Here is a 70,433-nt window from a genome sequence, read left to right as displayed (position 1 = left end):
GACATGGGGGACAGCCAGAGAAAATGCCCAGAGCTGAGAGATGGAAGGTCTTGTGCTCCATGAAAAAGGTTTTGCTTCCATCATCGTTGAGAGTCTTTGACCCTAAGTCTTCCTTCCCTGCCCCCTGCTCCATTCCTCCTCCTAAGGATGACCTATGCCAGGAGTGCCAGGGCATTCTGACCATTCTCACCAAGATGGCTAAAGAGACACTTTTCAAGGTACTGAAATCCCTCCTACCCTGAGGTGGGGGGCGGGGAAGGGGGTAATGGTGCCTGGAAGGCAACAGGAAAGGCACAGAGAGGGAATAGGACAGGATTCGGGCAGCACAGAGAGGGGTACCAGGACCCTGGACAGAAGCCCCAGACAAAGAAACCACAGCGTCACCAGATCCATCACATGACCACAAAGAGCCTCGAGTTAGTTCATTGGGTTACGTCCCTGAGTGGAATTGATCTTTGACTTGTCCCACCTGGTACCACGGTCTGATGTTTCTCCCTCCAGCCCTCCACCCTCGGCTACCCAACTGGATTCTCCCATGTCACCTCCTTCCTCTAGTCTCCCTATGGGAGTCTCCTTTGGACCTTTCTCCCCTGAGTCACTCTTGGCCCCTGCTTCCCAGACCCTCTCATAATCCTGCATTTTCTTTCTAGAAAACCATTCAGCACTTCCTGGAGGAAGAATGCTCCAAGTTACCAGTGAAACTCATGGTCCCAAATTGCCAGCACATAGTGGATGAGTACTTGTCTCTCCTCATCACGCACTTCCAGGGACAGATTGTAAGTTACCCTTCACTCCCAAACACACACACACACACACACACACACACACACACACACACACACAGAGGAATTCACCTTAGATTAAGTTCTGTGTAATGTTCTCTAGTTGGGTGGGATTTCCCACCCAGGATCAAAAAGCAATCTTATCTATCAACAATGTCATTCAGTTCAGTTCAGTTCAGTTCAGTCCTGAACAACCCACAGGTCCTAATTAAATAATTGGTTATTAATATAAGAGAGAAATAATTATTTATCTCAATATTCAGTGCTCTCCCTAAATCATACACATACCACACTCATTGTACATACACACACTGGGACGCACATACATAAACAGAAAGCATTCACCCTACATGTATACACAGGTACCTATCCCCCATATGCACAGAACACTTACCCAACAAATACAGAGTACCCACTCCACACACAGAATATTATACATTTTACATATATTACATATTTATGTGCTATGCACACATAAATATTATTTATATACATGTATTATATTTATTACCTATATGTACATGTGTAGCTATTACATATTTACATGCGTTACATATAGAATATTCATACTATTGTCACACACAGAGCACTTACCTTTGCACACATATAGAGTACCCACACACATACAGTTACCCATACATACACCTCTTAGCTCCCACACACAGCATACCCTTTCCAAATACACAAGCTCAGAGATATATGCATGGGCTCATCCCCACAGCCTCAATTCCCCCTCAAACCCATACATCTTCTCTGCCTCCAATGAGTGCCCATTACTCTCCATGGTCCTGTAGATACTTCCATTCATAAAGCTTCTGATTCCTCTCCATCCAGCACTGAGTTGAGACCAGGGATTTCCCCGCTTCCTGACTGCCATGCCTTCTGATGCCTTGCGTTGTTTCTCAACAGCCAAAGAGGATATGTGGGAGTCTGGGTCTGTGTGAAGACAAGGTCCCACTCTCAGCATGGGAGCCAGAATCTCAGGATCTCTCAGAGAAGTTGGTCCCAGCATTTCTGGAGGACTTCCCAGGGAGACTTGGGGCTCACACCCAGGTGAGCTGCCTCCCTTTAATGACCCTGTGGGCTACTGGCCTCATCAGAGTGTTCTCTCAGAGAACAAAGCAGGAACCTGGTCAGGGGGGGAAAGAGGAGCACCTTTCTGGGGATGGTAGAGAGAGCCAGGTCACCCAGGCCAGAAACTGGATGATTTTCTAATCAAGTGTTCTTTGAATGAATCATAGCATCCTAAAAGCTTAGAGTTAGATGGAACCTTCGATCTCAACATGGCAATAGAAACCAGATACCCCAAAATACAGTCTTCATTTTGATGCCTATTTTCTGTGTAACAACCTCTCAGAGCCTCAGCTTATCTGGAAAACTACTTGCCTGGGGCAGGAGGGTATTGTGAGGACAGTACTTTGGAGACTTTAAGGCACTTTATAAATATCAGCTAATATTATTTTAAAGTACAGTCTCCTCATTTGGCAGAGAAGGAAACTGAGGCAAAAAGAGGTACAGTGAATTGTCCAAGATCACACAGCTAGGCAGTGGCACAATCATTGGTTGCTGAGTTCTCAGTCCAGTGTTCACTATATGGCATCCACTCCCTTAGAATCAGGTTCATTGATAGGATGTGGCCCAGAAGAAAAGTGAGCCTAGCACATTCCCAGTGACATGTCTAAACCTCAGCCATGCATGGGACTCCCATATGGCCATGCTTATTCCGCACTTATATATGTGCTTACCCTTAAAAAGCCTCTCCACATGATATGCTGGAAAGATCTTATTGCCCAGTGATCCATCAATGCAAGGCCATTTTTCTGCTTAATAACAGCCTAAATAAATGATTCATTTAAAGATGGAAAGGACAGATTCTGTGATGTTATAAGGTCATTTGGTCAAGGAGATCAGCTAAAGAGATTTAGGTTAGACCAAAGGAGGAGCTTCCTGATGGAAAAGAGTGAGACACTGGTTTAGGTGAGGAAGGGCCAAAAGAAATAATCTATTCTATCCATCCTTACATACATTGGAGATGGAGATGGAACCCAAGTTGGTTCATCTGACTGATGCCTTGTGGACCAATTCTGTTAAACAGAATGGGGGTGAGAGGAGGGAGAGACAGAGACAGTGTGTGTGTGTGAGAGTGAGAGAGAGAGAGAGAGAGAGAGAGAGAGAGAGACAGAGAGAGACAGAGAGAGACAGAGAGAGAGACAGAGAGAGACAGAGAGAGAGAGAGACAGAGAGAGAGAGAGAGAGAGAGAGACAGAGAGAGAGAGAGAGAGAGAGAGAGAGAGAGAGAGAGAGAGAGAGAGAGAGAAACTCTTGACTATATAAAGGCTTTGGGTATCAATTATCCAGGCTCTCCCTGTCCCCCAACAGTGCTAACAGTAGAGTTTAAACCCCTTGAGGGCAGGGATGAATTTTCATTTTGTCTATCACTAGCATTTAATGATCAAAAATCAATCGAGCATTTATCAAACAGTTACTAAGTGCCAGGCATTGTAGTAGGTGCAGGTGATGAAAATACAAGAAAGAAAGCAGTTTTTGCCCTCAGGGAGCTGATACTCCACCCAAGGAGACAATACATTCAGAAATCTGAATGTCCAAAGTAAATACAAGGCAATTTGAAGGAGGAAGAGGCCCTAGAAGCTGGGGGCTACAGGGAAAGCTTCATGCCAAGATGGTGCTTGAGCTGAGCTTTGAAAGGAATAAAGTGGGGGGCAGCTAGGTGGCAGAGCACCGGCCCTGGAGTCAGGAGGACCTGAGTTCAAATCCAGCCTCAGACACATAACACTCACTAGCTGTGTGATCCTGGGCAAGCCACTTAACCCCAATTGCCCTCACAAAAAGAAAAAAAAATGAAAGGAATAAGGGACGCTTTTCTGAGGAAAAGGTCAGGAGGGAGGGCATTCCAGGCATGGAACACAGCCCGTGCAAACTGTGTATAAAGGATAGCAAGAAAGAGAGATTGGCTAGACCACAGGATTCAGGAAGAAGAATAACATATAAGAAGAAGATTGAAAAGCAGTTGGGGCCAGGTTGTGGAGGGCTTTAGATGTCAGACAGAGCATTGTGCTTTGTACACAGTAGGCATTTAATAAATGCTTGTTGATTGAACTGCTTTTGAACAACACGGAGCCCCTCAGCCATAGGAGTTAGCTGGAGCTCTGTCCAAGGTCCTAGCCCCACTCCAGTCCTCTGCTGGGGCGCATCAGGGAGGAAGGCGGCATGAATGGGACTCCAGAGTTGGCTGGGAGACTCAGAGAAGTCAGAGAGCTGGTGGAGAGGAAGGACAGGATTCCACAGTCTCAGAATTGGGAGAGACCTTAAAAGCCATTCAGTCTAACTTATAACTAAAAAACAGGATCTCTAAGGGGCAGCTGGGCGGCACAGTGGATAGAGCACCGGCCCCTGAAGTCAGGAGGATCTGAGTTCAAATCCGGCCTCAGACCAAACATTTGACACATACTTATCTGTGTGACCCTGGGCAAGTCACTTAACCCCAATTGCCTAAAAAGAAAGAAAAAAGAATCTCTAGATCATTATCCAGAGAAGTGGTACTCAACCTCTGCTTGAAGACCTCTGGTGACAGGGTGCTCACTCCCTCCTGAGGCAGCCCACTCCCCTTCTGATAGGCTCTCACGGGCAGGGTGGCAGTCCCCGCCATTAAACCTCACCCTTCGTCTTTGCAGTATTGCTGGTTCTCTTTTCCAGGGCCCGAGCAGGGCAAGCCTGGTCCCAAACACTTAGCACAGTGGCTGGCACACAGTAGGTGCTTAATAAATACTGCTTGATCTATTTCACAGCCCTTCAAATACTTGACTACAGCTAAATCCTAAAGCTAGGATTAATACTGTTATCCTTTTGGAGTTAGAAAAAGACAGAAGACACAGGCTTAGGCCCAACTGGTATAATTAAGGGGAATGGAGAATATAAATGCTGGAGAAATGGGGAGAAGAGAGGGTAGGAAGAGGGAAGAGCAAGGGCCGGAGAGGTCCTGGTTGCTGGAAGAGAAGGTGTGACGTTGGGGAGGCAGGGGCCAAAAGCCAGGCCTCTCCACTGATCACCCTCTCTTCTGTGTGGTTTTCTTCCTCCAGGACCTCATGGAACAGAGGTTCCCCATCCCACTTCCTTTCTGTTGGATCTGCCGAACCTTACTTAAGAAAGTTCAATCCATGATCCCCAAGGTGAGGCCGTGGGGCTGCCCCTTTTCAGACTACCCTTCCCAATCGAGATGACTTTGCATCTTGCCTCTTCCAGGCCTTCCCTGGCTCCCCAGCTGGCTTAGCCCAGGCCTGCAGGTGTCAGATCATGGGTATCTTGGTTTCTGGCCCCATCTCCATCCCTACAAGGAGGTTCAGTTCAATTGCAAGTAGAGACTGGGTAGGGACGGACCTTCATCTGACTCCTTCCAGTGCTGATGGACATACTTGGCCGCATACGTCCTTAGCAAAGGACCAGAATACACGTGGCCCACCAGGAAGGACCAGGCTCAGGCCCATTCCCGACTGTGCTCCATAGGATAGTTCTAATACAACTCAGTTCTAGAGCCTCACCTCCACCCCTCGTTCTTCTCCATCAGTCTGTGCTGGCAGTGGCTGTTGCTCAGGTGTGCCACATCGTGCCCCTGGTGGCGGGTGGCATCTGCCAGTGCCTGGCTGAGCGCTACACCGTCATCCTGGTGGATGCACTGATGAGCCGTGTTTTACCCCAGCTGGTCTGTGGCCTCATCCTTCGATGCTCCACTGAAGAGGGCTCCAACCTAGGTGAGCCACAGCTCGCGAGTCGCTCTTTGTGCACTGTGGATGTCTCCTTTCTCCATTTCCTGTGTCCATTTGTCCCTAGCCTGCACGTCTCCCTCTGGTTTGGCCTCTCTCCTCCCATCTACCTCATCCCTGCAGATCGTGTCATTTCAGGACTTCTCCCAAACCAGTGGACACCCTCAGACCCAGACTGCCACCTCTGCATCTCTGTGACCAGCTGGGCATCCTCACAGCTGCCGGCAAACAGCACTGAGAGAGACGTAGAAAAGACACTGGTCGGCACGTGCAACAACCCCAAGCTGGACTGGCAGGAGGTGAGGGGGCTGGGCGCCCTCCAGCCAAGACCTTCAGGATCTGCTCGCCTCTCCTCCTGTCCCAGGAATAATAGTAGCAAGTCCTGACATATCTATTGCTTTCATATTTGCAAAACACTTGACATAGATGTTACCTCATTTGGTCCTCACCCCACAGGTAGGTGCTGTTATTATTCCCATTTGGCAGATGAGAAAACTGAGGCCCCAGGAGGTTAAGTGATCTGGTTCTAAAGTCATTCAAATAGAAAACATTGGAGGTAGGATTTCTACCTACCCCAGAGTCACTAGCACAGGATATGCCTACACTATCCTGTGTCACATGGTTCTCTGCTATGGGTGTGGTGATTTTGTCTCTACACCTGGAGCTCCCTGAAGGCAGGATCTGAAGCACCTGCATTAGCACATTCTAACCCACTTGATGTAAGGATGGAAACAGTCCTGGGTCCAGCAGGAGAGGACCTACATTTGAGTCCCCACTCAGCGTGGCCTTGGGAAATGACAATCGTGACTCACATGTCAGTGGCACTGTAGAGCTAGCCCCAAGGGCTTTACCCAGAATGACCCTGAAGAAATAGGAAATGGAAATGTATCATTCCCATTTTATGGATGAGGAAACGGAAGCCCATAGTACAGAAGTGCTAAAGCTGCAGTTAGTGTGAGAGGAAGGATTCGTATCCATGTCCCCTAGAGGAAGCGACATCCCAGTGGGACCTTGAAGGAAGAGAAAGATTTCAGCAGGCAGAGATTGGGGATGGGAACTCCATTCCTCAGCCCCACTGCTCTCTCCCCTCCGTCTACCAGGCTCACAGAACCTTGCAGCTGGAAGTGGTATCGGTGACCATCTAGTCCTGAAAAAAAATCCCCCTGACCACACAGGGACAAGGACAGGGCAGCTCCTCTACCATCCGGCAAAAGCTTTCTAAAACTGAAAATCAGTTGACAGTAGGAGCTTCTCAGCTAAGCCAAAATTGACTGAGTATGTACAAAGACCGTGGATGAAGAGCTGGGAGGGACTTTAGGGGGCACGGAGTCCATCCCATTCATTTTACAGATAAGGAAACCAGGCAGACAGAGGTTAAGTGATTTGCTCAGGGTTGCGCATGTCGTAAATGTCTGAGGCAGGATTCAAACTCAGGTCTTCCTGACTCCAAGCCCACCACTCCGTCCACTGTACCACCTAGCTTCCTATTACACATGGACCACTTCTAGGTGCTCTGAAGTATAAAAATTCTTAAGAAAGTCCCTTCTCAGGACCGCTAGGTGGCGCAGTGGATAGAACACCGGCCCTGGTATCAAGACGATCCAAGTTCAAATACGACCTCAGACACTTACTGGCTGTGTGATCCTAAGCAAGTCACTTAACCCTGAGAAGGGAGGGGGGGAAGGAGGGGGGGAGAGAAAGAGAGAGGTGGGGGGGAAGGAAGGAAGGGAGGAAAAGAGAAAGAAATTCACTCTTTGAATTCTTTGTTATAAGGAATGGCTCTCTTGAAGAGGGCTGGAGGGAAAGGAAGATCCAGAGGGAAATACAGGTGATATAAAAACATAACAATAAAAATCGATTTTTATAAAAAGATATAACCTCTCACCACTTAGCCTTACAATCCAGGAGAGATAAGACATATAGAAGACCAGAATAAAATGTTAGGTTTTATTTGACACTTACTAGCTATATGACCCTGGACAAGTCACTAATTGCCTATCTGCCTCAGTTTCCTTATCTATAAAATGGTGATAATAATAACACCCACCTCCCAGGCTTGTGGTGAGGATAAAATGAGACTATTCACATAGCACTTTGAACACCTTAAAGCATTGTAGAAACATTAGCTGTTATCCTAGAAACAGTAGAGGATATGGGGATTTCTCAAGCCTGAAAGTGACATGCCATTTGTCAGCTGTGCAAAATGTAAACTATAAAAGGGGATGGGGGAGACCAGATGATCTCTAAGGTCCCTTCCCACTCTGAATCCTATGGTCACCACAGCCAGGTCCAACATGTAACCTTATAACACGCTGCAGGGCCCACCACACACAGTAAATATTTTGTTGACTTGATGACAAGGAGGATAGTGGGGCTGGAGAGACAGAGCAGCCATTCCGTGGGAATTGGGGCCCTGGCTGGGTGAAGGAGGGAAGGCTCATTTCCCCAGCCTCTGGTCGGTCTTTACATTGTGTGTGTGTGTGTGTGTGTGTGTGTGTGTGTGTGTGTGTGTGTGTGTACCTGCGCATGCCTGTGTGCTGCCCTCACAGTGCCAAGGTTTGGTGGAACAATTCTACCCCGCACTGCTGTCCTTGTTGCCCCATGGCCGAGACCCCCACAACATCTGCCAGGTACGTGTGACCCCCTCTGCCCACTCTGCTTGTTCTTGCCTAACCACTCCACTGGGTCCTTCCCAGCTCCCCTCAGTGTGGCCCTGCTCCTCTGTGGCCCAACTCCCCCGGGGCCATGATCCTCCCGGGGGGGGGGGAGGAAAAGAGGCCCAAGGTCACGCCTTCTCATGCATGACACTAAGATCCGTGTACACCAACCCTGTGCTCACCCACCCCAGATATTCTGATCCCAGGAAAATCAGGTTGTATGGAAGGTCCAGGGAAGCCCCAAAGGGGATTGTAGGGGAGGAGGGGTCTATTGGAGGTAACAAAGGCTCTGTCCTGCTCTGTCCTGGGCTGGGCTGGATTCTCTCGGACAGGCCCTCGGAGTGTGTGAGATGGAGCTCAGTCAGCCCCGGACTCCAGCCTGTGCCCAGGGCCCGAGCTTCTGGTGCTCCAGCATCCAGGCTGCCAAGGAGTGCCACGTGAGTACCCCTGCCACCAGAGGGAGAAGCAGGGACAGAGGGGAGTGGGAGGAAGTGAAGGCCCGACAAGATCCAAGGCAAAGACAGTTAGGAGGATGGGACCACGAGGACCCAAGAGGGCCAAAGTCCGATGAACCTGCCCCTGCCCAGCCAGCCTGACCAGGGCTTCTCAGCAAAAGCGACAACATACCGCAGGAAGACAGTCTCTACTGAGGGCCTCTTGGGGTATGAGGAGTACAACAGCTGTGGAGTGAAGAGAGGAAGGGATGTGCTCCCAGTCATGATAACCTGAGTTCAAATCCTCCCCCTGATATTTGCTATTTTCGTGACCCTGGGTATGTTACTAAATACCTCAGTTTCCTCATCTGTGAAATGATGAGGTCAGACTAGAGGGGCTCTTCACGCACTAACAAGTTCGTGTTTCCTGCCTATTCTCCCTCTTCAACTGAGACTTGAGATAAAAAAAAAACCCATGGGGGGGAAGCAAGACCTTATATATTTTCACCATAAATGGTATGTGCCATGTGACCGTGCACCTGCCCTCTGCCTGCTGCCCTCAACTCTTCTCTGGGTTGGTGGCTGCTAAACAGAAGATGCCCCAAGCAGAAGCTGATGGTATCTTTCCATACTTTTAGGCTGTGCTATATTGCAAAATACATGGGCAGGACTGATGTGTCCTGCAGAGGGACCCAGAGCAGCAATTTCCAGGAAAGAGCCACCCCAGAGCCCAGCACTCAGGTTAGCCAGAGTCTCGGAAGGCTCCAGGGAACGTCTCCTCCCATGCTCTTCTGACCCACAGCCTCCGCCTCATCCCACTGGTACTTAAAGGATGTTTCCTAGAATCCTGCATTGGACTCTTTCTCCTTTGCCTGGGCATTTTTTTTTATAATAATGTAGTTTTTACAATCACCTCTAGTCCTGGGGTATGGGGAATGGTGCCTCTAACCCTCTTCAGTTCATCCTTCTGACCTTGAACTCAAACCAAGACCTCCAGCCTCCTGTAAGTGCCCACAGCACAGGCATCCCCACCTCACTGCTTCTGCACTCCACCAGCCTTTCCAAGCATCTTTGACCCAGCAGCTGCCTCCAGCACCATCCTTTGTTGGAGGAGAGAGATCACCTGCTTCCCATCCCCAACCCTAAAATCTTTTCACCCCAAATAAGCCACTCCATTGTAATATACTGAAAAACAAAGGACAAATAAAGTTTTAGATTCAAATTCAATTGCCTGAAAGTTTCCATTTTAATTGTTAATCAGTAGGGTGATAATTAAAAATTACTGCATCTGGGAGGAGGGAGAGCTGCCCAGAGACTGCCCATCTAATGGGTAGTCCCATTAGGAGAGAGGACAGCCTGGACCAGGGGTGAGGAACCTTCAGCCTCCAGGCTACACGTGGCCCTCTAGGTCCTCAAGTGTAGTCCTTTGACTGACTCCAAACTTCACAGAACAAATCCCCTTCATAAAGGATTTGTTCTGTAAAACTTGGACTTGGACTTCCATGTCAGAATGGGCACATGAGAACAACTTATTCCAATGGCCATGAAAGCAGCTGAAGCAGGTGCAGTGGCCCTCGGTCAGACTTGGAAGATGCCAAGGTCATCTACTGTGGCCCAGACCATTGCCAGTCATCCAGACTTTTGCCTTGCCGCTGGACTTCAATGACTCAGGAAGGGAAAGTAAGGCTGATGACTGCACAATTCTGCTTCACGTAAATCCAATTCATGCACAATACATCACTCATGACGTCACTGGTCCTCTTCGAAAACCAAGGACCAATAATTATTAATATGGTAGTACATGTATGGGCTATTTGGTGAAGTGGATAGAGTTCCAGGCCTAGGAGTCAAAGACATCATCCTGAGCTCTAGTCTGCCCTCAGACACTTAGTAGCCATGGGATGCAGGGCAGGTCACTTAACCCTGTTTGCCTCAGTTTCCTCATCTGTAAAATGAGCTGGAGAAGGAATGGCAAAGCACTCCAATACCTTTGCAAGAAAACCCCAGATGGGATCACACAGAATTGGACACAACTGAAAAAAATGAACAAAAGTCCACATATGATTTATAAATGAGTGAATATGAAAAAGGAAATGAGGTTGGAGTCAATGCCCACTAAAGTCTCTGCTACCTCTGAGGCCATGATAATGTATTTGTGGAAGACAGACAGGCCTGGGCTCCCCCCTCTCCTCTCCCCCCCCAACAATAGTGGCTGATTAACAAGATTAAGGCGTTTACACCAATTTGCCGACAGCCACACTACACTGCTAATGAGAGGGCTGGGTGTCTTCTTCAATGAGATAAGGCTTTATCAATCCTACCCCATCCCAGAGGAGCTAGAAGGAAGCAGTCAAATCCTGCCCGAGGCTCACCGTGATCCCTCCACCATTTAAAGGATATAAACTCACAACCCAACACTGAGGGAAGCTGAAGTCACACCTTCGGGAGTTTAGAAGGACCGGAATAAGCTTGGAGAGCAACCAGAGAACAGGTATCCAGGAGGAGGAAGGGTCTTCAGTTCGTGCCCCAAGACCAGATGAGTGGGGGGGAGGGGAGGGAGTAGATGTGGCACTTGGTCCCTTGGAAGAGGGGCCCCAGAGATCAGGAGGAGTCGGGGAGGGGGAGAATTGAGAAGATGAAGATTTGAGCTTAACCGGACGAGAACACTTCCTAACCACAGCAGGAGCTGTCCTACTGCCTGGGAAAGACAAATCATGGTTTTCCTCTCACAATCTTAGGTGTGTGTCTGGCCCGGGGATTCCTCTTCTAGATGGACCTGAGATCAATCAATCAATGAGTGTTTAGCAGGCACTTACTATGTACCAGGCACCCGCTCTACAAAGACAAAAGGAAAACAGTCCGAGCCTCCAAGGAGGCACAAAGTAGAGGCGGCTGGTGACTAGTGGACAGGAAACACTGGCCCTGGAGTTCAAATACAGCTTCACTTACTAGCTGTGTGACCCTGGACAAGTCACTTCACTTCTGTTTGCCTCAGTTTCCCCAACTGTAAAACAGAGGATAATAATAGAACCTACTTCCCAGGGTTGGTGAGAGAATTAAATGAGGTAATATTTGTCAAATGAATAGCACATAGTATGTGCTTAATAAATGCTTCTCTGCCCTCCCTTCAGTTAGGGGTACAGGGCAAGGAGGAGAAAGGACACAGTAGTGGGGGTGGGGTGGGGAGCAGAAGAGTCTCCTTGAAGGAAAACAGGGATTTCAAGAGGGATGCATGAGGTAGGGTAAGGATCAAGAACATTCCAGGTAAGAGACAGAGGGGCAGAGAAATAACTAGTATCCCTAGGGCATAAAGCTCATGGGAGAGGAGCAAGCCTGAGAAAGCTGAAAAGGCAGGATGGAGCCAGGCTAGGATGCGCTTTAAAGAGTAGGGGAGTTTATTGTTACACCCTGGAAGTAATCAGGAGCCCCTGGAGCTCACTGAACTGGGAGGAGACAGGATCACAACCAGATTTCAGTGAATAGAAAGAAGATGGTCAGGGGAGGCCACTAGGTGGTGCAGTGGATGGAACACCAGTCCCGGAGTCAGGAAAATCAAGAGTTCAAATGCAGCCCCAAACCGTCTTAGCTTTGTGACCCTAGGCAGATCATTTAACCTCTGCTGCTCAGCAGCAAGGTTGAATACTGAGAAACTGCCCCACTCCCAAAAGGCTGCGTTCTTGGGGCAGGTGCTCCAAGGTGCAGAGAGATGCTCAACTGAAGGGTTTAGACCAGGATCATTGAGCGTGCCTGGTCTGAGGCTCCCAAGAGTTCTTCAAAGAGCCCCAAGCTAAATCAGTCCTTCTAAGAGCTCTCCAGATGATGCAAAGGAACACACTGTTCCCAAGCCACAAGAAGAAACTATTCAGATGTTATGATGTCCCCAAAGGAAGGGAGGAAATCCACACTTGGGGCATGGGAGTAAATGTGATATTAACTTATAAATGAAGGTGAAATTAAACCTTTACAAAACCATACTTGAGAGCTGTCCCTTGGGGTGAAGTGCTGGGGGGCTGGCATAGACAGTGGCTTGGTCATGGGTTAGAGTGGAGGAGGAGGCAGGGGCAAACAAGAGGCGGCTACAGACCTCAGGGCACATCCTCCTCACTGTGACCTAAATCTCCAAGCCTTGGAGATAAGTGCAGTGGACAGGAAGAGGCATCCTATCTTTTTTTTTCCCTTTTTTTTTTTTTTGGTTAGGCAATGGGGTTAAGTGACTTGCCCAGGGTCACACAGCTAGTAAGTGTTATGTGTCTGAGGCCAGATTTGAACTCAGGTCCTCCTGAATCCAGGGCCGGTGCTCTATCCATAGAGGCATCCTATCATTCCCCAAGACACTGAGTCCCGAGAGGGGAAGCACTTCCAGGCTATCTATGAAATCTGGAAGCAGGCTGAGCACACTGAGTTACCCAGTAGACTGGTGTCATCTCCCCTAGCCTGTCTCCTCTCCCCTTCTCCCAAACTTTTCCTTGGCGCTTAATCTGGGCTGAGGGGGCAGGGGACGATGTAGACCCAGTAGCTGCTTTTGACACCTCCTATAGGCAGAGTCCAAATAAACAATGTCCCCACTAACACCCTTCACTATCATTATAAACAAACACCACACCAATGTTTGACCCAAAGCCCAGCCCAGTACTCTCAAGCCTGATAATTCCAAATGGCTCAGCACTGACTTGTCCTGGTGGATTCCCTGGTATAGTCTCAGCTCTTTATAAGAGCCAGTTTAAGCATTGGTCATCTTGGCTTCCCAGGAACACACATCCCATGGGTAATACTGTTGATATGCAAGTAACTGCCCCTTGTAACATTACTTCATTTTGCATCAGATTTTCATGGAACTGATTAATGTAAGGTGTTTTACACGCAGGGGTGTGGGTGGTAAATATTTAACAACCAGCTCTCCAGAAAAAGAAATGTGCACACAGCACTCTTCTAAGTTTAACCTGCAATGACATTTTCTTCATCACTTTCTTAAGTCTAAACAATCAACACAATAAACCAAGCCCTGATGCGTAGCACTTGTCTATCTCCCAAGGTGTAAACACTCACACTGAAAATTTAACAGGTTCAGCTGCCCTAAGGCTGCCCGCCCCAACGAGTCACTTACTAAACCAGAACACCCCTCCCTATCTCCCACGCCCCTACATAGGTCATCTGCCCCCTTTAGAATCTTTGAGGACAGGGGCTGTTTTTGCTTTCGTTTGTGAATCCTGGGTGCTTAGCAAAGCTCCTGGCACGTGGTGAGTGCTTTATAAATTGTTTTTTCCATTCATTCATTCATTCATTCATTCATTCACTCACACTTTTCTTGACCCTCACACATGTCATGGATAATTGAGGTTCCCTGCCTTCCCAATCCCTTAGGCCTTTTTTCCCCCTCAACATCCCTCCCAGAGCCACCTCTAGCAGACTGGCCACCCCACCCTTACACTCCTTGCCCCCCACTCTGGACACTGGGTGGAAACTGCAACAGAAGGCTTTTCTACAGAGAAGCACCCGACTGTAAGGGTGGGTGGGAATATCTAGGTCAAGTTGATGCACAGAGGATTTGAAAAGGAAAACTGAGGCTAAGCCCTGAATGCCTGGTACCTGGCAATCCTGCAGCAGGAGGAGTGAAGAGAGAGGTTAGGGCCAGAATGGAGCAGATACCCGATGTGCCTAGGCAGAGAAGGGAGAAGGGGACCCAGGAGGGGCCAGAAAGGAAACCTCCGTCCTCCAGCAGAGAGGGCTACAAATCCCAAGGCTTCCAGGAAAAGGAGAAAACAGCAACCTAAGCCAGCCAGCCCACTTTGTCCTAGATAAGAACAATGTAAGTTGCCTCCTTCTCCACCTAATCAGTTGCTGAGATTCTAGCTCCTTAATATTTCTCCCATCTGTCCCTTCTGCCAACAACCCAGCCCGGGGTTCTTGTTATCACCTGTCAAGGTTACAGAAATAGGCTCCTAACTGGTTTCTTCTTCTAGAGTCGACACCCACACATCCTTCCCCCTATCCCCGACACTAGAATTCATTCTTTTTAAATTAATTTTTTTTCTTTTTGGTAAATCTGACAACCACAGCCACAAACATTTTAATATCTAAAAAAGAATAAGAAAGAGGATTGTATAACGGTGAACTTCTCTTACACAGACTCTGAGCCTTGTTAAAAAGGATACATTAAGTGCTATATAGTTAAGAGAGGCAACCACATAGTGGATAGAGCTAGCTTTAGAGCTCTGAAAGGGCTGAGTTCAAGTCCCACTCCGGACACACGGGGCCTGTGTCACCCTGGGTTAGTTACTCAAACTCTCAATAACTAAGACGATAAGAGGCAAAGATGGTACTGACCTGTAGTGGCAGGAGTTCCCTATAGCCATGAAATCACAAATCCAGGCCCTGTTCTTACACATGTAGCTATATTACATTTGTGGGACTGCTAGGTTGCCCAGTGGTTAGAGCACCTCCCCTGGCATCAGGACCCGAGGTCCAATGTGGCCTCAGACACCAGCTGTGTGACCCCGGGCAAGTCACTTCATCCTGTTTGTCTGTTTTCTCCGCTATAAAGTGAGCTGGAGAAGAAAATGGCAGACTACTCCAGCATCTTTGCCAAGAAAACCCCAAAGGGGGCCACGAATTGTTGGGCATGACTTGAAACAATAGCATAGTATTAAGTTTAATAAGGCAGTAACAGAATGGTTCTATTCTATGTCCCACTAAGAACTTTTTTTTGTTTTCTTCTGTGTATTTCAAATATATATATATATATTATTGACATACAAATCTACAATCTCCTCTATAATTTCAAATTGTGACCTTATTAACTTTCCTCATGAAGAATCATCTTGTTGCTGCCAAATTAATCCTAGCTCTTTAGCTTGACATTCAAGGCCCTCCTCAATCTGGACTCTCATTATTGAAAACTACTTCAAAGAATCATCCCCTCCCCCTCCTCCCATACCCTTATCTCCGGCTAAGCTTGAACATTCCCCACTCCTCACTTCCCTCCCTGTGGTTCCTGGCCTTTGCTAGGATACCTGGAATATTCCCATACCAATCTGTCTCTCCTATTGAAATCTTACTCACCCACTCAAGAACCATTTCAATCGCCAGCTCCTCTATGAAATCTTCCTTGACCTTACCAATAGGTGATTTTTTTTCTCTGTCAGACCTTGATTCTAACTTTGTGCTTTTCTGACATGCTTATGAGCACAGAATCACAAATTTACAGCTAGAAGGGACCTTAGAAGCCATCAAGTCTAATCTCCCCATTTTGCAGATGAGGAAACTGAGGCATGGAGCCACTGACTGACTCCTCCAGGGCTAGACACCCTAGGCAAGTGTCTGAGGCAGGATTTAAACCCTGTTTTAATTCCTTTCTGTTTAGGATTCCTATCTCCCCTTCCAAATTCTAAGTAGGGCCAAAGGGAATACAGCGTATGAATCTTGTACTTGCCATGTTCTCCCCAGCATATAGCAGCAGCTTTGCATACAGTAGGCATATGATAAAAGTTTATTGAGCTGATGGTCCCTCAGGAAGCAGAACCAGGAAAACATAATGCCCAAAACAATGGAAATGGTTAAGTATAACCACCACAAAACCACTGAAACTGTCTCAGAGGCTGTCTTCTCTGGCAAAAACCAGGCACAGCTTGACTGATACCCCTTACATCACTACAATGGAAACTGAATTTTGACCCCAGGCATTATATCTCCTAAGTGGCCTAGGTGTCATCAAGAACAGCTAGGCAAAGAACCTGAGGGCTGCATCTCCTGGTTATACAAAGCTAGAAAAGACAACTTACCTAGAACGACAGAATCTCATTGCTGGAAGGGACTCCAGAGGCCACTGACACCCAGTCACCCCCAACAAGTATCCCCTGTACATCATCCCCAACAAGAGGCCATTTGGCCCCCTCCTTGAAAAGCTCAGGTGAGGAGGAACTCACCACCCTCCAGGCAGCGGACCCACCTTACTCACCAGCTCCTCCGGTCAGACCTGATCTGGTCTTTGTAACTTTCAGCCCTCATTAATACCCGTCTTCCACAGTCCAATCTGTCTGCTACTATAATTGAGTCAAGCCCTTGACAACTATTTACCAAGTCCTATCCTTTGGGCAAGGTGAGGTTCTCATTGAATTTATCTGTTGAAATTGGGTAGGCTACCCAATTTTCCTCTAGCTTTTAGCTAGGAAAGATGCCAAGAGTAGACACACTTAAAAAATGTCAGACAGGAAGGGAGCTCAGGACAATCTGAGTCAGAACCAGGAGCCCTCCTCTACAACACACCCCACAAATGGTCATTCAACCTTTGCTTGAAGACTTCAGTGAGGCGGAGCCCTCCCAACAGAACCCATCCATCTTTGGGGTAATTTGCAGGAAGTTTTTCCTTACTTTTAACCTACATTTGCCTCTGAAATGTCCACTCCTACCCAGTCCTATTTTTGCCCTCCAGGGCAAAGCAGAGCCATTCTGTTATGAGAAGTTATGAGAAGACAGTTACGGTCCTCAAGTCTCAGAATATTGGCCCCCATTGCTTCCCAACAAGTCTGTCTAGGAAGAAATACCTATTTCTTTCTAACTTACTCCATTTAAGAGCCTGGAACTAGAAAGAAATTTCAAGGCTGCAAAGCACAGGTATAGCATGAACATCCAGGACACAGACATTATGGAAAGAATCCTAAGGCACAGATGGGCAGACGTAGCTCTGCCACCCGGTAGCTATGACCATTAGACAAGGCATGACACCAAGTCTGCTTCCTCATCTGAAAAATGAGGATAGTATTTATACTACCTACCTCTGAGGGCTGTCCAAAACAAGTTATCTTCTATCAGCTGGGAAAGAAACTTCATTCAAGATAACTACAGTGTATAAAATAACGAGTCCATGTGCTAGGACTCAGTCAAAAACCCAATTAAAGGAACAAAAACAGGCCTAAGTAACTGGAGGTATTAATTGTTCATAGTTGGGCCTTGAAAATACTTTAAAATGACAATACTACCTTAGTTAACATATTGAAGCCAAAGTTCTAAAGGGATAATGCAGAGGGCTAGGGGAAAAAAGTCATCTGACAAAACCAAAGATCAAGAATTTCAAGGAAAATAATGAAAAAAGGAAGAATGACCAGATCTCAAACTATACTTAAAAGCAGCCATCATGAAAATGGTTTCCTATTCATTTGCCACTAACATGGAGGAGATCCAGGCTACAGAAACACTGAAGAGTGACTGGCAATAGATGCGAAGGTCTTCCAGATGCCACTGACATTGTACTGGTGGTATCAAACCCTGGAACATGACAGGGTCACTCTCCAGAGGAGTCCCATACACACTCAAGAGAGTTTAGACTAACTACCCACACTGGGAAAGCCAACTGGATGACAAAGGCCTATCATCCAACACACGACATGCCAGAAATGATCAGAACCGTGTTGGCCCAGGACAGGCAGAGGGGCGAGTGTTTGGCACGACTATTCTTGTCAGTCATTGGAAAGCCTGTTAGGAAAACAAGAGAATTTGGTGTGTTCTGCTCAGTACCCAAGGACAGAACTAGAACCACGATAGGTCCAGAGTGGTGGACTGTGCTCTGCCCCTTACTCTCCCCAGCTTCCTTCAGGTCTCTGTCCAAACTTCATCGTTTCAGGAGGCTTCTGCCACTCTCCTGTGCAGATTTCCCTCCTTTGTCCTGCCTACATCCAGCATATACCTAGTTACTTATGCTTGCCTTCCCTATTAAAATGTACACTCTTGAGAAAGGGATTATGAAGCTTTCTGAGCCATTCTTGATATTCCTAGCACTTGGCATATAAATGCTTCCTGAGCTAGCTCCAAAGAGTAAGAGCCCGCCCCAAATGGAGTGCTCTCCCTCCCACCTTGCTGAGTTCCTCTATCCCGAGAAGTCCAACTGGGAGGTCAGATGCCCGTTGACTAGAAAGGACAGTCAGGCGACAAGATGGAGGGGTTGGGCCACATGTCCTCCCAAGCTTCAGGACTGTATGATTCTCAATACGAGTCCAGACACATGTAGCATACGTGAGGTCAGAGCTGAGGTGTTTCAATTCAGCGTAAAGGTACATACGACCCTACTTTAGACAAACTTCAGAAAACATGAGAACATCATTCTTTTTATTAGATAGTAAGATGCCCCGGCGTACTTCTAAAGATGACTCAGTTGGTCAAGGGGTGATCACCACATAGGTTTCCCTTGATTGACAGCTTCAGTTTTCTCCCTATAAAATGAGTGTGTTGGGAGACTTGTGCTCTCAGGGCCCCTCGTTTTGGAAGAGCCCTGGCCAGTTAGCTGGGGAGCGCTGGAAGGGCTCTCAAGGGGAGTGCAAAGAGACAGACCACCTGGGCTCTGACATCTGCCTGGGCTCTCTCAGCCTCATCCAAAAAACAGGGAGAACAATGTGCTACCTAAGGGGCAGCTAGGTGGCGCAGTGGAAGACCTGAGTTCAAATCCGGCCTCAGACCAAACACCTGACACTAGCTGTGTGACCTTGGGCAAGTCACTTAACCCCAATCACCTAAAAAAAAAAAATTGGAGGGGAAAAAAAAAACAACCAATGTGCTATCTACTTTACCCAAAGTGTTTTGTAAGCTTTAAGGTGCTGGCTCTTTGAATCCAGACCTGATTTCCCTTCCCAGTGTGTCGATTCCCTTCACCAGTGAAGTTGGGCCATTCATCTACAACTCAGTCTTAGGGAGGTGCTGGGTGCCCAGAGAGAAAGTGACAGCCAGGGTCACTCAGCTAGTGTGGGTGAGAGGCAGGTCTGCAGGTCTCCAAGGCCAGTCCTCTACCCACTCCACCACACTGCCCCCCCCAAACAGGGGGAGCCGCTTATCACAGAGCTCCCTAGGGGTGTTGGTTTCTCCCATCGCAGCCACGGGAGGGCCAGATCACCAACAGAACAGTCACCAGTGGAGCAAGAGGAGACGGAAGGCAGCACAGGGACGAGTCTGGTTTAAGAAGAGCACGTGTTTAATCTGCTTCAGAACACCAACTATTCCAAAGGGAAGGTTGTCTCCTCATGGGGAAGCAGCTCGGGAAGGCTCCCTCACCCCCTATGGGGCAGGGAGCGTGCCAGGAGCAACTCCCTACTTCTCGCGGGTACTTCAGGTAAGTGGCCCAAGAAGTAAATCACATCTGTAAAAGCACCAGCCTGCCAGGAACGGAAGACAGAATCACAGCGGAGTCTGAAAGGGGGACAGACAGCAGGAAGGACGGGCCCCTGCACCCTCCTCCAAAGGCCTGCCCCAGGCTCTGCCAGCTCCCGCCACATCCTCAAGCCCCCTGCTGGTTGGTCTCGTCACTGTCCCGTCTCTTCCATATCTGTAACAGATGAACACACCGGAGTCCAGACTCAGCGTCTGCCCGGCTCACACTCCCACTCCCTTCCATCCCACTTTCTTCTCCTCCCCCTTCCCTCATTTCTTACTTCCCATTCTAAACTCCCTTGGGTTTGGGGCTACAAAGGAAGCAACCAAAGAAGAAGAAAAGAAGGCCCCTTCGCTCCTGCCCCCGGTGCAGTCATCCATCTGTCCAGCGTGTTCTCAAGCCTCCTTCTCCCGAGCCCCGGGGAGCCTGGGTCACCGCACTTCCCACCTCAATCACTCCCTTCCCCTCCCCTTCCTGTCTCTGGCTGGTGTGCTCTCCCCTCTTTTCCTCCATCCAGCCTCTCTCTGAGGGCATCATTCACACACCCCATCTCCATTTCTCCTCTCCAGAGACCATCTGGTCCAGGCTCCTCTCTCAGCCATGCTGGCCTCCAGTCTTTCTACTCTGGCTCCGTCCCCCTACTCTAATAAAACAGCTCCTCTGCGAGTGACTCATGTCATCTTCCAGCCAGATCCACCCTTGCCGGGCTTGTCTGTGGCGTTTCACACCACTGCTCCCACCCCCTACTTCTGCAAACTTCACGCTCCCCTGGCTCTTTCACTAACCTTTGGTGTTTCTTACCAACACTTCTCTGGCCCCACTCATTTCAGGGCCAACCCTAACTTAAGGGCCTGTGACCTAATTTTTCAACCACCCCTGCTCTTACACGGAGAGCAGTGCCCTGTCCTACAATGTCAGAAGGCAAGAGGGGAGCACTCCTTGTTCCCCACGGTTGCTCCCACACTGCTCCCCCATAGCTCTCTGTTGATAAGCTTTTCCTTCCCTCCACCAGGTGATCAATTTTTCACCTGCAACAACTCTCCAAGCCTGTGTCCTAGGTGAGTGACCTGTGCTGGCAGAAGAGCCACACTGAAGAAATCACGAACTCCAAAACAGTCAGGTACTTCACCATCCATGCCAGCCACCCAGCCCAATCCACCCGAGTGCACTCCTCTGCCTGGCTCTGGCGGGTCACAACTGGGCTCTACCCAACTGACTCAGACTTCATTTCTCAACCCTCACAAAACCCAGCCTACCCCGAGTTGAGCCGATCACCTCATTCTCCCTTGAACCCAAAACACTCACTGCCACCTCCAAGCCTTTACCCATGGGGTTCCACTCCTCAGCAACGTCCTCCCTGCTCCCGACTGCCTAGAGAAATGCTACTGAGCCTACAATGGCTGGCCTGAGCCTCACACTCTCTATATTCTGACTCCCGCCAGCCATCAAGGACTCCCCTCTTGCTTTAATGCCCACAACAACATACTGCATTCTTCAACACTAACACACACCGCCTTTGTCCAGGAGGGCTTCACATACACAGTGTTCGTGAGAGCTGACGGAGAGTGCTTCTTGCTAAACCTTCTCTCTAGTTATGTTTTAAATTCCTTGAGGTAAAGAGGGTGTCACATACGTCTCCTGCATCCCCTCCACTTGTCTAGCACAGATGTGGATGCACAGCAGCGCTCAAAGACTTGCTGGCTGACTGATTCTAAGCTCAGTTAGTTTAAGCTCACTGTTCTTAAATTCACTAAGGATCCCAACCGCCAACCTCTCATCATCTGCACTAACTCCAGGTAAAGGAAACAATCATACGCTCCTCACTTCTACGCAACACGGAACAGAGATGCACAGTTAGGTCTCTAGGCTGCTCAGCATCTGAGCCGGGGAGTGTGCCCAGGGACTGCTCAGTATGAAATGCTGTTGGAGTTGTTTGCAGCCACCCATACCTGGATGTAGGCCTCTGAAAGTGTGATCATCTGGGGGAGGATGTCAGTGACTTGCAGGTCCTGGAGTTCATACCACTTGCCTGTCCCCTGAGGGGGGAGAGAAACAAAAAGCAGGGCTCATCAATCCCTAGAAACCGAAAGGGTGCAGCAATCACAGAGCCAGAACAAAGCTCAAAGGCAAAGGCTTAAAAAAAAAGCCAGACTACAGAGAAAACAAAAAGAACACCCCAAGCAAGAGTCAAACATGCAGAGTCATTGAAGGGAGACTGACATCTGCTGGATCCCGTCCAGGCCAAGGGGCTTTGGGGCACAGTCATGCAAGTCTTATTAATCTAGGCCCTCCCCTATACTGTTCCAGAAATCTGGTCATGTATGTCAAGCCAATGTGGGTCAACCGCAGAGAGGAGAAGCTCCCTTCCCTCTTTTTCTCACTGGAAACTCCTGATCCTGCCTCCTCTGCACTACCAGATATGTTTCTGCCAAACTCAGCTGGGAAGATGCGCGATGTCAACCTGTGTAACCACTGACCCGTGCGTGGAGGGGAAGGCCGAGAGCGAACAGAGGGTAAAGGACAGAGAAGGCCACTGTCCTCACTTGTTCTTGGGAGCAGCAGTAAAGATTAAGGTCATGACGCCAGGTCCCTGGGCACTACCCAGAGCCGGGTCTGTTTCTACTGAAGAAACAAGTCACGGTCCGGCTCCGAGCAGGCGTCAGCAACAAGAATCAAGTGGCTGGGCTCGTTCATGCTGGCTGAGAAGCCCACGTATTCCCAAACCTGGGAAGGTCTCCTGGCCTTCTGGCTTAAGAAGCAGAGATCATGCCCTAGGCTAACAACCAGTCGAGCTCACGGCAAACACGGCCCTCAGGGACCCTTCCCCCCTCCCCGCCATCTCCCTGACAAGAGAACTACTCCCCATCGAGCAGGCCAGCACTCACGTGGTGAAGCACATGAATCCGATAAGAGCCCTCGGTGGGCTTCCCATCATGCACGATGTTGGCGATGAGGTCATAGGTGGTGTTCTTGTGCACAGCCTGAACTTCCTCGGAGAGATATTCCCTCAGGTCCACATTTCTGAAGCCAGAAACAGCATTGAACAAAGGTCAGGCAGAGGACGGCACATACACCGTTAACAAAACACAGACGAGGGAACCACCGAGTCTCCCTGTGAGTTTATGGGAACACCGGCTCCTGGGAAGACTCTAGCAGAATATTCTCCCCTCGTCTCACCACTCCGCGTTGGGACCATCAGGGCACAGTGTACCACAATAAACTCGGAGTGAACCCAGGATCTAAATATCTCAGGCAAAGCCTGAAACAAGTGAGAAGAGAACCAGATCAAGCACTTTTCAGAGCTCCTGGTTAGGGGGAGAATTCTCAACCAAAAATGGAATAAAAATGACCATAAAAAGTAAGTCAAGTCAAGAAGCATTTCTTAAGCACTGCCTCTCTGCCAGGCACCATACAACAACTAACGAGAAACCGGAGAGAGGCAAGACAAACTGCGGATAACCAACAGAGGGAGGGCCCTGCCATCTGTGGGCATCAGGAAGGGCTTCTAGCCAAAGTGGGGACCCCAAGGGAGCCAGGGGCGCCAGCAGACAGAGACGAGAGAATCCCACGTGTGGAGGATGGCCAGCGAAAATGCAAAAAGGCAGGAGATGGAGTGGATCCCAGTGTCCTTGGAGGAGTGAGCTGTAAGGAGGGCAGCTAGGTGGTGCCACGGTGCACAGAGCAGGGGTGGGGGACCTGAAGCCTTGTGGCCTTGTAGGTCCTCGGGTGTGGCCTTCTGACTGAGTCCAAGTTTTATAAAACAACTCTTTTATTAAGGAGATTAGTTTTGTGAAGTTTGGATTCAGTCAAAGGGCCGCACTTGAGGACCTAGAGGGCCATAGGTACCCCACCCCTGGCACAGACCACTGGGCTTAGAATCAGGAAGACTCGTCTTCCTGAGTTCAAATCTGGCCTTAGACACTTACGAGCTGTGTGACCCTGGGCAAGTCACTTCACCCTGTTTGCCTCGATTTCCTCATCTGTAAAGTGAACTGGAGAAGGAAATGGCAAACCGTCCGGTGTCTCTGCCAAGAAAACCCCAAATGGGGTCATAGAGAGTCAGAAACAACTGAAACGAATGAACAACAAAGGTATATGGAAACTGGAAAAGCAGGGCAGGGCCAGGTGATGAAGGGTTCTGGACACCAAACAGAGGCTTACTTGCCAAATGCCAAACTTGACTTACTTCTATTTCACCTTGGAAGTGATAGGGAACCACTGGAGTTTACTGAATAGGAAGGTGGCATGGTCAGCCCTGAACCTGAGGGAAACCAATCTGACAGCTGTGCGGAGGAGGCAAGCCAGGGCGACTGGGAGGATTTTGGTGGCTTCAACAGGAAGTTGGAAGGATCTGCGGGAAGGGTAGGGAGCTCAGCTTTGGACATGTGGAGTTTAAATGTCTACAGGACACCTGGTTCAAGATGTCCAATGGGCAGCTGGAGATGCAAAACCGTAGATCAGCGGAGGGATTAGGGCTGGACCATAGATCTGAGAAGCATCTGCACAGAGATGATAACTGAATCGGCAGAAGTTGATGAGATCACCAAGAGAAATGGTACAGAACCCAGGATAGAGGTTTGGGGGATACCTACAGTAAGCGGGTACAGACTTTTGATTATATAAACTTGAAAAACTCACACAAGAACAAAACTAATGCAACCAGAATAAGAAGGGAGGCAGCCAACTGGGGAAAAATTGCTTGTTTCAAGTATCTTTGATAAGGATCTGATATCCAAGAAATGTAAGCAACTAACAAATTTGTAAGACCAAAAGCCATTCTCTAATGAATAAGTGATGCTGCTGCTGATAAAAATAATAATAATCAGCTAGCATCTATACACCACCTACTGTGTGCCAGGCCCTGCGCTAGGCCCTTCACAAATATCTATTTGAGTTCTGGCTCCACGATCGCCATGGCGCCCGTGAAGAAATCTATGATGAAGGGCGGCAAAAAAAAGAAGCAAGTCCTTAAGTTTACCCTGGATTGTACCCATCCTGCGGAAGATGGGATTATGGATGCAGCTAATTTTGGGCAGTTTTTGCAAGAACGAATCAAAGTGAACGGAAAGGCTGGAAACCTCGGTGGCAGAGTCGTAACCATCGAGAGAAGCAAGAGTAAGATAATACTTAAAGAATAACAATCTTCGGGACTGGCTGCAGGTGGTGGCCAACAGCAAGGAGAGTTATGAATTACGGTACTTCCAGATCAACCAGGATGAAGAAGAGGAAGAGGGGGAGGATTAAACCCTCTTGGGTCTGGAAACGTTTTGTATATGATCTTGAATAAAACTTGAACCAAAAAAAAAACCAACAAAAAACAAATATCTATTTGTTCCTCACAACAATCATGGGAGGTAGGCATTGTTACTAACCCATTTTACAGACCAGGAAACTAAGACAAACAGGTTAAGCGACTTGCCCAAGATCATACGGTTAGTAAGTGTTTGAGAATGGATTTGAACTCAGGTCTTTCTGACTCCAAGCCCAGCAATTTATCCACTGGGTTGCCTCTTAAAAATGTATAGGAGATATAAACAGGTAGTTCTCAAAAGAAAAGTCAAACTATTAATGATCATATACAAAAACTGCTCTAAATAACTAATAATAAGAGAAAGGTACAACAAAACTACTCTTGAGGTTTCACTCCGAATGATGCATTGGCAACAGTGACAAAAGGCAGGAAGTTAACACTGCAGGGACAGGCACACTGATCTACTCCTGGAAGAACTACAGAGCGGCCTGACCGTTCTGAAACTTACACTAAGTGACTAAAATGTCGATCCTTTTTAACCCCAAGACCCCCCTAGTAGTGACACAGGCCTCCAGGAGGTCAGCGACAAAGAGAAAAGTCTCTTCTACAGCAGGTACTTATAGCAGCGCTTGTGTGAGAGCAAAGCAGCAGAAATAAAACGGAGGCCCAGCAAATGAAAACCGCAGCGGCACGTCGATCGGCAGCCTAGTTTACTGTGCGGTAAGAAATGGCCATCAAAAATACAGAGGCGCGTGGGAAGACTTACGTGAATGGATGTAAAGGACGCCAAACCAGGAAAACAACGTGCACCGTATCTCTAATAATGTAAATAACAACCCAAACAGAGGACCAAAAAAGAGCAACACGTGAGAATGTGTCTCCCCGGGGCAGTGAGGTGGCGCAGCGGATAGATCACCGGCCCTGAAGTCAGGAGGACCTGAGTTCAAATCCAGCCTCAGACCAATCACTTGACACTCACTAGCTGTGTGACCCTAGGCAAGTCACTTAACCCCAACTGCCTAAAAATTTAAAAAAAAAAAAGAGAGTGAATGTGTCTCCCTCCACTAGGTACAATGCTGGACTTGGTTGATGGGTGACTTTCGCAGAACTGAGGTTTTGGTGCATCTTTAAAATTCTTTGTTATAAGGGACAGCTTTCTGGAAGAAGAAGGAACATACCGGAAAATCAGAGCAATGTAAAAAAACGATTTTTTGAAAATTTAAAAGAAAAAGATGATTAGGGAAAAGGACCCACATGTACAAAAATATTCATAGCAGCTCTTTTTGTGGTGGCAAAGAATTGGAAATTGAGAGGATGCCCATCCATTGGGGAATGGCTGAGCAAGTTGTGGTATATGAATATAATGGAATACTATTGTGCTATAAGAAATGATGAACAGGCTGACTTCAGAAAAACCTGGGAAGACTTATATGGTCTGATGCTGAATGAAGTGAGCAGAACCCAGAGGACTTTGTATACAACAGCAGCCACGTTATGCGATGACTAAGAATGTTAAACTGAACCCTTCTCAGCATTACGAGGATCTAAGACATCTCCAGAGGCCTCGGGATGGAAAATGCTGTCCACATCCAAAGAAAGAACTATGGAAGTCGAATCGCTCTCACTTAATTTTACCTTAAGTTGAATTTCGTTTCATCTTTCTGATGGTTCCTCCTATTGGTTTTAACTTTTACTTACAACATCACTAATGTGAAAATATGTTTAATGGGTATGTAAATGTAAAGCCTATGTCAGATTGTGTGCCATCTTGGGGGGGGGAGAAAAAAAATAAAAATTAAAAAAAGAAAAAAGAAAAGAAAAAAAGATGATTAAGGAAATAAGAGTTTGGGGATTTTTTAGTCACTCTGAATACCACTGGGCAAGTGGCCTGTCAGATGCTAAAGGAGCTGACTTAAGGAGTAATCCGAGTCTTAAGAACAGCTGCTAAGGCACGCCTGAACAAGCCCACGGCAAACGGCAGGGAGTGCAAGTCTTCCGAGTGAGGCCTACAGGCTCCAAAGTCCTTGTGGGCCAGTCGGGGAGCCAGAGAGGGAACGGGAAAACATCGACGTGATCTCTTCTGGTTCCATCTGGTCTGAGAAGAGAGGAAGGACGCTGGCCTTCACCTTCACACCGGTTAAGGGAACAAGCCAAACCAGAAAAGGGTCACGAATTGCTTAAAGAAAAACCGAAGCCCTGAGCTCTTTCAGGGCAGAGCTGCAAAGCTTGAACAGAGCAGACCTGAGTCAGAAGATCCAAGTCATAAATATGCTGAAGCTAGCAACGGTTTGACAAAGCTCCGTGAGAACATCGGCAAACTTCTTAAAAGGAAAGAGGAGGGGAAGTACTAATTAGGTCCAGACTGCTGCCGAGAAACTAAAAAAGCTGTTTAATTTGTGACTATTGGGTTCAAAAAGTGATTTCCTAGTTGCACTTATCAAGAACTAGTTAAACATTACTCATGCTGTTAGTCTCAGCTGATGGGTAAACAGTTTTCTTGGCTACCTGTGTATGGGAGGGGGGAGGGATACAGTCAGAAAAGAAAGTAATGTAAAAAAACAAGATATCAAAATGTTTTTTAACTTTTGAACTACATCTAAAGTTCTATGCTTTGTAAGTAATGAGTGTTTAAGAAAAGTGGCACATTCCTTCAACTCTGCAAGGACACCCGGTGGCTAAGAGACAATACTGTTTAGGCCTCAGCACCACAAACGGCATCAACGGGCAAAGCAAGCAGAAGGAATGACGGCAGATGATGCGGCGCATGAGGGACCATGTTGTGGATCTGCCCCAGAAGGGGACGGAGACAGGAGAGCACCGGTGACTGCCCTCTGAGGGGATTCTCCACTTGTGACCCTGCTCTGCACTCCTCCACTTAGCCAGCAAAATAAGCAATGTGCTCCCCAGCCCCACTTTGAGTGCCACAAGAAACACCCACCAACCTGACGATAACCGGCAGGTGGGATGGGGAAGTGCGAGAGCCCCACCCCGCCTCTGGCCCCAGTCTCCAGACTGCCTCCTTTGGTCCAGCTTCCCTGTCCACTTCTCTATTCAGTCCCTCAGGCAGCCACCCTCTCATCCAAGCTCCCCATTCTGCAGATGACTGCACTGAGGTCCAGGCTAATGGACTAATCAGAGCATTTACCTGGAGGCCACCCAATGGGCATTAGGATCCCAGTCTAACACTCTCTACTATGTCAGCCAATTAGGGAGTGTCCCAAGAGTCTTACTTTGGTTTCAAGCTTTGATAGCTTAAAACTTCGGGGATACCTTGTACATTAGATAGAAAGAGAAGAAATAGATTAAAACCAGTTATAGGCAGCAGCCAACAAGAAAGGCAGTGAGAACAACCTTTTTTCAAGGCTGAAAAAAGTAAAAAAAGAAAACAGAAGAACTTGCCCACTTGAAAAAAGGGAAGATTAGTACCCTTAGTAAAACTGAGCTGCAGAAGCCATTCTATCTGTTAAAAGCTATATATTTATTGATCAGAATCTAAATAAAACTATATATTAGGGGAAAGGGGGGGAGGAGGGGAGTTGTGGGGAAGAAAAGAGCACTGTGGTTCTCTTTCTCAAAAGCAACCAGGCTGTGTCCTTATTTTTCTTGAGACGATTCGGCAACGGGCAGGTTTTTAAATAAGGAAATAAATGATGGTGCCCTTTGTCAGATGGGACCATATCTGTAAAGTGCTTAGCACAGTGCCTAGCACACAGTAGGCACTATATAAATGCTTATTCCCTCCCCTTACCCCTCTGTCATGCTACTGCTGGGAAGACCTAATCCTAGTGACTGCAGGCTGAGTGCAGAACAGACAACTACATGCATATCAAAGATGGCAGCTCCACTGGGGTGAGCCTCCCCATCCAATCTCTCTCCCTTAGACCACAAGGGGCCCAGCCCAGCATGCAAAGACAATACAAAATGGCAACAATTCAAGTGAATGAAGCTGAAATGTGTCCTGCCAGGCTATACTCCTCTACTGTACCTACTTCACTGGCATGATTTGCTCCATGGTCCATCCACATCTCTGTAATAATAAGCTGTTGTGTAGATAGAGCACTGGCCCTGGATTCAGGAGGACCTGAGTTCCAATCTAGCCTCAGACACATAACACTCACTAGCTGTGTGATTCTGGACAAGTCACTTAACCCCACTGCTAGCCAAAAAAAAAAGAAATAATAATATTGTACTGCAGGGTTCTCACGACTGACTACATGGAGCCCGGTGTTTCTTTTAACAAGTTCAGTCAACAAGCATTTATTAAGCTCGTACTACATGCCAAGCCCTGTGTCACCGAGGAGCTCACTCCTGACCTCACAGAGACAGCTTGAAGAGCTCAATCATTTTAGGTGGAGGCAGAGAGAAACCTCCAGCCGACCCAACACAAAAGGTGAACACCAACATCTGGGACAAAGACACCAGCCTACACAGCTCCACGGGGGCCTGACATCTAGCCCATAATTCAAAACCACAAGTCCTCTCTCTCGTCCCAACCACCCCAAGCCCAGATGTTCCCTCCTCTGATCGAACGGTCAGGACAAATCCTGGCAGGACACCCTTTACTCTCTTAATCTGAAAATTCCCATCCCAAACGAAGAATCTGTTGAAAGGTTAGATAACTACAAGGCAATTTCCATCCAAACATTAACTAAAACAATCTACAGCATCCAGGCCTCTTGAAGGAAGGGAGGAAGGGAAGAGCAGAGAAGACGCAAAGGACTGTTACCCACGTGATGGGGAAGTTGACGATGGTTGGGTTCTTCTCCACAAAGAAGTTATTCTTGGTGAACCTTTTAATACAAAAGATAAGATACGGGGGCAATTTGGTGAGCTGGAAGCGCTTCAGAAAGTTCTCCTTGTACGTCTTGTATTCCTGAGGAGAGGAGAGAGATTTAGCTCGTGAGTGAAGAGTCCTGGAAAAGGAAGGCAGACCCTCAGCGAGAAACGCACAGCAAACAAAGGGGGATCACAGATTTAGAGCACAGAGGATTCTGCAGGCCATCTAAGTCGAAGCCCCCTCATTTTACAGTCATGGAAACTGAGTCCCAGAGGAACTGTTAATTGTATGAAACAGTATGAGAAATTCAGGGTTCAAATTATGCTAAATAATAAGTTCATTACTCCCGCTAGAAAATAGTGCCTAGTTCTGAGTAGATTTAAGATGGACGCTGACAAACCAGAGGAAAGTAAACAGGTTGGTCTGAAAACTACATCGACATGAAAAACAGCTGAAGGAATCAGTGATGTCAAGCCTGGAAAAGAGGAAGCCCAGGGGAGACCCTGCTGGAAAGCCACGTGAAAGACTACTGCATTGTTCCTCAAGGGAACACTAAAATAAGGGGTGATAATTACTAGGAAGCAGATTTTAATTCAATATGAGGATGAACTTTCTAACAATTCGCATATCTAAGAATGAAATAAACAAGCAGTGAGAGTCCTGGAAATAACCCAGCACAGAATCTCGCATTATCAGGTGGAAGGCTGGACTAGATGACCCTTCAGGGTCTCCCCAAGCTCAGCTGCTACCAGTCTGAAGTGGGACGGAGCCAGTCCACCCACAAACAGTAAACATCTAATATGCACAGCAGGGGCGTAAAAGAAACAGAAGACACTACTCCTGTGTTCACAATTTGTAGTCTGGCTGAAACAAACACAAGGGCACACAAGAACACGGAGCAGCAGCACATTAGCAAGCTCAGACAAAGCACCAAAGGGGTTAAAAGCGGAAGAGGAGGGGAGCCACTGGAGCCCAACCCAGAGAGGGGAGAAGGCTTCTCCTCCAGAGCCCGGCACTGAGGACACTGCTGACCGGCACGGCTGAGACGGGCCTCTCCAGGAGGGGAAGGGGACAAGGGGGGTACAAGTAAACGCAGAACCAACAGATGAGGGCCTGGGACTAGGCTGGGACGCTCAGCAATCAGGGTCCAATTCTAACCAGCGGGGTGACCTTGAGCAAGTCCCCCCATCTCTCTCTGACTTGATCTGCCCTTCGGTTACACTAATTAAAGGGTATCAACCATCACCTATACGACGAAACGAGTTTAACATCTTCAAGAATTACTGTAAATCATTGACATATGTTGGCACTGTGTAACAGGGAGCCAGACAATCAACACTGCAAATGGTAACTTGAGTTGGCTCTACGGAAGTCTGATGGCCAGCAGGCTGGCTGCCAGCTGGCCGGAGACGAAACAGAGGCAAAACAAACATGGATTAAAGGCCATGCATAAAAAAGGAAAAGCAGGGCTTCACACAGAAATCGTCCTTTTCCATTGTACTTTGTACTTGGAAATTTTGGGATTAGCATTTGAAGTTCAGAATAAAAAGACAGAGAGCCAAGTAAAGTGGGACAAAATCCCAATTTTTTTTGGTTACACATGTACAATCATGTTAAACATATTTCCACATTACTCATGTTGTAAAAGAAGGATCAGAACAAAAGGAAAAACCACCAGAAAGAGTGAAAAAAAGTGAAAACTGTCTGCTTTTATCAGCATTCAGACTCCACGATTCTTTCTCTGGGTAGGGATGGCATTTTCCCTCATAAGTCTTTTGAAACTGCCTGGGATCCTTGCATTGCTGAGAAGAGCTAAGCCTATCAAATTCGACCATGCACAATGTTGCTGTTACTGTATGTGATGTTCTCCTGGTGCTGCTCACTTCACTCAGCATCAGTTCACGCAGGTCTTTCTAGGTCAAAATCCCAATGTTAAAGAATAAAAGAGTAGACAGGACACAAATGGATGAAGAAGGGCACAGCCCCAAAGACCAATGGTTAACTGCAGGTGGGAGCAGCCAAGTTTCCTGAGTTTGTTCACAAGACAAATTGGGGCAGGTCAAGGATTCCACAGTAGTAGCCTGGGGTAACGAGGGGCCTCTTTCCTAAATTTGCTCCACACATGCCTAAGCCAGAATCCCCATGACAAAATAGAAACAGAAGCCCAGCCAGGCCCCTGGGGACCCCTCATTCCACTTTTGGACAGCCCTGCCCTGGTTTAAAGTTCTGTCCAGACATTCAGCCTCTATTACTCCCAGGTCTGCCCTCAGAGGCCAAGGGCCCGCCCTCCAAACATCTGAAGGTACTGACCACGTTCTTTGTTTCTCTAAGCTAAGCATGCACACGGCACGGTCTCCCTTCCACCCCAGACTGAACAGAACACACCACATGTGCTGCAGCCAGGGCCAAACCCAGCAAGTCAGTCTCTTCCTTGCTCTTGGCACCTGTCTGCCATGAGTGCTCCCCAAGGTCACAGTGATGCTCGAAGCTGCCCCATCACTGGTGACCCATACTGACCACATCTTGTCCACACAAGCCTCTATTTGGCCAGGCCTCTTTCTTGCTCTACTTATAGAGCTGATGTTTTTCCAACCTTAATAGAGGAGTTGGCATTTATTTCTATTCAATTTAATTTTTATCAGATTCTAGCTGTCATCCAGCTTGTCAAGATTTTTTTTAGATCCCACGCCTGTTCTCAGACATACTGGCTCCCTCCTAGTTCTGCATCATCTGGAAATCTGATGATTAATGAATGGTACCAGGCCCTGTGCTAAATCCTAGGCATACAAATACAAGCAGGGCAGCCCCTGCCCTCATGGAGTTTACATTCTAATGGGGAAGACAACCATAAAGAGAAACTAGAAAACTGGAGGTGGGGGAGGAAGTAACACGGCTTTAAAAAATGGTCAGGCAGCATCACAGTGGCCTGGCTCTAGGTAAGATAAGCCAAAGCTCACCTCTCGGTGCTCAGAGTTCCAAGAGCAAAGAAACATTTCATTTACGCCTTCATCTAAAAGACTGACAAATGCCCAGGGCCAAGGACAGCTCTCTGGAGTACTGAATCTGAAACTATCTCCAGGTTCACAATGAACCACTAATAATTATTTGGGTCCAGTCATTCAACCAGTTCCAAATGTACCTAACCACAGTGATCGCCTAGTCAACATTTCTCTATCGTGTCCACAAGGACCACATGAGAAACTCTGCTGGAAGCCTAGCTAAAATCTAGGCAGACTAGACCCACCACAATCCCTGACTGACCAGTCTACTAAAAGCAGTGAAACAGGAAATGAGGGCCGTCTGGGGTGACCTGTTCGTGAAGCCATGAAAGCTCTCAGCCTTCACTGCTTCCCTTTCTAAATGCTCACAAATCATGTCTTTCGTTACACATTCTAGAATTTTGCTAGGAGAGTTTAAGCTCACTTAGCTCTAGTTAGAAACGCCATCAAAATGCTAACCTACCACTAGCTGGTGGATGGCAAGAGCACACCAGAAGGGAAAAGCACTTAAGCCGCCTCCAAAAGGAGATCAAAGCAGATTCGTCACCCCACCCCCTGCCAGAATATTGCTACCACCTGGCTCCCACAAGAGATGAGAGAACGAATAACTGAACCCCATACTTCACAATCATGGCACTATGTAAATATACTGCCCCAGGTACAGAGGAGGAGGAATCAGAAGGAGCCCTTCAGAAGGCTCCCAGGGTCACCTTTTCAGTGATGCCGTTGAACTTGGCCAAGATGTTGAAGAGCGGCACCTGGGGGATGATGAGCTGCTCCTTCTCATCCTTGTAAAGTGGGGCAGTGGGAAGGTCCAAGGTCAGATACATAAAGGTCGACTCAACCATAGTCTCCTGGTACTCATCATTATGGAGTAACTGTTCTTTCTCTTCTGCTGGCTAGGAAGGAAAGGAATGAGACAGGGCACTAGGAGCCCAACAGAGGTCCACAAGCAAATCCCTCAAGGGCGGACAGGGCCTTGACAAGAGATATCCCTGAGAAACTATTATTCTCTCACTAAGCGTACCCCAGCCAGACTGAGAAATAATTTATGAAATCTTGTCTGGAACTCCAGTTCCAAAAACACTTGCACCATCTGCTTCGTAGTGGGAGGAAATCACTGTAGAACTGTGAGCTGGTGCTACAATTATCTGCAGTGGCTTTGTTTATCTAGGAAAAGAAAAACCATACTCCACCCCAGACCCCAACAGAAATCATAACAGAACACACACAAACCTCCAGTGGTGGACCTCACAAAGTTCCTTCTAATCAGCACAGCAATCCACTTACTAAATCCCCTCCACAAAAGGCTGAGATAGTCAGAATCAGGACAGCCAAGTTCACCTAACTTACCAAGTCTGGGTGTGGCAGTTTCTTAGTGAAGATTCTCATGGACCCCTGGAAAACATCCGTCACAATAGCTGCAGAAATGAACAGCAAAATACAAATTAAGTGAGGCAGGAGAGAGCATTTCCAAATTCTTCAAACGTCCATGTCTAAAACTGATTTTGGGAACAAGCTCTGTTTCTTCCAACAGCCTAGGACAAAAAGCTGCGACTATAATTACATGAAAGCAATAATGAAAATATGCAACATCAAAGCAATTTTCCATAACCACATCTTCCATGCAAGGAACTGTCCACTCTGCACTGAACGCAAAAGAAAGATTACAGAAATAGAGAGAATGTAATCAAAGGTCACTAGAAGGAAGCTAGATTCTGGGCAACTGGAAAACCAGTGATGGCCCTGAGAACCAAAAAGGAAATATCCCTCCCCCTTCTCCTCCAGCGTCAGGGGACTACCAAGACAGAGGACACCACTCTCTTGGGTATTTTTGCTTGTTGTTTTTTTTCTTTTGTTACAAGGAAAAATTCACTTTGCAGGGATGTAGGAACTATCTTTTACAGAAATGATGGAGATGTAAAGACAAAAGACACCAATAAAACGCTTTTGTTTTTAAGAAAGAAGGCAGCAGATCATTCCCAGCCCAAGCTAAATACTTCACTTTGCCAGTTCGGTACACAGGGCTTTTAAAGACCTCATGGAGCTGAGCCACGGCCCCAGATAAAAGGCTTGAGGGGCCTCATGGAAACAGAGCAGCCGAGTCACTCTGTTTGTGACCTCAGATGTGGCGCCCAGCCTCTTGGGGCCTAAAAACCTTCCTGTGTTCATTACACATGGAGACTGTGGGTGGCTGTGAAAATGCCTTCAAAATGGCCATCATAATTAGAATATCTGATTCCAATAACTACTGGAGAGGACAGTAAAGCCACAATGAGGCTGGACATTCCACTCCAAGGTCTCGAAGTGAGGAAGACTTGTTTTCATTAGTCCTTGTGAAGGGTCCCTTTCTTAGCCACCTGTACTGCATGCCACATCAACGTCAACTGTTAAGGTGGAGAAAACAACATTCTGAAACTAAGAGTAACATCAGTAAGAAAACAGTGGGAATTCGTTTTCTGATTGTTCTTACGAGTCAGCAGCAACCTGGTAGTTTAGCTCTGATTTACTCCAGCAATTACGTTTCCTTTACAAAGTGAAAGGCACCAGCTCACCAATGTTATGTCCCTACTTCTGGAGCTCTGAAACGTGCCTTCCACCGCCAGAATCAGATTCTAGTACAATGAGATTTGGAGTCTCAACATAACAAATCTCTAAGTGGAAAGAGGCCTCAAAGATGATCTAGTCCAAGGGGAAGGGATGTGGCCAAAGCAAGGCGACAGCAAACTGGCATGGAGCCCCACTGCTCTCCTCCTAGGCCAGTGCCCTCTCTCCCTCTATGCCTCACGAAACCAGGAATAACCCTAAAATGTCAGACAAAGCACTGAGGATCCAGCATCAGAGCTCTGAGAATCCCCTCACGCATCGATTTCAGCTCCACCTGCTATGTTCACAAGAAAAGGACCCCATTCTGAAAGCTAGCAGCCCAGCCAGAGAAGAAGGGCCCAAGCTCACAGCCCACAAAAGGGGGGGTTCTTTTCACCAAGACTACAACTTACTCTTCTTCTTCTTCTTTGTCCCCCCGAGAGCTGAGTGCAAGGCATTCAGGAACCAGGAAAGAAAGTCTACCCCATCACCTGCAAAGAAAGAAATGGAAACAGTCAAGTCTTAGGGAACCCCAGACTGGAAGCATGACCAACATCTTCCACAAAATACAAGTCAGCCAATACACGATAACTAACGACTACATATCCAGGCCTGTTAGGTGTTACAAGGGAGAGAGACGCACATCGACCCAAACTATGCACTGATCAATCCACAGAGATTGAAAGCTACAAGGGACCTTGAAGCTCAGGGCAGTTCAAATTCCTCACTTCATAGATAAGGTCACAGATGAGGGACAGGGACCAGATTATCAAACTTGGCCAAGACCCCCCCAGATCTCCTGACTCCCCCACCCAAAGCTCTCTCCATCAGGTAACAGTGCCCTAAAAGGGGAGGGCAGTAACAGACCTTGGCTTGCCTGCCAAAGAAGCTTGACTTAGGAGGGGGAAAAATACCATGACCCAATCCTAAGCTGAAACATACTGTACTCTCACCTGATTTTTTTTTTAATGTAAGAATTACAGAAATAAAGACAGACTTAAATAAAAGAAGTGGTAACTGCTCATGAGTACCAACCTAAAATTATAATACCTAAATTAATTTATTCAATGCCATACTAAGCTACCAAAGAATTATAAAGCTAGAAAAAGGAATAATGAAATTAATCACAAGGAACAAAAGATCAAGAAATTCAAAGAAAACGAGGAGGGGAAAAAAGTGAGAAAGAAGGGGTCCTAGCGGTGCCAGATCTCCGATTATATTACAAAGTGGTGATCACCCAAAAGACTGGTACTCTTTGACAAACAGAATGCCGTGAGTGGAACAGATCACGTAGACAATATACAGAAGGGCCTGGTGTTTGATGTGCCCAAAGAGCCGAGTTACAGAACTGAGAACTCACTATCTGACAAAAGTTCCTGGGAAAACCGGAAAGCCATCTGGGAGAAATTACATAGACCAACATTTCACACAATATATTAAGGTAAGCTCCAAATGCGGATACGTTATTTAGACGTTAAAGGTGATGGCATAAACAAATTATAGCTATATGCAGAGGGGAAGAATTTCATGACTAACAAGGAACAGAGAGGATCACGGAAGATAAGATGGACAAAATTCATTACGTAGAACTTTCAAAGTTTTGAATAAAATTAGTGCAACTAAAATTAAAAGGCAAATAGGTAAACAAGAAAAACATTTGCAGAAAATTTCTCTTTTAAGGGTATCTTTTCCATAATATATAAGGAACTGATTCATATCTGTAAGAATAAGAGTCATTCCCCAATTGATAAATGGCCAAAGGATATGAAGAGGTAGTTTTCCAAGGAAGACATCAACCAAGCTATGAATAGCTACATGAAAATAGGCTATAAATCATTAATAATTAGAGAAATGCATATTAAAGCAACTCTGAGGTTCTATCTTACACCCATCAGATTGACAAAGTTGACAAAAATGAAAAACGACAACCGTTGGAGGGGTTGTAGAAAAACAGGCACATTAATGCACAATGGTGAGAACGTGAATTGGTACTACCGTTCTGGAAAACAATTTAGAACTATGGCCCCAAAACTACTGAACTGTACCACTGTATGAGCAAGCGACATTACTACGAGGCCTATACCCCAAAGAGATTAAAGAAGAAAATACAAAAATATTCACAGCACCCTTTTTTGTAATAGCAAGAACTAGAAACCAACAAGGTGTCCATCAAATGGGAAATGGCTGAATAAATTATGGTATCTGAATATAATGAAATATCATGATGCTGTAAGAAATGATGAAAAGGATGGTTTCAGAGAAATCTGGAAAGACTTATTATATGAACTGATACAGAGCGAAGTGAGCAGAACCAAGAGATCAATTTATATATTAACAACATTACAAAAAAAAATAACTCTCCAAATGTCATAAAAATTCTGATCAATGCAATGGCCATCCATGATTCTAGAGGACTGATGATGAAGGATGCTATCTCCTAAGATGTGACAAACTTAAGAGTGTAGAATGAGATATACTTTTTGGACACACCTACTGGGGAAATTAATTTTGCTTGACTATGCATAGGTTACAAGGATTTCCTTTTTCTTTTTTTTAATGATGGAGAAGAGAAAAATTAGTTTATGTTCATTAAAATATATATATATATATATATATATATATATATATATATGAAATTTTTTAAAATGCACAGAAGAGAACAGAAGAAAAGCTGGAAAGAATCACAGAAAAGCAAGACAGCTTTGAAAGTACAGGGTTTTTTTTCCTAAAAGCAAGCTGTATATAAAGCTTTGCCATTTCAAGTTTTCCTTTCTATGATATATACAGAAATGCCCATTTTACTTGTTTCCTCTCTGTTGTCTTTACTCCTATTCCTAGAGATGATGTTCAGGGCAGAACAAAACAGCCCAGCTGCACCAAGGCTTCTCTGAAGCTCCCTCATCTGCTTTAAGGGTTGGACAGTCACCCAACAAGCATTACCAAGCACCCACACAAAGACGACCTTTGCAACTGCTCTTGGCCAGGGAGGGCTGAGAACAAGGAAGCCACCCAGGGGCCGAAAACAATTCCCTGATCCTCCATCCAGGTTACTGGGATGAGGCAGGCCCAGAGCATCAAGGCCCTCCTCCCGTCAGCTACTGTTCCAAGATGCTAAATGGTCATGGGAGTTCCTGGGATTGGCGCTTATTTACAAACCTGCTCCCCTTCTATACCTATAACCACCCCTCCCCCCCAGTCTTCTTTACCACAGATTTATCTGGCACTCACAACCTGTTAACCTCACACTCTTTCAATGAAGGTCCTGAATGGTGGCACATAACTCTTTCCACTAAAGTCCTTTCTTCTCAACAATCCTATGTGGTGGGGAATGCACTAGCGCTACCCAAATGGTGCAGGGGGATGGGCTGCCTCAAGAGATGCTGAGCTCCCCTCCTTGGAGGACTCCCAAAAGAGCCTGTACGACTAAATTTGTCAGGCACATTAGAAGTTTGAGCTGGCCTGTCGACTATCTAAGTCCCTTCCAACTCTGAAACCATGATTCTCTAGCATAAGAATGATGTGTGTAAAACGGGGAACCAGCTATAGAGACAGGCAGTGACTTATCCAGAGTCGTATCACTAGATCCAAGCCAGAAATGTTTGACTTCAAGTCTGGGGCTCTCCCCACTAGGCCACCCTGACTCACTCTCATCCAACCAGGGTGCTCAGTACCTAAATTGCTGGGCTCAGAGTCAGGAAGACCTGGGTTTTAATCCCACCTCACCTACTAGCTGTATAGCCCTGGGCAAAGCCACTGAATCTCTATCTGCTTCAGTTTTCCCGCAGGGTTGAGTTTGTTTTGTTTTGTTTTTGTGAGGCAATTGGGGTTAACACAGGTAGTGTTATGTGTCTGAGGCCACATTTGAACTCAGGTCCTCCTGACTCCATAGCCGTTGCTCTACCCACTGCACCACCCAGCTGCCCTCTCACAGGGTTGTTGTGAGGATGCAGTGAGGTACTACATACACAGTGCTTTGTAAACCTTACAAAGGGCTATTCTAACTGTTAGCTATCATAATTATTGTCACTACTCTCCTACAGGGCAGCTGGGTGGCACAGAAGACACAGCACTCTGAACTCATCTTCAAGAGTTCAAATCCAATCTCAGGCACTTACTAGCTGTGTGACCCTGGGCAAGTCACTTCACCCTGTTTGCCTCAGTTCCTTCATCTATAAAATGAGCTGCAGAAGGAAATGGCAAACCACTGCAGTGTCTCTGCCAAGAAAGACACGTGAAGAATCAGACACAACTGAAATGACTTAACAACCACAATTTCCGAAGTAACAAGAATCCCAGCCGTGACCCACCTTCGCCTCCTACTTTCCAATCACTAAGGGGGTGGGGGGCAAGGCCACTCCAGAGTCTCACCTACAACATCTACCACAGTGCAGAAAGGGGGCTCCCCCTCTCCCTTCTCGTCACGAGACAGGAGAGCAGAGCTCCCGCCTGGGCTTGCTGACATCCTGTCTGTTCTGAGCTGACCTGGCAGAATCACGGCAAGTGGATGTAAGTCATGGCTACCATAAGAGGTGTCCAGCTTCTGCATCCTGGGGAATAAAGACTGCATCCCTTCAGGGCCCCCTAGTGACGCCGCAGCAGTGCAAACCATCAGCACACAATGTGTCTTTCAATCAGATCAAAAGCTAGACGGCTTCGGCAGAGAGGAAATCTACGGCGTTCTCTGAACTCAGGCACAGGCTGACGTACAGCACAGCATCTCTCAAGTGAAAATTAGACAGAGTATTAGCTCAGAAATGCCTTCAGTAAGTCAATAAACATTTATCAAGCACCTACTGTGTGCCAGGCACTGGGCTAAGCAATGAGGATACAAAAAGTGACCCAAGACAGTCCCTGCCCTCCAGGAGCTTACAATCCAACAAGGGAGACAACATGCAAATACACACAAAGCAGCTCTATGCAGGATAAACAGGAAATAATTAACAGAGCCTCCGGAGGGCACTGGTATTGAAGGGGCCTGGGGAAGGCTTCCCACAGGAGGTGGGATTTCAGTTGGGAAACCAGGGAGATCAGTAGTCCAAGTGGAGGAAGGAGAACATTCCAGACACGGACAACAGCCAGAGAGAATGCCCAGAGCTGAGAGATGAAGTGTTTTCTTGGTGGAACAGCCAGGAGGCCAGGGCCACTGAGGCAAAGAGCATACAATGGAGAGTAAGGTAAGAGTGGAAAGGCAGGCACGGCCACCAGAGAGAACATTCTGTATTTGACCCTGGAGACCAAAGGAAGCCACTGGCGTTTACTTAGCAGAGGTGATGACACAGTCAGACCTTTTTAAGAAAATCACTTTGGTGGCTGAATGGAGGATGCACCAGAGTGGGAAGACAACAGGGATAGGCAGCCCCCTGCCCTCCAGCAGCCACGGCTGTAATCCAGGCCTGAGGTGAGGGCTACACCAGGGGGGTGGCAGTGTCAGAGGAGGGGAGGGGGCATCTTCAAGAGACGCAGCAAAGGGGAAAACGATAGGTTTAGCAACAGCTTAGATATGGTGTAGGGGAGGAGGAAGTGAAAGCCAGGAGTCAAGGACAATCCCTCGATTGTGAGCTTGAATCAGGATCGGGGGATGGTGTTACCCTCGCCAGGAACAGGGGGAAGATAACAAATAGGGTTTTGGACACGCTGAATTTGAGAGGTCTGAGTGTAAGACAGTGTGCTCAGCCAGCACGCCCCTTCAGCCGTAGCTCTTAAGAACCCTGGCACAGCTCGTGAAGTACAAACAAGGAAGTTCCAGCTACACTCTCAGCAGCTACGCCTCCCAGGAAAGGCATGGTGGGACTTCATTCTCCCTCCCCTCTAGGATCCCCTACGATGCCACGAAGATTCGGTGTGGGGGCTGTGGCAAGAGGAGAGGGGCAGATAGAGCACCAGCCCTGAGTTCAAATCCAGCCTCAGACACTTACTAGCTGTATGACCCTGGACAAGTCATTTAACCCTAACTGCCTTGTGCACCCTCTCCAGCGCACACAGACATATGCAAACACGCATGCACACAAAAGAGGAGAGCCTCATTCCTAACCTTGCTTAGTGATCTGAAAAGTTTTCTTGCTGCACAGGACGACGGCCTGGAGCATCTCATGGGGAGAGACGTGCGCCTTGAAATTCCGAGGATTCCACAGTTTTCTCATCAGCTCTCCAAACCGCTGCACCAGTAAGAACATGATGTCCCCGGGAGGATGCTTGATATCCTTGTAGTTCTCTTCTTCAAGGAAGTAGTTCCGGAGCGGGGGGACATTGGACAGCGCCTAGAACCCAAACACACAGCTTCACTCTTAACGACTCTGCAGCACTCCCCAAGGTGACAGCTCTTCTCACCCAAGATCTTACAATCCAACTTGCTCATGACTGTCCCCAAAAGGGTAAAATGTAAGTTAGACCCTTAGGGAAAAGTCTCACTGATTGGCTGGAACTCTAAGCTAGGAAGGAAGATGGAAGATTGTCCTTTCCCTTGCCTCCGGGTGCCCGCTTAAGGAAACCTGTGTCCTGGAGACACCAGGGATACGAGCACCGTCACCTCTGCCCCCATTCCTATATCCCCCCAAGACGAGGAGAGCTGGATGTGGGTGCCCATCACCACTAGCTCATGTGGACTAGGCGGAGCACCATCACAGAAATTCTCCAAAACCCAGGAAATGTCTGTCGTTCACATGGAGCCTTTCCCCCCAAGCCCCATCAAGCTCGAGTTCCCTGACCAACCTAAGGCTGCTGTAAAGTGAGGAGAGGGTCAGAAGCCAAGGTGGTTAAGTGCCGTAAGCAGCAGAAGGGCTGGGGCCTTCCAAATGGAGAACACCGAGCCATAGAATCTCCTTCACCACACCCTGACTCACTTCCCACATGTGGGGACGCTCTTTACTCTCAGTGTTCTTTCTTCTGGTCAGAGCTCCTGGCTTCTGTGGCTGACTCACGGATGCTGTAGCTACACTTTGGGACCTGTTTCCCTGGCAATGAATGTACTTCAGCTGAAACTAATGCAAATTATCAACGAAGAGTCAAAGTTGGAAGGGGCATCAGAGGCCCCCACAGGCCCTGCCCAGAGCGACATACAGAGCATCACGGGAGATCTGAACCAACGTCTCTGGGAGGTTCTCTTCATTCATTCAATGCTGGGGGGACCACCAACGTGGAGAACTGCTGCGGAGAGCAGCGTGGCAGTACGCCAGGACGTGGAAAGAACAACAATCACTTTTGGTGGGAGGAAAGGAATGCGCATTTGTTAAATGCCTGCTGCATACCAGGCCCTGCGCCAAGCGCTTTCCAAATATTATCTCATGTGATCCCCACAACAGTCCTTGGAGGTAGGTGCTAGTCCTCATTTTACAGTTGAGGAAACTGAGGCAGGCAGAGGTTAAATGACTCACCCAAGGCTACACAGCTATGGAGTGTGTGAAGCCATGTCTGAACTCATGTCTTCTTGACTCCAGGCCCAGCACTCTATCCAGTGACCCATCCAGTGCCCATGACGGCACAATTCTATTGCTGGGTCTATGTCCTCACAGTATTATCCAAAAAAAAACCAAACCCCAAATGGCTATCTGTTCAAAGATTTTCATGGCCACAAAAGAGAAGCAACCTAAATGTCCAACAATAGCAGAGCGGTCAGACGAACTGTGGCACTGTGACGCATCATCATCACCAGTGGGCAGTGTGGTAGAATAGAGAGCGTGCTTGGCCTGGAGTCACAGGACGTTGCCGTGTGTCCCACTTCTGAGTTTTGTAATCTTTGCCAAATAACACAATTTCTCTGAGTCTCAGGAGAAAAGCCCCCAAGATTTACCTACTAGGTCATAAGTGGACTGAGATTTGTATTGGTGGACGTTGTTTCCATACCAATGAAATGACAATGACAAACGATACGCTGACGTTAATACGATAGAAGAGTATAATGCAATGAAAAATGACTACACGAGGAATGTAAAGAAATCTGGAAAGGCCTTTATGAAACACGAAGACAAAAAGATGTACTAGAACAAAAGAAGAAAAGTGAAGGGGAAGGGGCAGAGAATTCTAACAGAGACAGTGGCTAACAGTGGCCATAAGATCATATTTCAAGCACCAAAATTAATTAATTTAAATGTAGTTCCTAACAAGTTGAATTGCATCACTATTTACTATTCAGTCTGGAAACGTTCAGGGTCCCCACTTCCAGCTCTCTGTCACCCCCCACTGGCCAAGGCCGTCGCCTTTAGGAAAGAGAAGGGGCTCCCACTATCCCCAGGAAACCCCCTCCCATCACAGGCTCCCTGGAGACTCTCACAAGGACACAGGCAGAAAGCCTTGCCTGAACCTGGCCTTGGGCCCTCTGCTTCTGCCCCTTCGAGTCAAAAAGTAAAAGGGCAGATTATTTGGGGTGCCCATCTCTGAGCTGCCCCATGCCATCTGAAATGGAAATTGGAAATTCCCCTTTAAATTAATAAGATCACTCAAATAAATAGGTTCAGTTCAAATCTCAGTCATGACCGTTCCATATCTCCTGAGTGTTCTTGGCCTAGCATTCCAGGAACTAGCCATTCCTAGGTCACGTTGACATGGAGGGTCGGCTCCTCTCCTTGTGAGACGTGATGTTATTAAAAAACAAAATACCAAGCCTCAGGCGGATGGGAGCATGGCTAAGGTCAGATGTGTATTGGACAAACCATGAATAGCGCAAGCATCAAAAAGGGCTTCTTGGCCCCAAGCCTTCTTTGTTTAGAACAATATAAAAACACTGCGTCCTGTAAGCCCGCTGAGCCTCACCCGCGGGAAGGACGCTTCGCCCGGGAAAATCTTTACACAATTCAAGTTTGTACTGGCTGCAACGGGGCTCCCAGCCGTTGATTGACTTTGGAGGTTCCCTTGAATTGGTGATGTATTCTCTTCCATTACCGACTCTCTTGATCGGTGCTATATTATTGATTGTTCTTATTATTTATGCTTTCTATGCAAATTCAAACTATCTGTGCTTTGCTTCTTCTAAATAAATTATCTATTTCCTATTATTTTCTGGTGCATTGGAGAGTGTCATTTATAGGAGCGAATCCGAACCTCACTAAATCCTATTAATACAAAATTGGCGTCACGAACAGGATTCGCTGTATAAATGCCTTTCTTTAAGAGAAATGTTGAGCCCCGGGCTCCGGTAGAGGTCCCCGGTTGGGAGGACCCTCCGTTTTCCTCGCTCGCAAAAACCTGGTCACAGTGTACAGGACCTAGTGAGGATTGGGGGTGTTGGGGGTTCTCGTTTGGGGTGCGACGGATGGGCCGGTTGCCAGCAGGGATAATGGGGGGATACGACCAGTACATCATTTCCCTCCCTTTTGGGTTGTTTGCAGCCAGACAGCCAAAGGCTGCAGCAGGACTCTGAAAAGTTGCCTTCATTCTCCCCCTCTCCCTCCCCAGGTAACAGCAGCTTCAAAGCAGTGCGTGGATGGGAGAGGGAAAGAGAGAAGAATACTTTATTACTTAGGTTATATGGTTGGTAGAGGGCAAGTTGGGAAGGATTGTTGAAGTGTTAGGTCAGAATTAGAAAGGAATGAGATATGTACAGGTTTTAAGGGGATTTTAAATCATTAGAAAGAAAGGCAAGGAAGTTTAAGCATGTAGGAGAGAGGAGTGTGTGTAGAAAATTTGAAGGGTGAGTAAAAGGAAAGTGCATGCTGTAATCGCCGCAGCAAATATGAATTGGGACCCTGATACTTGGGAAGGTGATATTTGGGATGAAGATGATGATAGGTGGGGGGAAGTAATAGAGGAGATGTTCCGGATGTTGTAGAGGGGAAGCTCGGCCGATAGATAGGAGAAAAGCCGAAAAGGAGGGAACTAACCCACCCCGGGTGACTGAAATCACGGAAGATTACTCCCAAAGAGAAATTACTGATTTGCTTAGTAGGTTTTCACAGCGATCAGGAGAGCCTGCAATCTCCTGGCTTGTAAGATTAAGTGATGGGGGAGCTGGAGGAGTGTGGCTAGACCCCAAGGATTGTCTAAAATTTTTGAGTTTGACCTCTATATTTTAATACAGGCAGAGAATAAAGAGGTGGTAGAGAAAAGATTAACTCAACTAATAGAACATATGAAGGAGAAGGGATGGGAGATTAATCCTGATAAAATTCAAGGTCCAGCTCAAAGTGTGAAGTTTTTAGGAATAATTTGGAATAAGGGTCATAGAGAAATCCTCCCCAAGGCCAAGCAAAAAATATTAGATTTTTCACCTCCTAGGGACAAAAGAGAAGCTCAAAAGTTCGTTGGGTTGTTTGGTTTCTGGAGGAATCACATTCCTCATTTAGGTCAGATTTTGAAGCCATTGTATAAAGTTACCCGGAAAAAGTATGCATTTGAATGGGGGGAAACAGAATCGAAAGCCTTTGAGGAAGCCAAAATAGCTATTCAAACTGCCCTGGATCTTTGGCCTGTACAGCCAGGGCCGATGGAATTGCAAGTTACAGTTTTGCATGGATATGCTGATTGGAGTTTATGGCAAAAACAACAGGGCAGGAATGTTCCTTTAGGATTTTGGTCGCGGAAACTGCCACCTGCTGGCCAAAATTATACTCCTTTTGAACAACAATTATTGGCTGCATATTGGGCCCTGGTAGAGACAGAACATTTAACTTTAAACCATGAAGTTGTATTGAGGCCAGCCATACCCATTATGAGTTGGATTATGGGGACCCCCGCCTCACATAAAATAGGACATGCCCAAGAATCATCAATTATTAAATGGAAATGGTATTTGCAAAATAGAGTCAAGACAGGCAGATCGGGTATTTCCACCTTGCATGAAAAGGTATTAGAATTACCAAAACATTCAAATGATATTGATATACCACCAAAGTCTTATGATCAATCACCTGTTTCTTGGAATAATGGATATGATTCTCTAACCCCCGAGCAGAAGAAGCATGCTTGGTTTACTGATGGCTCGGCTAAATATATAGGATCTAAGCGATGTTGGAAAGCTGTAGCCTATAACCTTCATGCAATACTATTTTGGAAAGCTCTGGTGAAGGCCAGAGTAGCCAATGGGCCGAATTAGTGGCTGTCTATCAAGTAATTCAAAAGGAACAAGGTGGCCAATGTTATATATATATACTGATTCCTGGGCCGTAGCCAATGGCCTAGCAGTTTGGATGCCAATTTGGAAGAAACACGAATGGAAAATTAGAGACAAAGATGTGTGGGGAAAAGAATTATGGGAACAAATATGGGAATGGTGTCAATGTACTAATGTATCTGTATTTCATGTAGATGCCCATGTGAATCAAGATTCTGTGGAACGTGAGTATAATGCCCGTGCTGATGAATTATCCAAACTTCAAGGAAAAGCTTTAAAGGTCACCCCCAGAGAGGAAAATGAAACACAATTAGGAAAATGGGTCCATATCACCGCAGGACATCTTGGCGCTCTTGCATCTTACAGGTGGGCATTAGACAGAGGGATAACATACCTCTGGATCTATTTAAGCAAATAGTACAAAACTGCATACAATGTCAATTATTTGCTCATCGGCCTGTGCCGAAGAAAATCACTGGAGAATTGGCTAGAGGGTCTTTACCTGCTCAAATTTGGCAAATAGACTATATTGGACCATTACCTGTTAGTCAGGGGTGTCAATATGCCTGCACTTGTGTGGACACCTACTCTGGGGTATTAGTTGCCTGCCCCTATAAACGGGCTACCCAGAAAAACACTTGTAAAACCCTAGATATTATTTCTCTTTATTATGGGACCCCCCTACAAATACAGAGTGATAATGGTACTAAAGTTTGGATAAAGAAGCATCAATCTGATAGACCAAGGCCAGCTGAGCTCATAGCACAAGGAAACACTAATACTGCCATAGTAGTATACCCTGGTGATGATAAATGGTATCATGTCCCACTAACCCAAATGTTTTTACGATATTAAGTGTTTTACAGTGTTTGCCTGCTATACGCTAACTATGGCATGAACTCCAGGTATTCCAGTGGGGAATCCTCAGCAAGGACCGCGTACTGATTCCATCTACGCTGGTGAAAACAACACCCACATCATGAATTGGTCATACCCATTCAACGTAGAAGTTTGGGACGCCCCTTTATTTCCCCTAATGAGAATCAATTTAACTAGTTTTAATCTAACTGTACTGCAGCAAACGGTACCAATATATCCTGTACCCTTACAAGTTGGCCACCTAGTCCATATTTTCCTAAAAGGTTAAGATCTGTAACATATAATTGGACACAAGTAAACTCCACCTACACTGTCTCACTATCACAAGCGGACGACAGAAAATATTTTTATTGTCGTAACACCTCCAATGGGCTGTATGAAGAATATCTAAACCAATTAGTATGGGTTGTACCTGTGACTCCGAAACCTCCTGGAATAATTCGTGTCCCCGCTCATGTACTAACACCTCTATCTTGCAACACAAAATAGTGTTTCATTATAATGTAACTTTTCCCTCTTTAGAAAGTTGTGTCAGGAAAAAAAGAGCTTGGTATGATACATTACTTGGTGGTGCAGGAACTGGTTTGGGTATAGTTAATTCTATAGACCTTGAGACCTTGGCTAGCAGACTGCGCAGTGCTGGACAAGATGTTTCTCAAGCTTTGACTGTGAATGCCCAATGGTTACCCACAACGATCCTGCCACACCAAAATACATTACAATATCAAGGCCAATTTTTACAAGTCTTTAATAATAGCATCCTCGTTAATTTACACCTTATGAAAAACATTGGTGTTTTATTTAATTGGACTAAATGTTCCTTGCAAAACTTATATACCCTCATACAGAAGGAAAATGCCCAAAGATTACTACAGGAAGGTAACTCTCACATATGGAACGATATACTTGACTTGTCAGATGTATGGAAAAAGCAAAAACCTGAGAATGCTAGATGCACTCCACTTTGGTGCGCTGGAACTATTATACTCTACCAAGTTAAACTTGGACTGTTATGTGTCAATTTCATGTAATACCTTTTGTCTTACATAAATACTTTGCTTTACCTCATATCTATGGAAACTATATAGATTGGTATAATGTAACTCATACTCTGTCTGATTGTGTTGTAACTAATGGAGGGATTGTTTGTGGGATGATGACTCGGCAGATGGAACCCTGCCTTCTCTCACATTCATCCAATTTGTGTGATCTAACTTTATACCCAGTGAGTAACTTTTCTATGATATATGAAGTATCTACTCAATATGTTTGTATAGCCTCTAATAATCACTCTGACCTTCTATCTGTAGATATTACTACTGTTCCATTTTCTGGTTGCTTATCCAATGTATCTTTCCTACGCTGGCAAGGAAATGATTTTTACTTTCCACCAGACACTAACCTAGTTAAAAATTTTGCTTGGGTACCCCAATCTTTGCCTCTACCTCATGTGTCTCTATCTCTATATCCCCTTATGAACATCTTGAATCAGTCGACTGAAATCAAAAAGTTATTAGAGTCCAACCAACGCGCGTTAAATGAACATCGAATACAGACTCTTATAGCTGCAGGAAGACTAGTCGAAGCTTCTCATTTAGTGATCTCAGATACTAATCATCATTGGTATGATTTTCTTTTTAAATCTCCTACTGCTACTATGTATTTTAATTCCTTAGCTACCCCCATACTACTACTTGCTTTGTTCTTTTTATGTCTTTGTATATGCAATTGTTGTATGTATACCAAAATACGCACTATATACACTCATGTCACACCTTTGCCCCTCACCTATTATTCTCATGATCTTAAGGCCAAGTGAAATGGAAATTGGAAATTCCCCTTTAAATTAATAAGATCACTCAAATAAATAGGTTCAGTTCAAATCTCGGTCATGACCGTTCCATATCTCCTGAGTGTTCTTGGCCTAGCATTCCAGGAACTAGCCATTCCTAGGTCACGTTGACATGGAGGGTTGGCTCCTCTCCTTGTGAGACGTGATGTTATTAAAAACAAAATACCAAGCCTCAGGCGGATGGGAGCATGGCTAAGGTCAGATGTGTATTGGACAAACCATGAATAGCGCAAGCATCAAAAAGGGCTTCTTGCCCCAAGCCTTCTTTGTTTAGAACAATATAAAACACTGCGTCCTGTAAGCCCGCTGAGCCTCACCGCGGGAAGGACGCTTCGCCCGGAAAATCTTTACACAATTCAAGTTTGTACTGGCTGCAACGGGGCTCCCAGCCGTTGATTGACTTTGGAGGTTCCCTTGAATTGGTGATGTATTCTCTTCCATTACCGACTCTCTTGATCGGTGCTATATTATTGATTGTTCTTATTATTTATGCTTTCTATGCAAATTCAAACTATCTGTGCTTTGCTTCTTCTAAATAAATTATCTATTTCCTATTATTTTCTGGTGCATTGGAGAGTGTCATTTATAGGAGCGAATCCGAACCTCACTAAATCATATTAATACACCATCTCTCTTGAAAGGGAAAGGAGGAGCTAGGTGACCATCATGGGCTGGGACACAGGGGTCCTACATTCCACTCCAACTCAGTTTTCTGATTCTGAGACTCCGTGTGCTGAAATCAAGTGAAATGTCAATAATTATCCAACAAATATAATTACCTTCACACTAAGGTTAAGTGTCTAATGTGTCAGTTATTTTTTAACCAGAAGTGAGGCAGGAATAAGATACCATCTCACAGCCAGGACAATCTCAGGCTCACCAGCTGGGACACTGAGTCGTCTCTGGTTGTCACCTTAATGTCACAAGGAAATCCCCAGATCCCCCCCAATTCAGCAGCAGTGGTAGCAGAAATGACTATAGCAGCAATAGAAGCAACAACAGTCAACATCTCTAGAAGGCCCACAAAGCGCTTTCCTCAAGAGAGCCCCATGACATGGACAGTATAAGTATGATTTGCCCCAATTTACAAATGAAGAAACTGAGGCTGAGAGATTAGAGAGTCTGTCCAAAGCCACATAAAGCACTGATTTCATTGCAGGTCTCGGTGAGGGACCACGCAAGTGCCGCAGGTCACAGGCTCAGGAGACGGAAAGAAGGTGGGTACACCGGCCCATCTCTCACCAATGGCCCAGGGGCTGATGCAGGAGTGAACTCCCTGGTCAAGCCTCGGGTGTGGTCAGACAGCCCTAGCAGCGAGGCCACAACCACGTTTAGTGATGGCACTTCCTCCTCCTCTCACCTGCCTCCAAAGTTAGCCTCTCCTCCTGGGCCTACCTGAAGCACGGCATTGGCATAGTCATTCGCCTTGATATTATTCAGCCCTACGATACCAGGCAGGTATGTGGTACCATCATAAGCCCGAGATAGCTTGGCCTGCTTGTCCAAGTTTGAAATCTGTTGCTTGGTGAATGTGGGCTTCAAGACGTACTGCAAAGAGAAATAGAGAATCAGCAGAGGTATAACCCTCCTTAAGATCAGCAAGAGCTCCAGAGACCTAACAAAAGCAGACCTGGTGAGAAGAGGCAGCACTCCCAAAGAAGGCTGCCCCCAGGGTTTTCTCACTGAAGCAAGCTCTTAACTGTGTAATAATAGCCAGCATTTGTAGCGCACTTGGGTTTGCAAAACATTTTACATGTGTGGTCTCACTTAATCCTTCAAACAACCCTATGTGACAGGTAGCTTTATTATCCTCACTTTTCAAATGAAGAAATCAAGGCTGAGCTGGTAACTTAGCCCAGGTCATACAGCTAATGAAAAGTCTGAGGCAGGATTTGAAATCAGGTCTTCCTGACTCCAAATCCAGCACTCTATCCAGCACACTACCTGGCTGTCTTCATGAGCTCAAATGCCAGCCTTCAGTTCAACAAGAAAATTAACTTATTTTCTGAGACTGTGACTCACATTACAGCCAGCATGAAGTCGTTCCCTTTCCTCGGTGACATAATTTATTAAAGATTCCCCATCACACACACCACAGATTCCCAGGATCCCAACATCTGGACGCTGATTGTATCCATTCCCCCACATGTTAAAGGTGACCCCCCCAAGGCCGCTTGGGCTCCATCTAGGACATAGGGGTAAGTTGGCACACAAGGGAAATGACCCGTGTCAACCCCAAAGAGGCTCCCAAGAGACCTGACGCCCTCCACAGTGACACGTACGGTGATGTCCTCCAGTGAGGAGTCAATGATTTCGTAGTTGTCTGGAAGGCAGTAAAACTTGAGGGTGTGCAGATTAAGGAAAACATGGTGGCTGAACTGGACACTGTGAATGTAGGCATGTGATTTCAACCCTCGTCCTGGCGGAAAGAAGGAAGGGACGTTAGGGGAGGGGATGTGGCAAGACAACTTCAAGGGGCCGATTTTCCCCAGGCCTCCTCCATATTATCATGTTACACTCAGTAACAATAAAACATTTTTTCATCCTCAATCGCAGACAGAACCCAGAAAGGAATCCCCCATGGTCCAGTATTCAGGGAAATCAATTCCTTTCTATAGATTTCTAGACCCCCACACCCACATCCATCCCAGAAGCGTTCCTTGGCACAGTGGAAAGGTAGGGAATAGGCCTCTCACCAAAATACTATGGTCCTGCGTTTCCAATTTCTTATGCTGTCTATAAAACAACCTTCAGTTTAACAGACTTAAAACCAGATTCCTCATCCCTCTCCAAACTCTATCCCATTCCCCAACTTCCATTTTTTCCAACAGTAAAACCTTTCTGCATATTTCTTAAGCTAGAAAGCTTAAAATCCTGATTTTCCACTCTCCATTCAGAACAAATCTTACCAGCTCCTGCCACTTTTTTCTTTGAAATATCCTTTCCTCTCCATTCCCACACTCATCCTGCATACCACCACAAGATTCATCGTACATAAATGTCATGCTCTTTATGCCGTTTCCAGGCCCCCAAACTTACAGTGGCTCCTTACTACATACCTAGTAGGCTGAAATTCTTCCACCTAGCTTTTAGTAGAATATAAACTACAGTGGCCATTTTTCACTCTCTTTATCCCTGGTCTCTAATACACTACCTGCTATACAAAGGTGCTTAATAAATGCTTGGTGCATTAGGCTGCACTAAAGGCTCTCCATGAGCTGCCCTCTGTCTATCCAACCTTCTCTCCCTTCATTCCCCTATCCAGACTGTCCGTTAATCATTTCCCCAGAATACATCACATTCCTCTCTCTTTTGGGGCCTCGTTTGAGGTGGCTTCCATATGACCTGTATAATCATTCCCTGCCTTGAAAGTTGAGCCTAAAGACAAACTCCTATGGTCGTCGTCCAGGACAGCCTCTCCTTTCTACAAGAACGTAGCCCAGTGGATCGGCATCGATCAGGACAGCACGCCATGATGTGCTGCCCGGCCACCTAAGCTCCTTGAGGGCATTAAGCGTATCTTTTAGTTCTTTCAGCATTTGCACAGCTCAGAAGAATGCTGGGATAAACATATGGTAAAAGACTGAGCAGAAGTACTCCACCTCTGGGGCAGCTAGGTGGTACAGTGGATAGAGCTTCGGCCGTGGAGTCAGGAGGACCTGAGTTCAAACCCGGCCTCAGACATTCGACATTCACTAGCTGTGTGACCCTGGGCAAGTCACTTAACCCCGACAGTACTCAACCTCATTCCCAGAATGGCTAAGAGAGGTTCCTTCACAAAGGGATCCTCAGCAAAAGCCGTTACCTATTCTTCAGAAGACTCATGCCAATGGGCTATCTGATCCCAAAGGGACTGAAAGGGACTGCTAAAAACACCTGTGTTCCTCTGGGCAGGTCCTAAACTGCCATGCCTACAGGGAAGTTTGGAGCTCTAAGTCAGACAAAGTATATTTACCCTGAAAGTATTTGCCACACACCAGGCAGGCATACGCATTGATGTGTGAAAGCGAAATGGAGCACAGTTTTTCAAAGTCAAAGTCCAGGACGCTCCTGAAAGAATAAGAGGAAAACAATTAACAGGAATGAAATCTATTAAGCCAAGGCTGAGGCCCTCCAGGAGCACAAAGCTGTGTTACTTTGGAGAAGGTCCCAGATCTGCTGCTATTGGTATGTGGTGTCTACTCTAGACACGCACCCTCCTCGCCCTGCTCCTGACACAATCATACACTGAGCCTCCATCCACATGGCCAAAGCACCTTGAGCAGATACACAGGGCAGTCCTCTATGCCTGCTGCTATTTATAACAAGCTAAGCACACTTCCCTGCCAAAACACTCAGGGTCTCCCTGGGCCTGTCATTTCACCTCTAAAATGAGAAGACTACATGAAATAAGCCTCTGAGACCTCTCCAGTTCTAGATCCGTGATCTGTGATGGTTCTATGACCTTTGTGGCCAATGTGCAAGGACACGTCTCTCCCCTGGGCCTTGCTGTCCTCATCTGTAAATAACATAGCTAGGCTACCTGTCCTCCAGATTGATGATCCAAAGCACGGCTCAACAACTGAAATGAAATTAGAGGGTCCCTTTGTTTGATTGAGCCCCCTCACTAAGACAGCCCTGGGGGTAAGAGTGAAAGTGAGGAAAAAAAGAAGTATTCTCAAATAAAATACAAATATTCTGTGAAGCATTCACTTGACAAACGTTTATTAAACACCTAATATGTGCAAAGGTGCTATATTAGGCACTAAGGACACAAAGATGAAGAAGACATAGTGCCTCCTCTCAAAGCATTTAACTACTGGGAATATACAATGCTGTGCAAATAAGATTACAAAACAGACAATGGCAGAGGTTAAGCAAAGAAAGGGGGGTGAGGGAGAAGGACTTTCAGAAAACTTGAGGGAAACCATCAACAGCTGGGAGGATGAGAAGAGGCCAGCTTTGTTGGGCCCTGAGGGAAGAGAACAGTTTCAAGAAATGAAAAGAGGACCTGGAGAAAGGGGCATCATGGAAGTCAAGGGAGAAAAGTTTCAACCAAAGAGGAGGATGGCATTTATGCTGAAGCCCAGAACACGAAATAGATCACAGAGGAAGAGAGTAAGGGAATGTTCTCACATGCCTGCAGATTTCTTAATGTGTGTGCAAAGTAGCGGTGAGCATGAGAAATAACGGACTCCACTCACTCCTTTCTCTATCCTCAATCACTGGCACTGCATTCTAATCTTCTGATAAATCATTACAATCTACCAAACACTCATCTGCTTTCAGATGAACTGCAGGGTTTGCAAACACATCCCCATTCCCCGTATCTATCAAAGTTAAAAGCCCATTTCATTTACATTCCGAGTCAGGCACATGTCCATTCTTCTACAAACTGAGCTATAAAGTGGAGCAGACACACATCTTCTGGCACCCAAAGCTCTTAAAAGGGTGACATGTGAGCCGCTCTACTCTGTATCATTAACTATGGACTGTATACAATCCAAATGGCTTTTATGTTCTTCTAGACCAGCCCCAATGTTCTTTTTGTCCGATAAACTCAACTTTTCTCTGCTTCACTGACCTGTTAATGGTGTCCAGGTAGGGGCAATGGCGGCTCCTTCGATCCTCAGCGTCTAAGCGTCCATATCGCACTGAAATGAAAATCAAGGGCAGTGAAGATGCAAAATTACAACACAAGTCAGTGACAGGCAGAAGCTAAAGAAGGGAGTGACCAGAGGCTCAGCTCAGCTCAGCTCAACAGCCATGTCAAACAGAGGACCTTATAGTCTGCCCCTCCACCCCCCTGAAAGTAAACCAGTGGCTACTGAACAGACTGGGATCCTAGAATGAGAATGTAACCTCCTCCAGCCACACCCCATAAAGGTGAATCTAAGGTCAGTGGTACCCCATCACCTCTGACCCGTCATCTAATGGCATTCTAACTGGGCCCAGGGTACCCAGCCTCTGCCCTCTATCATCCATCCGCCACACAGAGCTGCTAAATAATCTGCCTGAAGCACAAGTCACCCACAGGGGCACAGTTACAGCTGGAAGGGCCTTTGGAAGCAAGTAAGTCCCATCCCCTCATTTTACAGCTAAGGAAAGTAGGCCACAAAGAGCTTCAATGACTTGTGCAGGGTCATATAGCTAATATGTCTGCAACAGGATCTGAATTCAGATCTCACTGACTCTAAACCAGTGCCCTAGCAACAATGTGCTTCCTCCATCAAAATTCTGTACCAGTTCTCCAGGGCCTACAGGATAAAACGCAAACTTTCAGCTTGCAATTTAAGGCCCTCCAGAATCTCATTCCAATTTACTTAACCTTACCAACTTTATTTCATTCCATTTCCCTTCATAGACGACTTCATGACCCATCCAAACTGGCACATATTCCCTTCCCAGCTTAGGTCTCTCCTCCCATTTATTACAGACTTCCCTATTCTCCCAACTCAAAGGTCCCTCTCTCCCCAAATTTCTTGTAGCATTCTGTCTGAACGCTTCCCTTAGTACTCGTCACACCCTATCTTATTTACGTAGATGTGGCCTTCACCCATCCCCACCCTTTGAGTATCTAATCTAGGCAGCAAGCTGGCACAATGGACTTGTCAAGACTGGAAGCCCTGGGTGTGAATCCTATTTCAGACCCTAACTTTGTAACCCTGGGCAGGTCATTTACCCTCTCAGCCTTAGTTTCCTCATCTGTAAAATGAGGATAATAACTGCACCTGAGTCAAACAAGTTAACATCTGAATACTGCTTTCTGCAAATCTTGAAATGCTTTACACGCTAGCTATTATTGGGTCATTACAGAAAGGGAGGGAATGAGCTTTATTAAGCATTCACTAAGAGCATCACAAATATCATCTCATTGGATCCTCACAACAAAGTTGGGAGACAGGAGCTATTATGATCCCCATTTTATAGCTGAGGAAACTGAGGCAGGCACAGGTTAAGAGACACAGCGAGCAGGTGTGTGAAACAGGATTCACACTCAAGTCTTCCTGACTCCAGGCCCAGCACTGTATTCCCCATCTCACATCACTCTTAAACTAACAGCAGCAGCAGCATCTCCATAGTATTTTACAAATATATCTCATTTTAACCCTCACAACAACACGGGGACATAGGTGCTACTATAATCCTCATCTTACAGTACAAGAAGTTGAGGCCGTACATAGAGGTTAAATGACTTGCCCAGAGTCACACAGCTAGGAAGTGTCTAAAGCTGGATTTGAATTCAGGTCTTCTAGGCTCTAGGTCCCAGCGCTCTCTCCACAGTGATCCCCAGCTGCTTATTATCTAATGGTGGCAGTAAGGTCCCTGAGCACAGCGTCTTCCTCCTATCTTTGTCCCCAGGGCTCTGCCCACTGTGGGGCCCCAATAAATCTTTATTCGATTGCATTGAACCATAAAACATCCCATAAAAATAAACTCAATTTCTTTAACAAGAACTCACCAATCGAGCCCGTGCAAAAAACCGGGAATATTACAGAGAGGGACAAGACACAATCCCTGCCCACCAAGCATCTTGCAATCCAATCACAGGAACAACATAACAGACAAATCACTGTCACACAAGGCAGTGGTTCAAGCTCCTCCAGAGCAAAGACATCTCACTTACTACTGAATTCTATACAGTCCCTAACATTGAGTCTTGCCTGGAGTTCAACGGATGTTTGCCAAACAAACTACTGCACGTTGCTAAGGGTGCTCAGAGTAAGAGACTATTTCTAGCTGGTTTGATTAGAGAATTAGAGAGGATTAGAGAAATCCCAGCAGAAGAAAGAGCCTCAGTAAGAGAAGTAGGAAAAGAAAAAGCTGTTTAGTGTGTCTGGAGTCCAGGGTTTCTGAAACAAACTTCTGAAAAGAAGGCCAGAGAGCTGTGCTGCCTGGTTCACTAGGGCCTCCCCCAGAAACTAGAGGTTCTGTTACTGCCCAAGGACAGCCTGGGCTCGAAGCTGGGAACTACAGCTCCAACTATCATTCCCTGAGGTGTCCTCCCTTTGGAATCAGAGAGTATGTGTTAACTTAACTTTGGGTCAACGAGGGATCTTTGAACACAGAGAGAAAGAAGGTAAGCAGAAACTGCCCTCTTGTTAGAACTTTGAAATGTTGTATAAGGAAGAAACAAACAGAATTTTAAGAGTCTGTGAAGAATTAACAGTTTACAATGCATTTTGGAGAGGCTATGATGGCTGAGTAACGGACAAAGACAAGGACCTAAAATAACTTATTTCCTGAGAGAATAAATTCAACTCTGATTAAAGAGGAATATAAAAAGGATGCTTGAGATGTTAATAATCAGTATCTTAAGTGAACTGAATGGTGGAACTGTGTTTACAAAAGTTAAGTCGCTCGATGTTATAGTGAAGTGTTTAAAATGACTCTGGCTGTGATCTTTTGCAGTTAAAATATTGCAAACAATTACATCTGATTTACTACTAATGCCATTGTTAATAAATTATTCATCTAACAATTTTAATATTTAATTCCATAAGATTAAGAGATTTAATATAGAGAAGAGATATACAGATATTAGGAATATAAAAATATTTTCAAAAACCCATACATTTCTCCTTTCCCAGTAGTAATTAACTACTTGAGAAACTAAATATTTAAAAAACTGGAGTGGGAGTACAAACCCATGAATGATAAATTGCCCATTTATTAATTTTTAAAGTTTCAAACATATGCCCCAATTACCCTAGAACCCAGAAGAAGGTTAAATATGGGCCTAAGTAGTAAGCTAAGAGATGACCTACACATAAATCCAGTCAACCTCAGAGCTTGTTGTTACAGAGGTAAAGAAAAGACAAGGTGGGAAATGGGGGGGCCTGAACATCAGGCTAAGTAGCTTTTGCATACAGTAGCACAAGGCTACAGGATTCATTCATTCAACATGCACGTATTAATATCTTTATGTGTCAGGCACTGCTAGCTGCTGGAAAGAGACAATGAAAAGTCTCTGCCCTCAAGGAACTTATGTTCCATTGAAGCAAACATGTATGCGTAATTAAAAATACATACAAAGCAAATGCAAACGATGGGGTGGGGGAACTAGGAAAGGCCTCAGCCTCCTGAAGGCTGTAACCCTTAAGGTGGCCTCTGAATGAAGCTGGGGCTTCTAAGAGGCTAAGGTGAGGAGGAAGTATTTTCCAGGCCAGCAGGAGAGTTTGTGCCAAGGCAAGGAGATGGGAACTCGCTGGTTTCGGACCAGCCTATTGTGGAGTTTAAAAAGGTTCATCAGACATAATTTCTGGGTAATTTAATCATGTTTATTAATAAAAGGATGGTCAGTTGGCCATATCTCTCAAACCAAAGACTCCTCATGCCGGTGGGCTCACAGTTTATATACCCTTGGAAGACGGGGTGCTCCTGAGGGTGGCAATCAACTCTGATTGGTTAACAATTAATGAGAATGAATATTACAATGAGGGGCTGGGCTATATTACAATGAGGGTATTGGATCACCCAAGTCTTGGTCAAAGAGACTTACCTATTTCCATACCACCTGTATGACAAAAAGGAGGATCTATATTTTCCCAGAGCTCTCTGAGCAAACACAATGAGCAGGAATGCACCCATTAGCCCAAACTTAGAATTCGTTTTACTGTCTTTATTAGATCTCAGTCATTCTGGCTAGGTATGTCTTTTAGAAAGATTTCCCACATTAAGTGATTTCTGGCTGAGGAAGCAGAAAAGGGGAAAAACTTCTGATTAAATAGTTATTAATATAAGAGAGAAATAATCATTTCTCACACTATGAAGTTTCTTTTGAACCCTTTGATTCTGTCATTCATCATATAAGCTACCTCTCCAATCTCCAAATTTGCTAAATATTCCTTCTATGTCATTATGCATGGTCTTGACAAAAATGTTAACCAGAACAGGAGCGTTGAAGGATGCCTAAGACATAGGTGGGAAGGCACAAAGTTTAAATACGTTTAAATATTTCCTATCCCCTTGAGCTTACAACTTGGGCAGAATAAAGAAAACCTCTCCCAGTCACTGTAATACTTGAGAAGAGCATTAAATCAAACCTAAATTTTCCTCTTTCCAGTTCCCCTTGGCCCCCAGCTGTCTGGGGCCAGGCAGAACACGCCCCACTTCCATCCAACGGCCCTTCAGATACATGAAGACAACTATTACAACCCCTTCCTCATCCTGGCCAAACATCCCCAGTCTGTCCACACATCCTCATATGAGGGCTAGCATTTACCTAGCATGCTACAGTTTGCAAAGTGCTCGTTACCTCATTAGAACCTCACCCCAATCCTGGAAGGCTCATCCTCATATGGCAGCCCGGTGAACCACACTGGTTTCCTTCACCCAGCCTCTCTAGCACCAACTGTGCAGCTTTACGACCTTGGGCAAGTCACTAGACCCTCTGAACTCAGACTACCTCATCTGCCTTAGATGAGCTCTAAGGTTCCTTCCAGCTCTGAGTTGGTACAGCATACCTGGATAGCTCCCAGATCCCAAGGCCTGATACAGCCTTTACAACTAGATGCTAGGAACATCAGTTTGCCCACATATGAAGCACACTCAGTATTCCAGCTGAGCTGGCTTGCCTGCTGCTTCCACACAGGACACTGGCAAAGGCAATCTTCCTTGTCTGGAGTGTGCTCCCTCCTCCAGAGTCCCTGTTGTTGTTCAGCTGTGTCCAACTCTCCATGACCCCACTGGGGTTTTCTTGGCAAAGCTACTGCAGTGGTTTGCCATTTCCTTCTCCAGCTCCTTTTACAGATGAGGAAACTGAGACAAACAGGGTTAAGTGACTTGCCCAGGGTCATACAGACAGAAAGCATCTGAGGCCAGAATTGAACTCAAGAGGAGTCTTTCTGACTCCAGTTCCGGCACTCTACACACTGTCCCACCTAACTGCCCAGAGATTCCCTAGCTTCCTTCATGGTTTAGCTCAAATACTATCTCTCTACAGAAAAAATATGCTAATTCTCCATTACTAGAGCCCTTACCCTGCAAGTTAGAGTGTGTGTGTGTGTGTGTGTGTGTGTGTGTGTGTGTGTGTGTGTAAAACACTTATTTTTTCCTATATTTGTTAAATCTCCTCAAAAGAATATAAGTTACCTGAAGGCAAGGACTTTCGTTTTTGTCTTTGGTCCCCAATGCCCAGTACAGTGCCTAGCACATAGTAGGTGGTTAACAAATGTTTGTTGATTGAGGTGAATTAAAGTGAAGATAATAATACTTTTACTACCTCCTTCTTGGGAAAGTACCTTTTAACTCTTCAAGGAAAAGCTATCAGTATTATTGTGAAAAGTAGAAAAAGAGTAAAAAGTAGAAAACTATTACATTAGATAGTGCTATAAAAGTGGAGGGAATTCTGGCTCTGGAATCAGGAGATCTGGGTTCGGGGACTATCCATAAGGTTTACTACCTGTATGACACATCCCAAGTCGCTTAACCTCCCTGATCCTCAGTTTCCTCTTCTGTAAATTAGGGAGTAAAACTGGACAGCCTCTGAGGTGGCTGCTACAGCTATGATCTATGATGGTTTTAAGTTGGGACTATTTCTTAAGGATAAAGTGAACGATAAATAATTTTTAACATGTCTTTAGTTATAAAGTAACATGTTCAACACTGGACACACAAACATAGAACAGTCCCTGTCCTCAGGGCATTTACGTTCTGCTGCAGGATATAACTTTTTTTGGCTCAAATTCCCTTTATCAATCCAGCTCTAACTTACATTCTCTCAGAGAGCTTAGATTAAGAGACTAGCCCACAGTCCCCCAGGGCCGGCATCAGAGAGATACATGACTCTTCCTCTTTACAAACAAGTACATAAAAAATAAAACTGACTATAAAGATCACTAACAATAGAAGACAGGCACAGGAGCCAGAACTCTGGAAGGAAAATTTAGCGGGAAGGCAGGGAATGCAAGGAAGATTTAGTGTGGGCTGCACCCAAGCCTCGGGGCTGAGACAATGACAGCCCAGGCCTGAAAGTCAATCCAACTTCCCTCAAGGTTCATTTCCAGCCGACACCTTCTGAAGCCTCTTCAGACTGTCGCACCCTACGAGTACCCGCCTCTCCTCTCGGAAATTCCTTTGGATTTAATTTGCACGTGGTTGGCATGCAATCATCTAGCTGTGTACGGTTGTTTCCCCAGTAGAAGGTAAGCTTCTCGAGGGAAAGACCAGCCTCAATTTCGCGCTGGCAACCCGCAGAACCTAGCTGAGGGCAGAGGCCACATCTGGACAGAGAAGGGGCAAGAATGGCCGTCTTCGGAGGCTCCTTCCAGCTCTGGGCTGGCGGAAAGGGGATGGGGAAGGGAAGGGGAAGGAGGAGCTCCCCGATCCCGGCCCCGCGCACCTCGCACCTCCCGCTCCGGCTCCGAGTCCTCGTCGGCCTCACGCTCCCGCTTCACGCGCGTCCCCGGTAGCGACGGCGCGGGGACGAGCGCGGGCACGCTTCCGCCCGCATAGTCTCGCGCCGCCACCGGCTCCGAGTTCCGTTCCCGTTTCACGCGCACCGGGCTCCCCCGAGACCCCGTGCCGTCCGAATCCCGCTCCCGCTTCGACCGACTCGAGCTGCTCCGTGACTCCCCATCCCGCTTGCCCCGGGCGGAGCTCCGCGTCTCCCTTTTCGAACGGCTAGACATCCCCTCCGGCCACCGGCCCCGCCGCGCGCGCGCGCTGTTCCTCCGCGCAGGCTAAGAGGCCGCCCTCGCAGAACCGCGCCTGCGCGCCACAGCTGGCCAATCAGCCACAGTGTTTCTGGCCAATCCGCTGCAGCGTCTGCTCGGGCCTTCGGGAGCTACGGCCCGCACCTACAAACCGGTTTCCCAGGCTTCCGTGTGTGTGAGACTCCTGGATGCTCTCATTGGTTCCCGCACCACCTATGCGAAGGCTGAATGGACCAATCATCTTAATTACCCAGAGTTTCTTATTTAAAGGGCCAGATGGTTCCTGACTGGCCCGAGAGTAACGTTTAGCTTTAGGACTGGAGAAATTGTTACTTAAGTGACGGATGCATAACGGATAGATGCTATCTCGTCTCTCTAAGGCTGTGATGGATGTAGCGCAACACCCAGTTGCCCAAGAATTTTTTGGAAATGATTTGTATTGATGTTTTCTGCTTCTTACATCACCGTTGTAACAGCCCCTCCCCCTTCCTGAGAGCCATCCCATAAGACAAATGGTACTTTTTAGTAAGGAAAAAAAGTCAACAGACTGACAAGTAAAGTTATTCAAATGTGCAGTCAAGAGCATTTGGAAAATGAGAAAACTAAGCATGGGATGAACTCAAAAATAAAAAAAAAAGGCTGTGAATGATCGCCAAGAAGTTAGTTAACAGAAGCAACAATAATAATTGTCAGGCAGTTCCCTCCACCAGAGAAATCATAGTTCCCCACCAAAAGAATGGCAGTGTCTACAATAATCCAGTTCTTTGCGATTGACTTGGGAATCTGGAGTCTTTGGCCTCTAACTCAAATCCTGGCTCTGACATTCATCGTTTGTGTGATCAGAAGGAAGTCACTCACGTTCTCTGGGCCTCATTTTACCCCTCTGTAAAAGATGGGGATTGGACTAGACAGCTTTAAGGTCTTTGCCACCTCTAAATCTATGACCAATATGTGGTAGGAGTCCAGCCCACCCCACTGCCAATTAATCACAGGAGAGCCTGAAGGCTCTGTTGAATCAAAAGTAAAAGATAAAGGAATTTTGGTTGTTCAGTCATTTTTCAGTCATGTCCAACTCTTTGTGATCCCTTTTGGGGTTTTTCTTGGCAAAGATACTGGAGTAGTCTGCCATTTCCTTCTCCAACTCATTTTACAGATGGGGAAACTGAGGCAAACAGGGTTAAGTGACTTGCCCAGGGTCACAGAGCTAGTAATTTGATTTGAACTCAGAAAGATGAGTCTTCCTGACTTCAGGATGGGTACTCTATCCACTGCCCCCATATGAATAAGTCCTTAATCGATGAGAGAGGATCATTGGATCTTTGGACCATTCTATAAAGGATGAGGACTCACAGGGAACAACTTTTGCTGAGTTGGAGAAAATCACTCCTGACTCTTGGACAGTAAGTTCAAAGCCAGTCAGTCCCCAAATTATTCAATTCAATTAACACTTATTATGTGCCTACTAAGTGTCAAGCACTGTGCTTGCTAAGCACTAGGGATACAAAAAGAGACAAAAGACAGTCCCTCCCCTCAAGCAGCTTACTGGCACAGACCATATACAAAGTAAACTATATACAGGATAAATAGGAAATAATTAAAAAAGGTAAAGCACTGGAATCAAGAAGAGTTATGAGAGGTTTCCCGTAGAAGGCGAGATTTTAGTTGAGACTTAAAGGAAGCCAGGGAGATCAAAGCAGGGAAGGGAGAGCTTTCCAGGCATAGGGGACAATCAGAGAAAATGGTGGGAGCTGAGAGATGGAGGATCTTGTTCCATAGAACAGCCTGAAGGGCATCCTCACTGGATGGAAGAATAGATGTCAGAGAGTTGAATGCCAAACAGAACATTTTATTTTCTCCTAGAGGTAACAGGAGGTCACTGGTGTTTAGTGAGTAGGGGTGGGGTGACATGATCTGGCATACAGTAGGCACTGGTAGATATTTGTTGATTAATAGATTGACTGGACCTTTATTTCCCCACCTGTAAAATGAGTCCACTTTTTGTCTTTGTCTTTCTAGTGCCTTGTTAAGGTGAATTGAATTGAGGGAGTTAGAATGGATGTTGAGATCCTGTCTCCCTCCCATATCCAAGCCCCAGGCTGACAAAGCCCAGCTGGTGCTGAGGATAGAAGTGGAGGGGGTGGGGAAAAAACCAAGCTCCCCTTGCTCCGGAGAGAAGAGGGTAATGCCTCTCCCAATGACCCAGGAAACTTAGAATTCTATTGGGCCTTGCCAGCCACCCTACAGCTGCCTGCCCCTTAGGATCTTCTACATATATACATAGCTGTTTGCATGTTGTTTCTCCCATTAGAACTGAGGTCCTTGAGAGCAGGGGATTTTTTTTGCCTTTCTTACCTCAAGCTTTTAACGGAGTGTCTGTTATTGTTGATTGACTCCCTGGATTAGACGGAGAGCTCCTACAGATCTGGGACTATCTGTTTTCTATGTGCAGCCCCCTTGTTTCTCAGTGTTTGGCACATGGAAAGTGCTCGATAACATTTTCCCTCATTCATTCCTTCCTCCTTTCACTCATTCATACCAGGTAGGGAGAATATAGATTCACACAGACAGGTAAATACAAAGTATTTACAAAGTGTATACAAAGTAAACACAAGAGCAGTTGGGGAGGAAGAGAGCACTAGCAGCCGGCATCGCACAGGGGTGGGGCCAGCCTCTGCGCGCACAGAGAAGGGGAAGGACCGAGCAGGGGAGGCGGAGAGAAGAGGGGCCAAAGGGAACGGGGAGGGGCCGCGCGCGGGGGGTGGGGCCAGCCGGGAGCGGCTGGGGGGCCTGGGGAGGGGAAGGCGGCTGCGAGTGACGGTTGCTCTGGCGGCGGGGGCGGCGTTGGCTTTTTTTTCCTCCGAGCTCCCGGAGCGCCCCAATGGAAGCGGAGCCGGGTCCGGGCCGGCGCTGCTGCTGCAAACCGGGGGGGCGACTGGACATGAGCCACGGCTTCGTGCACCACATCCGGCGGAACCAGATCGCCCGGTGCGGCCGGGCCCGGGCCCGGACCCTGCCCCGGGCTCTACCCCCGCCCCACCCTCCCCTCTCTGCCCCCTCTCCCCCTGCCCCCGGGTCCCAGCCCCAGATCCTTCCTCCCCGCCCCCCAACCCCTGAACCCCCGGGTCCCAACCCACTGTCCTAATCTCTGTCCTCTGGCCCCTGCCCCGGGGGTTCCAGACCCAGTTCTCTCCTCCCCCCACCCCCACCCCTTGTACCTCCGGGTCCCTGCCTTCTGAACTAGTCTCAGCCTATTGGGCCCCTTCCCCGACCCCTCCACCAGGGTCCCTGCCCTCTATCCCCCTGCCTCCGGGTCCCTGACCCAATTCCTCCCTCCCCTGGTCCCAGCCCCCTGCCCTAAACTGGGTCTTCCGGCCCTTCCCCCTTCCTGCTCCCTCCAGGTCCCTACCCCTGTTCTCCCCCCAGGGTTCCTGTCGTCCCTTCCCCACCCCCATCCCCTCTGCCCCAAACCTTTTTATGCCTGGATCCCTGTCCTCTGTCCTAATATCGACCTCTTTGGCCCCTTCCTCTCCCCGGGAGCCTTCCTTCTGTCCTTCTGCTGCCAGCCCCTGGGTTCCTGTCCCTGTACCTCCCTCTACCCTCTGGAACTCCGGACCCCTGCCCTAGTCTCTGCCATCAGGCTCCTCCCCGTTCCCCTCCCCATCCCTTCCCTTTTCCTAGCCCTTGTCCCCCCTAACCCCAGAGGCCTCCTTCCTTGGGGCCTCTCTGACCCCTGACCTCTCCCCCACCCCTTTCCATCCCCCCCGCAGAGATAATTACGACAAGAAGATGAAGCAGGCAGCCAAGGAGAAGGTACGGAGGCGGCTCACCCCTGGCCCTACGAGGCCCCGAAAGCCCGACCAGCAGGTGTACTTACCCCGACGACGATGCGAGGCGAGGCTGAGCCGGCCCGTAGCCTCCACTGGGAGCCGGGGTGAGCTAGCAAGAGGGGGCCGTGCCCCAGGAGCCTCTAACTAGCGGGGTGTCTCTGGGCAGGTCCCTGAATCCCTGGGGCCTCCATCTCATACATAAAACCAGGAAGTGGGACGGGATGCGGTAGATAGAGCTTCGGCTAGAGTCAGAAAGACCTGGGTTCCAAAATTGCTGGTGTCACTTAATAGCTGGATGACCCTGTAAAAAGGGGGGGGGTGTTGTAGGTAGTGGGGAGCCGGGAGCATCACAGGTTCAGAGCTGGAAGAGGCCATGAAGTTCAGCCCCCTTCTTTTCCAGATGGTCCAAAAGGTTCAGTGATTCACAGGGTTTCACAGCTGGGAAGTGAGAAGCAGGGAAACTGGACTTGGCATCAGGAAGACCTGGGTTCCAGTCCTGTCTCTGTCATTTGCTAGCTGTGTGACCTTGAGTAGGGTACTGAATGTCTTTGGGCCTCAGTTTCTTCATCTGAAAAATGATGGGATGGGACCATCTGATCCTGCCTTAAGTTTGAATCCTGCCTTAAACACTTACCTGGGCAAGTCACTTAGCCTCAGTTTGCCCATCTGTAAAATGAGATATTGATAACACCTATCTCTCAGAGTTGTTCTGAGGATAGAATGAGATAATGATGCACTTCAAAAGGGGCTAGTAAATGTATGATCGTATTACCATAATTTAATAGGATCTTAGATCTAGAAATGGGAGAGTCCTCAGATCTAGTACAGCCTGCTCATTTTACATATAAAGAGGCAGCCCCAGGAAGGGTGACTTGCCCAAGGCCACACAGTTCACAAGCATGAGTGTGATTTGAACCTAAGACCTCTGACCTCAAAACTAGTGCATTCCTTCCTACCAGCCTGCTTCCTTATTGATGACTGAGGAAATTATTTTCTCGACAATAAACCAGGAAGCAAAGGACCCGGTTTCAAATCAAGGCCTGGCATTTGCTCTAACAGTTATTGGCTATGTCAGTACCTCTGGGCCTCAGTTTCTTCATCTGTCAGAAGGGACATCATAAGTATTGAACAGAGCTTTTGCAAGGTGAGAGAATATGTATGAATCACGTTGCAAAACTTAAAGTGTTACACAAACATTGCTATTGTTATACCAAAGGAAACTGAGGCCCAGAGAAAGGCAAAGGGAGGGCCTTGCTCAATACCACTCATTGGATTAATGAAAGTCACCCAGATTCCCCCATCCCTGCACTTGTTTGGCCCAGGCTTTGGGGACACTAGGCAGGTATGGGGCTGGCCACAGGGTGCCTGGGGAGAGATGCTCTTTCCAGGGGCATTCCCCACTTATTTCTTTGGCCATGCTCATTCCCAGACCATTTGTACTGGTCCTTCCTCCTTTTGCCCTCACCACTGGTTTCTCTTGGGACAGATACAAATTTCCCTGCATGCAGCCTAGACTATGGGGAGTCGAGCGAGAGCAGCAGCAGCAGTGGCAGCTCAGACCCAGAGCCCCCCAGTCTTCAGCTCTTCTGCCTAGAATACGAAGCAGACAGTGGGGAAGTCACATCTGTCATCGTGTATCAGGTACAGCACAGGAAGGGCCTCAGCCTGAAGGGGTTGGGGGGAGGGACACCTGGGTTTCCTGGGCTGGATGCCTGCTGGCACCCACAGAGGCCAGCTCTGCATGGGATACAGGAGTTGCTGGGAACACGTGTCTAGGATCCCCAGGAAGGGACAGAAACCTCGGAAGAGCCTCATGGCCAAGGAGATATGGGAGGGTTTTGTCCCAGGAACAGCCCTTAGGCCCCTGCCCCATGATGCCCTGCCCCCTCCCCAAAACCAGAGAGCTGACCTACCTCTTCTCCTCAGGACGATGACCCAGGAAGGGTGAGTGAGAAAGTCTCAGCCCGCACGCCGCTGGACGCACCCATGCGAGAAGCCCTCAAGATTCGCATCCAGGAAGAGATGGCAAAGCGGCGGAGCCGGCCCTGAGTGCCCGCTCTCCTGGGACTAGACAGACTGTCTTGGCTGTACGATCAGAGCTAGAGGTTTCCCCTGGGGACTCCAGGCCCTATCTGGTCTCCCCACTCAGCTGCTCGGGCTTTCGGAGAAGTGTCCGCTGCCAAGCTGGCCCCTGCGATCTCCTTTGCTGTGACTCCTCTGCCATCTCACCACAGACCACAGCTGCCTGGGAGTTGCAGGGAAGGGTTTCTCTGGCTTTGTGTCCTGCTAGCTCAAATTCCCAAAATGTGCACCTCCCAATCAATGAGAGCCCTGAAGAGCCCCCTCCCCCAAGCCCTGTGCCAATCAATGTACTCCATTTTCAAAGGAGGTTCATGACCTCCAAATCCGTGCTTGTTGTGTTTGGGCAAGTTCCTCCTCATGGCCCTGCTTCCCCTGACCAAACTCCTGGAGCATTTTCTCAGCCCTGGTTCCCTCCATTTGCCCCCTTTCCTTTCCATGTTACTGTCTCAGGTAGGCCCCTGAAGCTTCCCTCTGCACCCTCGGCCTTGCAGCTGCTCTCAGCCTACACAGATGTTTGTTTTCTCATTTTGACTACTCTTAGCAATATCTACAAGAGATCCAAGGAGAGACTGAGCAAAACCCCAAGAATGTTAGGGGATCAGTCAGAACCCTGAGTCTTCCGGTTGCCCTCCCTAGCAAGGAAATCCTGCCGTGCCTGGCCCATCAAAACTGGAATGTCAGTGGAGCTGAGATGCTTCTGAAGATGGTGAGGCTGGAGGACATCTGAGGATGAGATTACAGACCAAGACTCTCCCAACTGACTCAGGGCTCTCCAAATTCACGAAGGGGTGCTGAGCAAGCAATAACTATCCAGTTGGAGACCTACTGCTCCTTCCTCTCTCCTCTTCTTTAAAAAGGAACCCAAACCCTTGCCCACATGAAATCCAGAGATCCCTTTGTCCTTCTCCTCCCCAGCTCTGCCCCCTCGCATCGCCCATCTTTGAGTGTATAAAGTATGTTTGAGATTCTTAGAATAAAGGTACCAAAGGAAATCCTGTCCTAGTTATTGAGCATTCTTCCCAGTAGTTGGGCTAGGCTACAAACTGAGAAAGGTGTCCTGGTATTACCACAGTGTACTCTCCCTCCACCCTCCAACGGCACAGAGCATCACCTGCTTCCCAGAATTCCACCTGGCTCCAGTGAATGATGTGGATTCAAAGTGAACCTCAGAGACCTTCGACTATGAAACCAAAAAGCCTGGGTCCTGAGGATGCCGCTCTTTCCCATCAGAACCTTCACGGTCTATTAGGACTGGCTCCCTGCCACTTTCTTAAACTGTTACAGGGTCCTAAAACCACAGTTGGTTTAGGCCCCCTACCACTGAGAAGTGGAGTCATGCAGACACTTAGACCACAGGAACCTTTAGATTGGAAACAAGGCCACACTTGTAAACTCAGATGAATAAATGAGACCAAAATGGGGTTAAGTGGCTCAGTGGATAGAGTGCTAGGCCTGGAATCAGGAAGACCCAAGTTCAGATCCAGCCTCAGACACTTAATAGCTGTGTGACCCTGGGCAAGTCACTTAACCTCTGCTTAATCCACTACCACTCCAGTAGCCTTGTCAAGAAAACCCCATGGACAGTATGGTCCATGATTGGATGCAACAACTTGACTAAACAAAAAAAGTAGGAGGAGTGAAGTGGACAGTGAAAGGCCTGGAATCAGAAAGACCTGAATTCAAATCCAGCCTCAGACACTAGCTCTGTGATCCTTCACCCTGTGTGCCTCAGTTTCCTCATTTGTCAAAGAGCTGGAGAAGGAAATGGCAAACCACTCCAGTGTCTTTGCCAAGAAAACCCCAGACGGGGTCACGGAGAATCAGACCCGACTAAAACAACTGAACAAATGAGGGGTCTGAGAGATATGAAGGGCTAAAAGACCAGAATGAGCATCTGCCCTCCCAAGCAGGTAACACCTATATCCTGAGTCACCCCAGCCCCAGAATGCATTTCTGCCTCAAGCACCTTGAGGTTTGGCTCCAGGTAGAAGCAAAGTCAGGACATCAATAAGAGAAAATCACTGTTCCCCATGTTCCCTCAAAAGAGCTGGAAGTGTCTTTAATGCCAACATTAGAAGCCCCTGGCAAGGCCTAGTGGATTGATTAGGCTGGCTCAGGGCAAACCATTCAGCTCTCCCCAGGGGATACGGAGAAACAGTAATAGGTTTCATTTGGGTTAGAAGATATCACCCCCAGGGCATTCTTAGCATGGGGCCCTCAAGGACATGCTGCCTGTCAGAACTGTATTACCCTGGACAACAGGAAGAATAAGGACCTGAAAAGGCACATTGGACTAATTTGTTTCAACATGACATAGGCCAGGGGTTCGTAACCTTTCTGGTGTCCTACACCCCTTTGGCTGCCCGGAAAAGCCAATGGACTCACGCTTTGAATGTTTTTAAATGCACAAAATAACATGGGATTACCGAGCAAGCCCATCTTATTGGAATACAGCTATCAAAGCAAATATTCATGGCCCCCAGGTTCCCTGGTATCCCCGTTTCTGACCATAGCAACTCTATTTGCCTTCTCTCTGTCCTTGTTCTTCGGTGAAAGGGGCACTCAGCTTAAGCAAAGTCTAACATTCTTCTCCCAGGCAAGCTGTCTAATGGTGAAAGTTGGTATTTGAAGTACTGCTGTAGCATAATGAGACAGGCCTCCATACGTTAAAGTGCATGTCAGTCCTTCAAATTACCTTTGCAGGCTATGTTCTGGATTGTCC

The 70,433-nt window shown here is 47.0% G+C and overlaps 3 protein-coding genes, 1 long non-coding RNA gene and 1 pseudogene across 8 annotated transcripts in view; 4 read left to right on the top strand and 1 right to left on the bottom strand.

Annotated features, from left to right (window-relative positions):
- Positions 1–9,878, top strand: part of SFTPB (surfactant protein B) — a 12,604-nt gene extending 2,726 nt beyond the window's left edge. Inside the window, exons 3-11 of one of the 4 annotated variants that reach the window (XM_020969537.2) lie at positions 147–218; positions 651–776; positions 1,692–1,835; positions 4,880–4,969; positions 5,365–5,548; positions 5,684–5,859; positions 8,110–8,190; positions 8,550–8,654; positions 9,290–9,878. In XM_020969537.2, the coding sequence (XP_020825196.1) occupies positions 147–218; positions 651–776; positions 1,692–1,835; positions 4,880–4,969; positions 5,365–5,548; positions 5,684–5,859; positions 8,110–8,190; positions 8,550–8,654; positions 9,290–9,325 (1,014 nt within the window). In that variant the 3' untranslated portion in view covers positions 9,326–9,878. The remainder of the gene's footprint in view (positions 1–146; positions 219–650; positions 777–1,691; positions 1,836–4,879; positions 4,970–5,364; positions 5,549–5,683; positions 5,860–8,109; positions 8,191–8,549; positions 8,655–9,289) is intronic. The other 3 variants (XM_020969539.2, XM_020969538.2, XM_020969540.2) reach the window with 3 other exon arrangements.
- Positions 9,879–19,587: 9,709 nt separating this feature from the next.
- On the bottom strand, positions 19,588–61,844 carry USP39 (ubiquitin specific peptidase 39). 2 transcript variants are annotated; one of them, XM_020969473.2, is made up of 13 exons: positions 61,490–61,843; positions 54,731–54,800; positions 53,123–53,217; positions 51,450–51,586; positions 50,563–50,715; positions 41,427–41,652; positions 35,809–35,886; positions 34,163–34,230; positions 33,520–33,708; positions 29,764–29,906; positions 22,668–22,803; positions 21,732–21,818; positions 19,588–19,956 (listed from the first exon to the last, which is right to left on the bottom strand). In XM_020969473.2, the coding sequence occupies exons 1-13, from the start codon at positions 61,776–61,778 to the stop codon at positions 19,909–19,911; spliced, it is 1,719 nt and encodes a 572-aa protein (XP_020825132.1). In that variant the 5' UTR covers positions 61,779–61,843; the 3' UTR covers positions 19,588–19,908. The 2 variants fall into 2 exon arrangements, with proteins under 2 accessions (XP_020825132.1, XP_020825133.1); XM_020969474.2 differs by lacking the exon at positions 33,520–33,708 and having other exon boundaries at positions 61,490–61,844.
- On the top strand, positions 24,678–25,133 carry LOC144455732 (large ribosomal subunit protein eL22 pseudogene; annotated as a pseudogene).
- On the top strand, positions 43,791–48,983 carry LOC144455733 (uncharacterized). Its single transcript, XR_013484434.1, has 2 exons — positions 43,791–46,802; positions 47,293–48,983. It is a non-coding gene; the product is annotated as an uncharacterized LOC144455733 (long non-coding RNA).
- Positions 61,845–64,573: 2,729 nt separating the features above from the next.
- On the top strand, positions 64,574–68,703 carry CUNH2orf68 (chromosome unknown C2orf68 homolog). The gene is made up of 4 exons (XM_020969511.2): positions 64,574–64,787; positions 65,570–65,733; positions 67,116–67,270; positions 67,556–68,703. The coding sequence occupies exons 1-4, from the start codon at positions 64,681–64,683 to the stop codon at positions 67,676–67,678; spliced, it is 549 nt and encodes a 182-aa protein (XP_020825170.1). The 5' UTR covers positions 64,574–64,680; the 3' UTR covers positions 67,679–68,703.
- Positions 68,704–70,433: the final 1,730 nt, after the last annotated feature.

The sequence above is a fragment of the Phascolarctos cinereus genome, unplaced genomic scaffold (assembly GCF_003287225.1).
Source record: "Phascolarctos cinereus isolate Bilbo 61053 unplaced genomic scaffold, phaCin_HiC Scaffold_2;HRSCAF=192, whole genome shotgun sequence".
Taxonomy (NCBI): domain Eukaryota; kingdom Metazoa; phylum Chordata; class Mammalia; order Diprotodontia; family Phascolarctidae; genus Phascolarctos; species Phascolarctos cinereus.
This window is presented reverse-complemented; position numbering and strand designations above follow the sequence as displayed.

Coding starts and splice junctions, on each gene's coding strand:
- USP39 (XM_020969473.2), bottom strand. CDS start 61,778: ATGTCTAGCCGTTCGAAAAGGGAGACGCGGAGCTCCGCCCGGGGCAAG. Junction 51,587..53,122: donor GTGTGGCAAATACTTTCAGG/GTAAATATACTT, acceptor TCTTTCCGCCAG/GACGAGGGTTGAAATCACAT. Junction 35,887..41,426: donor TTTTCAGATCACTAAGCAAG/GTTAGGAATGAG, acceptor CTTTCTTTGCAG/GTGATGGGGTAGACTTTCTT.
- CUNH2orf68 (XM_020969511.2), top strand. CDS start 64,681: ATGGAAGCGGAGCCGGGTCCGGGCCGGCGCTGCTGCTGCAAACCGGGG. Junction 64,788..65,569: donor CGGCGGAACCAGATCGCCCG/GTGCGGCCGGGC, acceptor TCCCCCCCGCAG/AGATAATTACGACAAGAAGA. Junction 65,734..67,115: donor AGCCTCCACTGGGAGCCGGG/GTGAGCTAGCAA, acceptor CTCTTGGGACAG/ATACAAATTTCCCTGCATGC.